Source organism: Schistocerca piceifrons, chromosome 2, assembly GCF_021461385.2.
Source record: "Schistocerca piceifrons isolate TAMUIC-IGC-003096 chromosome 2, iqSchPice1.1, whole genome shotgun sequence".
Classification (NCBI taxonomy): domain Eukaryota; kingdom Metazoa; phylum Arthropoda; class Insecta; order Orthoptera; family Acrididae; genus Schistocerca; species Schistocerca piceifrons.
This window is the reverse complement of record NC_060139.1, coordinates 1097154280-1097226368: the sequence shown is the minus strand read 5'-3', so window position 1 is coordinate 1097226368 and position 72089 is coordinate 1097154280. Positions and strand designations below refer to the sequence as shown.

At 41.1% G+C, this 72089-nt stretch overlaps 1 long non-coding RNA gene and 1 pseudogene across 3 annotated transcripts; one reads left to right on the top strand and one right to left on the bottom strand.

Annotated features, from left to right (window-relative positions):
* The first annotated feature begins 32724 nt into the window (after positions 1-32724).
* LOC124777555 lies at positions 32725-61169 on the top strand. Of its 3 annotated transcripts, XR_007015748.1 has the most exons (5): positions 32729-32811; positions 32952-33145; positions 60108-60202; positions 60346-60509; positions 61081-61169. It is a non-coding gene; the product is annotated as an uncharacterized LOC124777555 (long non-coding RNA). The 3 variants fall into 3 exon arrangements; XR_007015750.1 differs by lacking the exon at positions 60108-60202 and having other exon boundaries at positions 32725-32858; XR_007015749.1 differs by lacking the exon at positions 60108-60202.
* LOC124778791 lies at positions 49520-49637 on the bottom strand (annotated as a pseudogene).
* Positions 61170-72089: the final 10920 nt, after the last annotated feature.

The following is a 72089-nucleotide window of genomic DNA, read 5'->3' as shown; positions in this document are numbered from 1 at the left end:
TTCTACCTGCATGTACAAACGCGATGTACTTTTTTGATGGTTCGTCTAGAGCCACCTGCCAAAATGAACTTCTCAGATCAATATTTGTTAAGTATTTTATCCCCTCGAACTTTTGAATTAGCTCATCGATATTTTCCGGATGAGTTCGCACGGGCACGATAATCTTATTTATCTGCCGTGCGTCTAGAACGAGACAAACATTTCCTCCCTTTTTCGAGACAACATGAAGCGGACTACAGTATGGACTCGTCGAAGGTTCGATCAGATCCCATTCAAGCATCTGGTGGATTTCCGCATCAACTGTCTTTCGTTGGTGCCACGGTACTGGATAAAAAATACGGCAGAAAACTTGGTGTGGTATCACATCTAAATGGCATGTGTATCCCTTGATTACACCAGGTCTTTCTTGAAAGACTTCATGATATTCCTGTAGAAGATCATATAATTGCTTTCTTTGGTGTTTGCAAATATTCAGGTTCTTGCACCTTTTCGTATACCATATCTTCAGGGTTTAAGACTGGTTGCAAGTAATTAATTTGGTAATACCGTGCAGGATTGCTATGTATCCACTTTATTTGCAGCTTTCGTCCCTGACAATACTTTCCATGGCTACTATATTAATGTACATCTGCACAAACCTTCATTATTATTGCCACTCTTTCTCATGTTTGTCATTATTATTTGATTTTTTTTTTACTGTTATTATTATTGCTTTCACCATAATCTGTATGTATAGCACCTGATGTAAAAATACTGCCAGCATTTACTTTATTAGGTCTTAGTCATATTCATCATTATTATTTGATTTTTTGTTTTACTGTTATTATTATTGCTTTTATCATAATCTGTATGTATAGCAACTGTTGTAAAAATACTTCCGCATTTACTTTATTAGGTCTTAGTCACTACTCTTTATTCATATTGTCACTAGAGTAAGCTAATTTTCTCATTTAAACTATGTTCATGATGTAACTCTGATGTGTGAAATGCTGCATGTGTGAAACACTGGTCCGATGTAAGAGAGGGCCTGATGGCCCTAATCTGATCAGGTTAAATAAATAAATAAATAAAAAAATATATTCCCTGAGAAGATTCACTTGATGTTTCTGATCCATTATTGTAAAACTGGCACGGCCTAGAGAAAAATCGATATGCCAATTTCTCTCTCTAAATTCATCTATACCCAGGATACAGTCCTCAACCAATTTTTCTATTACAAGGAACGTGCAATTTATAGCTGCATTTCCTATATCAAACTGGAGTTGAGTCTGCACTTTAACCTGAGAAGACTTATGACCAGTAGGACCTTCAATTCTACAACACTGAACAGGAAAAATCGGTGGATTTGCTTTCTGAAGTATTCTTTGAAATAACTTCTCAGAAACGACATTTACTGCTGCTCCTGTATCTAAAGTAACTTGCACAGTAATGCCTTCAATTGCCGCCTGAATTTTCGCAACAGGTTCAGTGATATGTTCCTCTTGACAAGGCATCATATCCTGCTGAAGTTCTTCTATTAATAATCTGCCATCATTTTACCGAAAAAAATTGACGCTTGAATTTTCGCCCCTCAAAACTTCCTCGACTGCGCCGTCGGGGCTTCTGACAGTCGAGTTTAGTTTGACGATCGTCCATTATTAGTAGATGTCTGCTCTGTTACGTCGGTTATTATTGGTGGTTGATTTCTCCATTCATTTGCATTAGCATTTGGTACCCAACCTGAAGTTTGTGGTTGGTTGTGATATTCTTGGGTTGGTTACTGGTATCGGCGTTTTTGCTAATAATTCCGTTCTTGATAGTATCCTTTCCTCTTCTTATTGTTCTTCCTCCATTTCCGTTTATATGTTTGTTCACACTGTTGGTCATGATTACACTGGCTGGGATTTTCGTTACCAAATTTCACGTTTTTCTGGAAATAATTCACCTGTGGGTTTGGTGAATTGTGTGCAAAAGGTTTGTTTCCATATTGTTTGTTGTTACTATTGTATTTGTTAGGTTGGTAACTTGGTTGGTTATAGCGCACACGTGATTCTTCGAACAGAATATCTATTGAATCCAATGTGGCTAGGAAATCTTCCACATCTTGTTCAGGCACATGTAGAAGTTTTCCTTAACTTCAAGTGGAAGTTTGCCCTTTAATATTCGAATGATATCCTGCGTCGGGATTGGTTCATTCCAGTATTTGCTTTTATTTATATACTTCTCGAAATACTTTCTTAAAGATACATTTTTGAAAGAAAAAGGTTGTGGGTCAAAAACTTCCTTACGTAGTCTTTCTTGTACTCTCTTATTACAGTATTTGTGCAAGAAAGCGCGTTCAAATTGGTCATAATCTTGTCACCAATCGGATGCTTCTGACGCCCACATCGATCCATCTCCATGTATAAATCCTGCAACGTACATAATTTTTTGTTGCTCAGTCCACATTCGCGGCAATATCCCTTTAAATTGCTTGATAAATCCCACGGGATTGATCGACTTCCTTTCGGGAATAAATATCTGAAATTGACGATATTTAAGCATTTTTCTTCATTCATAGTCACAGGTGTATTCTGGTGGCTACTTTGCGGTGAATGATAATCTCGATAGTTTGTTTCTAGTTGATTACGTGAATATGCACCAATACATGGACATCGTTGCATGGATTCGGTTTCACTGGTTTCATCGGGAATAATGTCTGCTTTTGATAAACTGCAAGTAGTATGTGCCCCTCTAGTATTAACTAGACCCTGCTGGCATGCTTTTAATGTATTTTCTATCTTTGCTTTCCAGGCAGGAAATTCATCTCCTATATATATATATATATATATATATATATATATATATATATATATATATATATATATATATTTATTAGTAAATCACAATAGAAGTATATCGCTGGGTGTATAATAACACGTACCTTCTTGAAATGAACAATATTTTATTGTTCGATTAACTGATTTCCTTCCATATACACTTATATTTTACAATGTAAATCCAAAACTCGCAATGGCGTCGATTTTTACATCACAAGAATGGCTCTCCGCTCCTAAAATTTTTACTCTTAAAAAGAACAAAAGCTCTAACTCTTAAGAATAATTATGTGAGCGCTGACCACCACAGAGTAATAAACAATATCTTTGTCTCTCTCTCTCTCTCTCTCTCTCTCTCTCTCGCACTGTCACAGCAAGTTACGCTGCATGATACATCATAATCTGAACAATTTGAAAACTTAGACCTTTTAGAAATACGTGTTTTCCACATCCCCTTTACGTGCTTTATATACCCTCCGTTGCTAGTGCTGCCACATGCCGTCTGCACGTTGATGCTGAACGGATTAACTGAACGTACGTAACGTATAGTTTTTTTCAGTGACTGTAAAATTTTACCATGAACGAAAAGAGTGAGCACTGTCGTAGTTTGTGAGTAGTGGGTTAGGGTGTGGGAATTTGTTCAAAGTATTTTCATTGGGGGGGGAAGGCAGTGGGAAAGCCAGTGGGCATTCTAGCGAGATCCTCTCCTGCCATTGTAGTATCTGTAGTAGAAATAATTTGATACAGGAGTAGGAGCGTAAGAATTGAGCCCTTTCTGGTGCAGTTACAACACGCAAAGGTGGAACTAAATAGGTTGAGGAGGGTGAAGGGTGCTGGGGAATGGTAACTGGCAGATGACAAGAAGGCAACTAGGAGGAGGAGGTACTCAGACTGTTATAATTTGCGTAAATGCAATTGATTTGACCATCTGTCAGAGTTGAGTAGTGGGGAGAGGCCTCTAGTAGCTGTCAGTGAAGGGAACATGCTGCACTCCTCAGAAGTTACGAGTCCTACGTCAGTTGTGAAGTCTAACAGAACGACGAAGGTACTGCTGCTAGGCAGTTCGCACGCTTGAGGTGTGGGCCAGCAGTTGCAGGAAGTGTTGGGGAATGAGTACCAAGTCACCAGCACTGTGAAGCCTAGTGTAGGGTTGGCTCAGGTGACTGACAGCAAAGGTGAGTTATGTGGGAGTTTTGTGAAGGAGGATCAGGTATAGTAGGTGGAGCAAGGAACAGTCTTGATAGGGACGGGGAATATGGTGTAGGTGGTGACCTGGTAATGATGGCTACTCAAACTTGTGGCACTAATGTGCATTTCGTGCAACTGTTTCAGCGTAATGATCGGCCTCATCTCAATGCGACTGTTAGGCATGTTACCGCAGGGCTGGAGAGGGCGCTGATGGCAGAGGGCATGGGTGACATTTCAGTGGTGCCGGGTCTGTCAGTAGATTGGGTTTCACTAGGCATGGACTGCACCTCAATAGTTATGGGAAGGGGACGCTGGCTAAGCTTATAGGTGACAAAGTAGTGGGTGGTGGTGGGATCACTCATGGAAAAATTCCTGTAGCAGTTGGTGTTAGAACTGGACATCTTTTAGATTGAAGTCAGCAGCTTAAAGGAAGTTCCTCTAAGTGCTCACCTTCAGAGGACATCATGTTTCAAGTAGAGAAGGAATTAGCATATTTCATCAAAATATAAGAGGTATTACAGACACAGTTAGTGAACTGCTTATAGATGTTGACTCTGAAATTGTTGGTATAACGGAGCGCGACTTAAATAGTTTGACAATTCAGAGACTTCCTTTACCAAGATACAGACTATCTGGCTGTTTTTCAAGGAGTTCTTTGTGGGATTGGGGAGTGGTCATGAATGTAAAAAACAGTATTCCGTTTGGGTCGATACATGTATCACGGCACTGCACTGAAAAGATATTTGAACGTTGTGAAATGGCAGTTGAATTTAGTGAAACTAAACCTCTAATTGCTGTTGCTTATAGGTCCCCTAACACTGACTTCAGAGCATTTCTGCTCCAGCTAGAGAGGGTTCTTAATTCATTTCATAGGAAGTACCAGAAATTAGATATATGTCGTGACTTCAATGTAAATGTTGTGTATGATGGTGCAAGAAAAAGAATCTTGGAAGATCTCCTAAATTCATATGATTTGATGCAGACTGTGTTCCTCTCAACTAAGGTGCAGGGGAACAATAGCACAGCCATAGACAATATTTTTCTTCATTCTTCATTACTAGATGGGCATTCTGTTAGTAAATGGGAGACTGGCCTATGAGGCACAAATTTTAACACTATAAGGCTTTTATACTCAAATAAATGTCACATATAATTACAAACTATTTAGGAAAGTTAATCCAACAGCAATAGAGAGTTTTTAAACCTCATCAAGGAACAAGAGTGGCTGGATGTTTATAGCGCTGATAACATAGATGATAAATATAATGCTTTCCTTAACACATTTCTCATACTCTTTGAGAGATGCTTTCCACTAGAACGTTCTAAACGGGACACTAGCAGTAAAAGGAAGTCCGGGTGGCTGACTAGTGGCTCAAGGATATGATGTAGAACAAAGTGGGAATTATATGAAAGTGTTAGAAATAGTCAAAATCAAGCTGCAGTAGCACATTACAAAAATTACCGCAAAGTGCTTAAAAATGTTATTAGGAAAGCAATGAGTATGTGGTATGCAAATAGAATAGCTAATTCACGGGATTAAATTAAAACCTTATGGTCAGTTGTGAAGGAAGTGTCTGGTCAGCAGCACAAGGTCGATGATTTAAAGTCAGTTCGCAGTAATGATGGAGTACCTAGCAGAATATTAAAGTACTGTGCTGCAAATGTTAGCCACATTTGTAATTTTTCCTTTAGGAATGGTTAGATACCTGAATTATTAGAATACTCAGTAGTAAAGGCACTTTATAAAAAAGAGAGAAATGGATAATGTAGACAATTTTAGACTTATTTCTTTGCCATCAGTGATCGCTAAAGTTATTGAAGAGGCTGTGTATATAAGGATAATTGATCATTTTATATCACGCGATTTGCTATCAAATGTACAGTTCAGCTTTAGAAGTCGTTTAACAACTGAAAATGCTATATTGTCTTTTCTCTGTGAGGTACTGGATGGGTTAAACAAAAGGTTTCGAACACAGGCATATTTTTTTTAATTAACTAAGGCATTTGATTGCGTTGATCACAAAATATTGCACCAGAAGTTGGACCATAAAGGAATATGGGGAGTAGCTCACAGTTGTTGGTTCACCTCTTACTTCAGTAACAGACAGCAAAAGGTCGTTATTCACAGTGTTGAGAATGGTTGTGATGTGGGGTCTGAGTGGGGTATGGTCAAGTAGGGATGCCCCAGGGATCAGTGTTGGGGCCACTCCTGTTCCTTATTTATATAAATGATATGTCCTCTATTATTATGGGTAACTCTAAAATATTTCTGTTTGCTGATGACACTAGCTTGGTAATAAAGGATGTTGTGTGCAACATTGGCTCTGTTTCAAATAGTGCAGTTCATGACATAAGTTCATGGTTTGTAGAAAATAAACTAACGCTAAATCACAGTAAGACTCAGCTTTTACAGTTTCTAACAAACAATTGAACAGGACCTGACGTCTTAATTTCACAGAATGGGCATGTGATTAGTGAAACTGAACTGTTCAAATTTCTGGGTGTTCAGATAGATAGTAAACTCTCGTGGAAAGCCCACGTTCAGGATCTTGTTCAAAGACTTATACTATTTGAAAGGTATCTGAAGTGAGTGATTAAAAGTGGTTTTACTTTATCACAACACAATAACTTAAATACATAAATTGTTACCTAACTTTAGCTGAGATGAGCAAGTAGGTGCGGAGCCGTACATCAATCAAATCTAACATCGCCTAGAAGTTACGAAGACAAAACTCTAGTTGCTCGCCCACTGTGAAGTAGAAACAATGTTGCTTGGTCGTCTACTGGGAATCAAGTGGGCTGAATGTGGAGCGGCGGTCGGAGAGCTGCACAGCGCCGGCTGTCGTCGGTGCCGGTGTCGTAGTGCCAACCTAAGAACTTTTACCTACGCCGTGGTATCGTAGCTATCGATACCACACTTTGCTTATTTTCATTCGCTTATGTCCTATGGTATTGTATTTTGGGGTAACTCTTCCCATTCTAAAAGGATATTTTTGGCTCAGAAAGGGGCGGTTCGGTCAATAAGTGGTTTAATTTCCCAAAAAACATCTACTCGACACATGTTCCCGAGTCTGGGTATTTTGACATTAACATCTCCATATATATACTTCTTACTGTCATTTCTTTTTAACAATATTAGCTTATTTCGAAGAAAAAGGAGCTTTCATTCAGTTAATACTCGGCATAAATCAAATCTGCATTTTTATTGGACTTCCTTAACTCTTTTGCAGAAAGGTGTGCAGTATACTGCTGCATCCATTTTCAATAACTACCACTGGAATTCAAAAATCTTAGCAGTAATCCACGCGCTTGAAAATCGAAACGGAAGAGTTTCCTCATGGGTCATTCCTTCTATGCTGTCGAGGAGTTCGTTGAAAAATTTAGACGATTTTGTTGTATTGTTGACTGCGTTTGCTTAAACTTATGGCTTGACTTTTGTCGGGTTTATAAACATTTTATATTTATCTGTTATTACTTTTACGTTGTAATTCCATGACCTTGGAGATTTGCTCCTTAATTTGGCTCTACGGTCGTTGACGTGTAAATATATAAATAAATATATAACACTGGTGATCGTCACATTAATGTGACCAGACCGTGTGTGTGTGTCAGTGTGTGAGAAACAGCATGGTGTTGACAGTTTTCTATCCATAAGGAACGTGCCTCCAATTGATATCCGTAGAAGAATAAAGCTTAAGTGCGGCGATGATTGCTTCGACACCAGTTACGTGCGACGTTGGATTGTTGGTGCTCGTAATGAGAGAAACGGTGGCGCTAATCTCAAAGTTTATGACAGACCTCAGGGTCGATGACAACATAGAGGAACTAAGGACACTCACCAAAAACAGGTCGATGAACTCATTGGAGAAAATCGTCAGACGACACAGTCGGAGCTCTCAGGTGTGTGTGGCGTATTACGAGGGCGTGTACAGGCCATCACTTCAAAATTGCATTGGTGGGTGCCTCCAATGGTTACCCGTGGCATAAAACAGACAAGATCGGACATGTGTAAAAAGTTTGTTTTGCGTTTTTATTGTGAGGGTGACGGGTTTCTTAATAGCATTGGGATAGGTGATGATACCTGGGCTCACCATGTAACCCCTAAAACAAGAGAGCATCAATGGAGTCCCACTGCAAAGGATCTTCGACGCCAAAAAAGTTTAAACCCATGCCATCAGCAGACAAAGTCAAGCTCACAGTTTTGTTGGATATTCAAGGTGCTGCACGTTTGGAATTCATAGCTAAAGATACCACCATGAACTCTAAAAGGTACAGCGAGACCCTCAGAAAACTAAAAGCTAGAGTTCCAAGAATTCATCCACACCTGGAGAACACTCTCACCGAAAGAGGTGGCGCAGTGGTTAGCCCACTGGACCCAAACACTAAACTCCTCCTCTTCCTCCTCGTCCTCCAGAACGTTCTCCTCCAGCATGACACTGCCGTATCACACACAAGCACTGCGACATCTTGGGATCACTGACATCGACCGTCCTCTATAAAGTCCGGACTAGACACAATCCGATTTTCATCTGCTTGCAACATCTTGCAGGACTTCACTTTGATAGTGGTGAAGCGTTGCAAGCAGAGGTGAAGGTGTGTGGCTTCACCAAAACATCAAACGTTCGAGAAATTGGTCCCCTGTTGGGAGAAATTTATTCGTCGCCAAGGTGACTACGGTGAGAAATAAATATGTAGACATAAAGAATGAAGATGTAAAATGTTAGCAAAGTTTGTTTTATTTCAAAAGCTTCAAGAGTATTCACTTTAAAAATTCAGAGGCTTTATTTTTCAGTACTCCATCGAACAATGTCGGCAGCAAACGGCGAAGTTCTTAAATAGTCTCACTGAACTTTAATTCCTTCTCCAGTGTCTATTTTATTTTCTTGCAGCTTCCTCAATCTACCCATTAAATAACATCGGGAAGAGGCTAGAAATCTGCGTCACCAACGTCCGAACTTCTGAATGCCTTTCATATCCTTAGAGTCTTTTAACAGGATTCTGATTTTTATGCAAGTTGCAAATAAGTTTTCACTCCCTTTATTTTACACTTTATATCTCCATAATTTCAAGGAGTGTATTCCAATCAACGTTCTCAAAAGCCTAATCTAATTCGACAGAAGCTATAAACGTTGCTTTGCCTTTCTTTAGTTTATCTTTTAATATAAGTCGTAGAAACAGTATTGCCTCTCGTGTTCCTACATTTCTCTGGAATCCAAACCGATCTTCACTGAGGTCATTCTCTACCTGTTTTCCCTGTCTTCTGTAAGTAATTTATCTTAGTAAATTGCAACTATGTCTTTCTAAACTTGTAAATCGGTAATTTTCACACGTGTCAGTAACAGATTGCTTTGAAATTCGCATTATTATGTTCTTCTTACAGTCTGAGGATATTTCGCCCGCCTCGTGTCTTGCGCACCAAGTGGAATAGTTTTGTCACGACTTGTCCAGCAAAAGATGTCAATAATTCGATGCCATCTACTTCATGGCCCTTGATAGTTCTAAATACTCCCAATCTTATGAGGGTTTACCTAAATATTATTCATAATTTTACTGGACTTAGAATATGTATTTATTCTGACACACTAAATTTCACAGAAGCAGGCTTTGAAATTGGTATGTGATGCCTATAAAATTATACCGGTTATATATACATACACCTCGACATACCCTCTCCATAATTACTTCACAGTGGTTGTTAGAGGTATCATTAAGCCATTATCATTCGTTCCAGTTCCTGTTCCACTATCAACAATGCTTTTCAGAACTTGCAGCTGTTGCCTTTCTTTTGTCGCTTAACTGAACAGTGAAGCATAACTACCTGTTATTGTAGCATTTATGCAATATCAGTTTTAAAAGAATATGTGGGAACTGTTGCTTTTCTTGTCTTGTGCAAACTATTATTGCCAGAGGTATGTGCCACTAGCCATACCCAAAAATTGAGCAAAGCAGGACAGAGATAGTATTGCTGTTTGCGGCTATGTTGCCCCTCATGAATCATGGACCTTGCCGTTGGTGGGGAGGCTTGCGTGCCTCAGCGATACAGATGGCCGTACCGTAGGTGCAATCACAGTGGAGGGGTATCTGTTGAGAGGCCAGACAAACATGTGCTTCCTGAAGAGGGGCAGCAGCCTTTTCAGTAGTTGCAGGGGCAACAGTCTGGATGATTGACTTATCTGGCCTTGTAACATTAACCAAAACAGCCTTGCTGTGCTGGTACTGCGAACGGCTGAAAGCAAGGGGAAACTACAGCCGTAATTTTTCCCGAGGGCATGCAGCTTTTCTGTATGGTTAAATGATGATGGCGTCCTCTTGGGTAAAATATTCCGGAGGTAAAATACTCCCCCATTCGGATCTCCGGGCGGGGACTACTCAAGAGGACGTCGTTATCAGGAGAAAGAAAACTGGCGTTCTACGGATCGGAGCGTGGAATGTGAGATCCCTTAATCGGGCAGGTAGGTTAGAAAACTTAAAAAGGGAAATGGATAGATTAAAGTTAGATATAGTGGGAGTTGGTGAAGTTCGGTGGCGGGAGGAACAAGACTTTTGGTCAAGCGAATACAGGGTTATAAATACAAAATCAAATAGGTGTAATGCAGGAGCAGCTTTAATAATGAATAGGAAAATAGGAGTGCGGGCAAGCTACTACAAACAGCATAGTGAACGCATTATTGTGGCCAATATAGACACGAAGCCCACACCTACTACAATAGTACAATAGTACAAGTTTATATGCCAACTAGCTCTGCAGATGATGAAGAAATTGATGAAATGTATGATGACATAAAAGAAATTATTCAGGTAGTAAAGGGAGACGAAAATTTAATAGTCATAGGTGACTGGAATTCAAGAGTAGGAAAAGGGAGAGAAGGAAACATAGTAGGTGAATATGGATTGGGGGAAAGAAATGAAAGAGGAAGCCGTCTGGTAGAATTTTGCACAAAGCATAACTTAATCATAGCTAACACTTGGTTCAAGAATCATAAAAGAAGGTTGTACACATGGAAGAATCCTGGAAATATTAGAAGGTATCAGATAGATTATATAATGATAAGACAGAGATTTAGGAACCAGGCATTAAATTGTAAGACATTTCCAGGGGCAGATGTGGACTCTGACCACAATCTATTGGTTATTAGCTCTAGATTAAAACTGAAGAAACTGCATAAAGGTGGGAATTTAAGGAGGTTGGATCTGGATAAACTGATTAAACCAGTGGTTGTACAGAGTTTCAGGGAGAGCATAAGGGAACAATTGTCACTAATGGGGAAAAGAAATACAGTAGATGAAGAATGGGTAGCTCTGAGGGATGAAGTAGTGAAGGCAGCAGAGGATCAAGTAGGTAAATAGATGAGGGGTAGTAGAAATCCTTGGGTAACAGAAGAAATGTTGAATTTAATTTATGAAAGGAGAAAATATAAAAATGCAGTAAATGAAGCAGGCAAAAAGGAATACAAACGTTTCAAAAATGAGATCGACAGGAAGTGCCAAATGACTAAGCAGGGATGGCTAGAGGACAAATGTAAAGATGTAGAGGCTTATCTCACTAGGGGTAAGATAGATACTGCCTACAGGAAAATTAAAGAGACCTGTGGAGAAAAGAGAACCACTTGTATGAATACCAAGAGCTCAGATGGAAACCCAGTTCTAAGCAAAGAAGGGAAAGCAGAAAGGTGGAAGGAGTATACAGAGGGTCTATACAAGGGCGACGTACTTGAGGACAATATTCTGGAAATGGAAGAGAATGTAGATGAAGACGAAATGGGAGATACAATACTGCGTGAAGAATTTGACAGAACACTGAAAGACCTGAGTCGAAATAAGAACAACTGTCGGCCTTGGAAGAGCCAGTCCTGACAAAACTCTACCATCTTGTGAGCAAGATGTATGAGACAGGCGAAATACCCTCAGACTTCACGAAGAATATAGTAATTCCAATCCCAAAGAAAGGAGGTGTTGACAGATGTGAAAATTACCTAACTATCAGTTTAATAAGCCACAGCTGCAAAATATTAACGCGAATTCTTTACAGACGAATGGAAAAACTAGTAGAAGCCGACCTCGGGGAAGATCAGTTTTGAATTCCGTAGAAATATTGGAACACGTGAGGTTTCTTAGAAGAAAGATTAAGGAAAGGCAAACCTACGTTTCTAGCATTTGTAGACTTAGAGAAAGCTTTTGACAATGTTGACTGGAATACTCTCTTCAAATTCTAAAGGTGGCAGGGGTAAAATACAGGGAGCGAAAGGCTATTTACAATTTGTACAGAAACCAGATGGCAGTTATAAGAGTCGAGGGACATGAAAGGGCAGCAGCGGTTGGGAAGGGCGTGAGGCAGGGTTGTAGCCTCTCCCCGATGTTATTCAATCTGTATATTGAGCAAACAGTAAAGGAAACAAAAGAAAATTTCGGAGTAGGTATTAAAATCCACGGAGAAGAATAAAAACTTTGAGGTTTGCCGATGACATTGTAAGTCTGTCAGAGACAGCAAAGGACTTGGAAGTGCAGTTGAATGGAATGGGCAGTGTCTTGAAACGAGGATATAAGATGAACATCAACAAAAGCAAAACGAGGATAATGGAATGTAGTCGAATTAACTCTGGTGATGCTGAGGGAATTAGATTAGGAAATGAGACATTTAAAGTAGTAAAGGAGTTTTGCTATTTGGGGAGCAAAATAACTGATGATGGTCGAAGTAGAGAGGATATAAAATGTAGACTGGCAATGGGAAGAAAAGCGTTTCTGAAGAAGAGAAATTGGTTAACATCGAGTATCGATTTAAGTGTCAGGAAGTCGTTTCTGAAAGTATTTTTGTGGAGTGTAGCCATGTATGGAAGTGAAACATGGACGATAAATAGTTTAGACAAGAAGAGAATAGAAGTTTTCGAAATGTGGTGCTACAGAAGAATGCTGAAGATTAGATGGGTAGATCACATAACTAAGGAGGAGGTATTGAATAGAATTGGGGAGAAGAGGAGTTGTGGCACAACTTGACTAGAAGAAGGATCGGTTGGTAGGACATGTTCTGAGGCATCAAGGGATCACAAATTTAGCATTGGAGGGCAGTGTGGAGGGTAAAAATCATAGAGGGAGACCAAGAGATGAATACACTGAGCAGATTCAGAAGGACGTAGGTTGCAGTAAGTACTGGGAGATGAAGAAGCTTGCACAGGATAGAGTAGCATGGAGAGCTGCATAAAACCAGTCTCAGGACTGAAGACCACAACAACAACAACGCTATGTTGACTATTTTGTGCTCTCTCTACAATACTCGCTGACGCCTGACCAGGAGAAAACCTAGTGTATTCAAAATATTCGGAGTAAGCACCAACAGACGAGGCTATGTTTAATTGGTAGCAGCTTTCCACACTCTTACGCCAATGGTCACATGCCCTAGAGGGATATTGCCATGGCCTTACTGTTTCTGATGTCACAAATTGTCTGGAAACACTGCCAGTTAGACTAACGTCTGGCGCTATAGCTTGACAGTGTATTTAAGTGATTTCAATAGTGACACATATGTAGCAACACACATTGGTTAACAGAATGTAAAGGGTGTGGGTTGGTGTAAATGGCTCTGAGCACTATGCGACTTAACTTCTGAGGTCATCAGTCGCCTAGAACTTAGAACTAATTAAACCTAACTAACTTAAGTACATCGCACACATCCAAGCCCGAGGCAGGATTCGAACCTGCGACCATAGCGGTTGCTCGGTTCCAGATTATAGCGCCTAGAACCGCACGGCCACTCCGGCTCGCTAAAGTGTGTGGGGAAGAGAGCAAAACACTCTGTACTCCATTGCCAAGGGCTTTGAACACACAAATCTAAGGTGATTCTGAAAGATAATGATCATAAGTAAAGCGATTCTTGGAAGGAGAAGCACAGTTTTGTTTACAATTCTTGTGCCGGCGTAAGCTGTCGCCAGCACTCCGATCAGCAAAGAGGCTGGAAGAAGATCGATAGTAGTCGAAAGTAGGCACCGGAGCAAGCTCGGCTATCAGGCCAACATCAGACTCTCCAGTAATTAGGTCGCCGCCGCGGACCAGATGGCCCAGTCAGGCAGACATCCAGCGAGCCAACAAGTCGAGTCATCAGTCGCAGCCCGGTGGGAGTCGCAGTCGCAGGTAGCTGACCCGTAGCTCAGCGACCTGAGTAGTGTGCATAGCGGGACATTCTACTTAACAGCAGTGGGGCTAACGGGGACTATTATGGCGAGCTTGTACTACAACACCTGGACTATCTTGATTTAAGCAGCTTCCTCTTTAAGTTAATAAAGAATCATGTTGATACATGCGTGCAGTTGTGTTACGGAAAGATGATACCGGCCACCTCTTCTCGCTTCCCGTGGTACAAGCCTACACTGACAACGAGATGGCACAAAAAACTGGCAATAAATATAATTCAGTGCCGCGCGGAATTAGCCGAGCGGTCTCAGGCGCTGCAGTCATGGGTTGTGCGGCTTTGTGCGGCTGGTCCCGGCGGAGGTTCGAGTCCTCCCTCAGGCATGGGTGTGTGTGTTTGTCCTTAGGATAATTTAGGTTAGGTAGTGTGTAAGCTTGGGGAATGATCACCTTAGCAGTTAAGTCCCGTAAGATTTCATACATATTTGAACATTTTTATAATTCAGTGCTGATTTTATTTCCTTCTCTTGCGCTTTAGCTTTCAGGGATTTCTCACTGCCAACTTCTTGTTGTCTTCTCGCATGTATTCCTGGAGGGGAGTCGTAGAGCTAATCAAATTTCTCTTTTCCGAGGCTTTGCTTGCTTTTTGATACAAGATATTTGTGTAAACAATGGCTACCCCGCCCCTCCACCCCCTGCCCAGCGCCACAGCTGCAGACGGCCATTGTGACGGATCTAACACAAGCTTGCTGACGACACTGCAATAACTACTGTCTGCATAAGCCGCGTCGGACGCACAACAGACAAATCGACAAGCCCACTACGTGCCGCCGGCCACCATACCACCGTTCCGACAATTTAACGAAACCGAAGAGGAATGTCCGGAATTCCTGACACGGTTCCAAGCACATTGTGAAGTTCATCGAGTTCAAGGTACTGTTAAGCTACATTATTTTCTTTCTATTGCCCCGTCCCTAGTGTTCACGTTAATACAAAAAGCGATTCCCAACTGCGACTCCCGACGCACACAGTTCTGAATGTTCAAACGTCTGTGGATTCCTAAGGAACCAAACTGCTGACGTAATCGGTCCTTGGACTTACACACTACTTAAACTAACTTAAGCAAAGAACAACACACGCACCCATGCCCGAGGGAGGACTCGAACCCCCTTCGGGAGGGGCAGCGCAGTCCGTGACATAGCGCCTTAAACCGCGCGGCCACTCCGCGCGGCGCACGCAGCTTTGACAAAGTACTATGACCAGCAAGTTCAAGAAGCTGCAGCCAAATATCAGTTCTTTCGCTTGCAGGACAAACGAGAACAGACGTACCGTCAGTGATATACAGACCTAACCGGCATGGCTATGAAGTGTAAATCTAAGTGTAGTTGCGGTAATTTTACAGTGAGTTAATGATTAAGGATGCTATAACATTCCATGTCCCAGATAGTAGAATACAGGAACATTTCCTAAAGTACCCTGATCCATCACTTCCCCAATAGTTGCAAATCTTAGAGCAATATGATTCGGGTGCCACAGCGGCCGATAAGTCTGACCATGCCCAGGTTTGTAGGGTCGAGTCGCCCCTTGCTCGCGACCGCCCCAAGAAGCCACAACAGCGACCGCGTACACAGCCGCGCGGACAGCTAAACAGACCTGTGAACTCCGTCAAGTCTTGCCCTAGATGTTTTGCTCGCCATAAAAGACGACTGCCCCTCTCTTAACGTAAAGTGTTACACGTGTGGAAAAAAAGGCCATATTCAAGCAGTTTGTTTGGAACGGCACAAAAACGCCAAGTATGCCAGCTCTCAGAAAAAACAGGCTCGTGCACATGCAGTGGACGCTGTGCTTTCTAAACCTTCAACAGGTACCGACATAACCAAGATTAAGGTTGTGCCTCCTTCTCGCCCTAGCGCTGAGCAATGATGTTCGAACAAACTATTTGTCTCACTACTAATTGCTGGCTATCGTGTGAACTTTCAGTTAGACAGAGGTGGCTCTGTAGATTTGCTAAATCGTGCCACGTACGAACAGTTAGGCTTACCACCCCTTTATAAATCTAGCAACTCCCTGCTTACAACGGACAGGAAATTCCCGTACTTGGACAGTGTAGTTCGCTTGCTACTTAGAAATCTCCTTAGAAATCTCACACTAGGACAATGAATTTTGCTGTGTTGAAATCAAGAGAGAATTAGAACATTTCCGTTTTAGAGGCCTTTGACTTGCTTGACCTTAGCTTCCAATACAATTTGCTTTCCATATCAGCATTTGCACCGAAAGACTGCGTCGCTAACTTGCTTAAAGAATTTCGTAAAAAACTTTCAGAAGCAATGGGAAATGATAATAACTTTGATGCGCTTGTTACACTAAAAGGCAATCACAGCCTAAGTTTTTCCAGGCCTACCCCGTTACAGTTGCTTTAAGAGACAAAGCAGCCATTGAATTGAAAGAATTGCAAGATGATACTGCAATTGCTCCCACTGAAACTAGTCAGTGGGCAAGTCTTCTCATTTTGCTGCCTGAACCTTCTGTTCACATTCGCATCTGTGTTGACTTCAAGTGTACAGTCAACCCACAGACAGTGGTTGACACTTTTCCGTTACCTCGTCCTGAGGAAATCATGGACAGGCTTGGAGCAGGGCGTTACTTTTATAAGATCGATTTGCATGATGCATACTTGCAAATTCCATTGGATGAAGAATCACAGAAAGTGTTTGTTGTAAATACACACTTAGGACTGTTCACGTATTTGCGCTTGCTCTTCGACAGTGCTTCCGCTAACGCCATTTATCAACTTTACTTGGAACAGCTGGCTGCTAAAGTGCCATTTTTTTTCAAACTGCCTTGACGATATTGTCTCATATCGTACACCTGACTTTTTTTCAAACTAAACTACAGTAATTAGGTCACGTATTAAACAGTGAAGGTGTTCACCTTCTCCAGTGTCAGTGAGCTGCTTGTTTCTGTCAATGTGTCTGAACTGCAGGATGCGCGGAGGTTCGAGTCCTCCCTCGGCCATGGGTGTGTGTGTTGTCCACAGCATAAGTCAGTTTAAGTTAGATTAAGTAGTGTGTAGGCTTAGGGACCGACGACCTCAGCAGTTTGGTCCCATAAGACCTTACCACAAACTTCCAAAAACTGAACATCAGTCAGTAGTAGGCAAGATGACATACAACAGTCAGTTCATACCGAATGCCACTCAGCGGCCACCATGCATTGCTTGCATCACGGAAATGTACATTTTGTGTATACTAAAGACTGTCAAGACGCATTTCAGAAACTCAAAAATGCTTTGCTTGGTGACAGACGTTTAGTGCATTTTGACCCTGCCAAGCCGGTAGTTTTGCAAGTCCACGCTTCTTCCTACGGAATCGGCGCTGTGCTTTCACACAGAGCTGGTGCACGAGACAAACCTATTGCTTCTGCCCCAGTGTAGTTAACTCAATCTCTGTGCAATTATTCTGAGACTGAAAAAGAAGCTCTTGCTATTGTGTATGGTGTCGCAAAATTGCATCATTATTTGTATGGTCGCAAGTTCCATTTAGTGACAGATCTCAAGCCTTTGCAGTCCTTCTTTGATCTATCAAATCCAGTTCCTACATGCACTGCTCAAAAATTGCATCGTCGGGCTTTGTTGCTTTTGCAGTGTCGGTATGAAATTGTGTACGGATCTACAGCAAAGCATGGCAATGCAGGAGAGCTTCTGTAAAGTTTGGAAGGTAGGAGACGAGATACTGGCAGAAGTAATGCTGTGAGTACCGGCCGTGAGTCGTGCTTCGGTAGCTCAGATGGTAGAGCACTTGCCCGCGAAAGGCAAAGGTCCCGAGTTCGCGTCTCGGTCGGGCACACAGTTTTTATCTGCCAGGAAGTTTAATAAGAGGATTATTATATTCACTAACTGCTTGCTCAATGACATCCCATGCCGACATACACTGAATTTATTTCTTAAGACTTTCTTTTCTCGCAACATGTGTCTGATAAGGTTTCTGGAAAAATACCTACCGATGCTTTACATTCAAAAGCATTCATTCCCTTCAACTTTCCGAGACGTGTGTTACAATACATTTTGATGATATTTCCCTTAATTATGCCATTCGTTTATCAGAAGTTTGGCCTATTGACTATACCTTAGCCACCGACCGAGGTGGCGCAGAAAGTAGCTAGCAAAAAAAAAAAAAAAAAAAAAAAAAAAAAAATTGGTACAGCACTTGCCCGCGAATGGCAAAAGGTCCCGATTTCGCGTCTCGGTCGGGCACACAGTTTCAGTTTTAATCTGCCAGGAAGTTTCATATCAGCGCACACTCCGCTGCAGAGTGAAAATCTCATTTTGGAAACATCCCCCAGGCTGTGGCTCAGCCATGTCTCCGCTATATCCTTTCTTTCAGGAGTGCTAGTTCTGCAAGGTTCGCAGGAGAGCTTCTGTAAAGTTTGGAAGGTAGGAGACGAGATACTGGCAGAAGTAAAGCTGTGAGTACCGGCCGTGAGTCGTGCTTCGGTAGCTGAGATGGCCGCCAGCACGGTAGCTTAGCGTGTTTGGTCAGAGGGTAATGTGCCCTCTGTAATAAAAAAAACTGAGTTAATAGATCAACAACGAACTTAAATGGATGTCTTCCGACGTCCACCCCGAGCAGATGCAACGAACTAACGCGAACAAAAATGAAATTAAAAAAAAAAAGATGGTAGAGCACTTGCCCGCGAAAGGCAAAGGTCCCGAGTTCGAGTCTCGGTCGGGCACACAGTTTTAATCTCCCAGGAAGTTTCATATCAGCGCACACTCCGCTGCAGAGTGAAAATCTCATTCTGGATTCTTGGAAATGTCTTGAACACTTGATGTAGAAATATTGCTCCGCTGCACTTTGTGACACAACAGTGTCGAACGCTATGGTCGCACTTACACTACTGAACTCTGCTTGCTAACAGCTGACTGCAGGAATGCGCATATGTTGTTTACATTTCTTAATTCAAGCCGCCAAAGTAGCTACAGCGCTGGCGTCACTTATACAGCAGAAATATCGTCAGTGTTGGAACTTATTGGACGGACGATGGATGTTGCGACTGTGCCCTAAGTAGCAGCATCAGCCACTGTGTGCCTTGCGGAGCATCAGGTGTTACCGATCAGTTCATTAATAAAACCTACTCTGAGTACTGCACCGCTAGCACGACTGCGAACATGTGTAGGCTTAGATTCAAAAGCAGCAGGGAATCAAGGAATAAGTTTCTTGGATCTAAAACTATAACTTTAATGTGGAATAGAAACAAAACAAAAATAAAATACTGTCTGTCCATTCAAAATACCACATCTTGGAGTATTCAATTTCTGTTGTTCCATTATGGACAGGGGACTTAGGCTGGTTAAGTAATTTTCAATGTCAACAAAATTCACCAATAGCTGTGTAACTTAAGATATTATTTTATTTTGTTGTGAAGGCTATGAGTTTCAGCATTTTATTGTGCATTCTTATGGGGCTTAAGTATAGCATAACGAAATGATGCAACTGATAGCCTTCACAATAAAATAAAGTAATATCTTAAGTTACACAGTTGTTGGTGAATTTTACTGACATTGATAATTCTTTGTGATTTGTATAATCAAAGTCTCCTGCTACGTGGGGCTGTTGATGAAAACATATCCCAGTATATCGATATTTTCTCGATTATATATCGATGTACATCACCGACATTTTTGGCGATGATATATCGATATACTGATATCAAAACGGCAATACCGAGAGCCGTTAGTTTTATTTTATATTACCCTTTTTTCACAATTTTCGGTAAATATTTGAAATTGTGTTCCAGCGTAAAGTAAAGTGAAGCGCCGGCACGGCAGTCGGGAACGTCAGAACAGAGGGGGCTGTGAAGGAGACGTCAGCCAGCTGCACGCCGACCGACCCCTTCCTAGGACAACAGCGCCCCCCAAGCGAACACAAGCGCTGCAGTTGAAGACCGGCCAGTTCTGCGACTTCTGCAGCAGTGAGGTCGAGAACAGCCTCGAGCAGTTTTCCTAGGCACTCCGTATTTGACGAGTAGGCAGGGTACAACCAGACGCCTTACTACTTTTTGAGATTTCATCACTTTCAGTCTTTCTCTCTGACAGTGTGAAGCAACATTCTCATTACCTGGCTAGGTAAGCTTGACGCTATTTTGTCGAAAGTCGACATGTTGAGAAACCAGATGTTACCATCAGTAATACATCCTGCCACCCGAACCAACATAAGATGGCTACTTTCCGGTCAATGCTACATCGTATGCATAAAGTCCCCCTCATCCCCACTGAACAGCACAAAGAAATCAGCATAATCAAATCAACTGCCCAAAATAATGGCTATGATGCTTCAATCATAGACACACTCTCTAAAAAAACAAAAGAAAAAATTGCTAGCAATAAGTCTTTGCAACAAGAAACAGCCACAATAACTATGAAAGACAAAAAATCAGTAAAATATGTAGCCCTACCATATATAGGCCCACTTTCATACAAAATTTCCAATTTATTGGAGAAGAAGAATGTCAAAATGAGTGTCTCTACCAATAACAAACTCCAACAAAAAGTCATACACTCACTCCCACACAATAGCATACCCCATAAAAGATCTGGAATTTATAAACTCAAGTGTAACAACTGTCCTAAATTCTACATTGGCCAAACAGGTAGAGCTTTTGAAACAAGATTCAAGGAACACCTTGATGCCCTACGCCTGAAAAACCTAAGCAAATCTGCTTTTGCCACCCATCTTGCAGAAAACAATCATACAGTTGAGAATATAGAAAACAACCTGCAGATATTACACCTCAAAGACAAAGGTTTCACATTGAATCTCCTAGAGGAGATTGAGATTCATACACATAAAAACAGGTTCCCTGATCTCATTTTGAATGAACAGACAGAGTCAGTTAACACCCCCTTCCTAAATAACTTTGAAGAAGCTTTCACTTTTTTAAAATAACTATATTCCATCAAAAACATTCAGTATACAGGCCCCAAAAACTGTTTATATGTCATTGAAAAATTGCATAATGAAAACATGTGCATTGCTTATTATGTCATATATTAGAATTTATCTTCTACTATTGTAACAACTAATTAGTAACACACAGTAATTCTGTACTACATATAATGTTGGTAATCTTATTTGTATGTAATTTTATTTATTTCGTTTTAGATTAATTTCATACAATAGCAAAGAGACATTTTACAGTACCCATATCGACTATACAGCGTCTGTAAGTTAACATCGTTATGACTGTAAGCTCTTTGCAAATATTGTTCTCGTTTGTAATATGAAGCTGGGCCACGTTTTGTAAACGTTATTCGTGTGTGCTGCGTGTGTAATTAAGATGATGAGGTTGAAAGTGACGTCCATTGACTGGAATAGCACTCACATAGTGCATATTGAAAAGTGTATTAAGCTTGCGTTCGAAAACATAACGCACGAATATTTCGTCAGGCAGAACTACACAGCTCGTAAGTACACTAACCTCAAGTTTACTAATGTTTATAAAAACCATCTCATGAGCAATTAGATTTTGTAAAAGAAGTAAATCTTTCGTAAAAATACCATTGCCGATATGACAACAAAAATATTTATTTTCTTTCCTAGTGCAGCAAACGAATAACAAAAACAAAACTAGGTCCAACTAAGAATGCTTGTAACTGCCATCTGAAGATGGATTTGTGAAGAAAAATCCGAAACCGGTCATGGTCTGAAGATAATAAACCTATTTAAACCATACATGTGGCTGGTAGCTGTTTTTTATATAAATTATAAACCTTAAGTGTGAAGCAAGTATAGATGACACCAAAGAAGAAGTCCGACTGTGGGGGGTGGTGGGTGGTGGAGTGAGTGGATTGGATTGGATTGTTTGCGGGAAGGAGACCAGACAGTGAGGTCATCGGTCTCATCGGATTACGGAAGGACGGGGAAGGAAGTCGGCCGTGCCCTTTCAAAGGAAACATCCCAGCATTTGTTGGTGTGAATGGGACAACAATATTCCCGACATGAGGAAATAGCACACCAGTTGAGTTAAAAACTACTTTTAACCCAGCTAGTGTGCTGTTTCTTCACATCGGCATTTTACAAAAACAGTTGTTGAAAATGATGAACAAAAATATAAACGACAAGACTGGTTTGCGTTGGACGGAGACGTGTGAGAGGAAATGCTGACGTAGTCTGCGCTTCCAACAGCAACTACAACGTTTAGCTACACTACGCAATTTTGACACTACATATGTTAGGTCGCTGCCGTTGGTAGAAATGAGAAAACGGGGAAGTCTATACGAAGTGTTCTAGACAAATCTGATACGCGACGAACCCGAACAACCGACTCATCGAACACCTTTTGTTGTGCCTCTTACACGCAGTTACCATTACTAGCAAAGAGGTTATCGCTAAGCGTGAACGTGCATCGTTTTCCTTTCAATTATTGCTCTAAGGGGAATAGGCAGACTGCTAGCTTCTTGATGTACAGGATATCTAATAATAAATCAGTACTTACATATACAGCTCTGAAACCTGCTATATATTCACTATGTGCAGCCGGTATTTTTGTAGGCCGGTACGTCGATATTTTATCCGCCCTTATATCGATATTTTTTTCGTTGTATCGAAGCCGACAATGATATTTCCTTGAATACTGATATATCGGAATCCCCATACTTTTAGAAAATACCAGTTGTCTTACTGCTACGTAACGTTCAGTACCTTGTTGATACACCTGTGAAACTGTAACATGCTTCCTCAGGATGCGGTCCATAACCTGGTTGAGAGCGTTCTTCTAATCTGTCCCATTCTTCGATGGCGGGCCTGCAGAGGTCATTGTGTGTGTGTGAAGGGTTCCTTCGACGAAGCGTTGTGTGTTTCAACTCATCGGTGCAGCACCAATTGGATTACAGATACTCCAGGACACTCTTTTCAGTTGTTTCCTGGTTCTTGGATGAAGGTGTTCACGATATTCTTGTGTATTGACGTCCTGAAGGACTAGCTGTTGATTGTAGAGTTCGACAATAGACTGTAGGATCCTGGAGGCATTGTACAAAACTCAGTATCGTCTATGACGGTGAGAGACGTAAGCTCTGTCCAAGATAGTGGACCAAAACTTGATTCCCCCGTCTCCCTGCCTCTGAATCAGAGTCTTACAGGTACCTCGTGTTGCCCTCATACTGTTTAGCGATTTTCATGAGGTCCCTGCTTGTGGAGCAACTCATGATTTTTACAAATCGATGTCATCTGTTTTCGAAACACAATGCACGAATGTAAGGCGAGTTACGTAATTCATCAGCTTTGTGATGATGCTTCCTTCACTTTTATAGTGACTTTCTGGCATCGGTGTGGAATCCGGTGGATCTTTCCCGCCCTTCACAAAGTCTTTCGGCGCAAACCTGTCTACAGTACAGTGTAGAAATCTCTTGCAATTCGTTAAGATCATACAATCACCCATAGAAATGAATATGTGAAGTTGGCTGCTCAAATAATAAGTACTATCTGTCTTCTCATACTAAGCAGAAATATTTGCCTTTCCGTAGATTTCATTTAAGTAGCTGTAATGTAATATCCCCATGGTTACCCATTCCTCTGGATACAAACTGAATTGATAAGTGAAACTTTGATGACCTTCCGGGTATTTAAGATTCTGGTCTTTGGAATTGGTTTCCTTACTAATCAGATAGGATATTTACTACTGATCACACGAATCTCTGTCCATGTAATTTGTTCTAATCACTTGAGCATCCAAAACTCTAGCTAGCAATCTTACACGTCCTCACGTTACCAAAGTATAATCAGAAAAGTTACGTGTGATGTTTTTCAAATTTTTGATGAAGGCCTCTGTCAGTATTGCTTCTGAGGCGATGAATGTATAAAAGTATTAGTGTACCGGTTTCCTAAATAGTCTGATAGAGGTTTCCCCTTGTGATTAATGTTACTAAAACGCTCCATTTTGCGAGTACGCCAAGTATTTCAGTATCGGGCAGCTGGACGTGAGAGGAGTGTTCCTCTGATACAAAAATAATAATGATCAATGAAAATAATAATGATCAGTGAAAGTAATAATGATCAATGAATCCTCGTAAAGTTAAGGTAATTTCAAAATGTGTGCCTGAACTCTAGTGATAAACAAAGAGTTGGTAGTATTTCACCAATGAACACTTAGAATATTAACATAGGTACCCGATCGCATGGAGTATTTGCTACCTTTAGGAATAGTATTAAACTTTATTAGGGATTCTGTTATAATAATTATTATTCCACGTAGCTTCATAAGGTGTCTCATGTCTCTTAATTTGACTCCACTTCAGGGACTTAAGCTTTGCTTTGCAGCGTGCCGTTCATGGTGCATCTTTACAGAAATGAGAAGCGTAGGCTAGAGTAAAAGCAGACTGAAATATTAGGTGGTCCGTTCGGATTTCCATCCAGCTATCTAATGTTTCTAGGAAGGCACATTTATCACTAGACCACCAGGACTGACAGCCCTTCCCTTGCAATATCTCGTCTTGTTAAAGGATAATTTGAATGACATTTGAATTCTGATTTCACACCAAAAGCCTGACGTGTTGTCAGTTTAGTTCGGACGCGTTACACACGTTTCAGTTTTCTAAAACAGATTTTATTTTTATTACCTTATCTTTTGACTATCCTCTCAAAGCCTTAAGTGAGTGCATTTTCTTATACAACTTTTAAAATTAGATTTTGTTTATGAGAACGTGTCTAGAGTCTCCTTCGCGAAGAGGATTAAGTTGCTGTTCACTATACTGTAATAATCCATTTTGTTCTTATTTTTCTTGCAGCTTGAACGAAGCATTACTAAAGAAATGTAATGACTTTTAAACATCAACAGTTTGACAGCTAATCACTGTGTGGTACCTCATGTGAAGAGCTTAAAATAAAACAAATATTAAAAGAATATTTTTCTGATTAATGGGATTTCATGACATTACGAAGATTTTATTCTTTTTTTGACCCTTTCTCTGTTGATTTCTTTGAGTCTGATAGATTTGCTCGATAAAGAATTGAATTTCTTTTCCTAATATGCCACAGTTAGTGCGATGGATCAAATTAAGTAAAATATTGTGCGAAATTTTAAAGATTTTGCAGAGGTAAAAACGTGTAAGTTTTGCGTACGGTTGATTTAAGCTTACACATTGCAGTGCAGAAAACGCACGTCCACACGACCACAGCGCCGGCTGAATGGCGTAGCAGGGCGTGTGTGCACACCCACAGCAGCCAAAGGTGCCGCAGTGGTTAGCACACTGGACTCACATTCGGGAGGACGACGTTTCAAACCAGCGTGATTTGCATTTTCCGTGATTTCCCCTAAATCGCTTCAGGCAGATGCAGGGATGGTTTCCTTGCAAGGGCCCGGCCGACTTCCTTCCCCATCATTCCCTAGGGTGATGGGACCGATGGCCTCGCTGTTTGCTTCCCTCCTCCAAATCAACCAACCACCCAACAATTCCGTGCCTCTTGCAGCTCTTCATTTTCGCTTTGTTTTCTGTACGATCAAAAATTTACGCTCTAAACGATTTTATTGTAGATACCAACGAAACATTCGTTAGCTATAGGTCATCAAGAACCTGCCGTGCGAAATATTGCCACTTTGGTACCTTGCACTTAGTCTTTGTGAGGAATCAAAAGGAAACTGTATTATCTGGTCGTCACAATAGTCTGTTTCTTTTCTTGACATATTGGCGCAGTGGCCGGATACACATAAGGTGTATTAAATATGTACTTTGTGTTATTGTTGTATGTTGATTGCATGTGTCCTTTGCAACCGTATCTCACAGTGCACTGTTGCTGATGCATGCTCGAAATTCAGATTTGAGAGGCAAAGATTTTGTTTACAGTGTGCTGACAATGCTAGGAATGGAAAAGATGACACTGAAAGCAGCTGGCCATCAAATGAGTCGAAAGCGTTCTAAAAACTTAATAAATTGTTAAGAGTAGTGGTATCGTTGTTTCGCAAATGGTCATTAATTGGCTTTACTTGGGATTGAGTCAGTCGTGGTTAACTATTTTTGAGGTAGAGTCAATTGGCTGAACTGCGTATTTTCAGTAAAAGTGATGCGCGAACAGCCGCTGGTAGCTATATTGGTGCTAACCGCAGCGGTATATTAGCACTTGCGTTGCATAGTGAATTAGATTCTTCTTCGTACTTGGTTGATTTGAAATAGTCGAAGGACATTTACTGCACGGTTCCGTTTGTGAACTCTTAGTAAATGGTGGACGTGGAGAACAGTTAACTGACGAGGGAGATCTGGCTATTTGTTAGTGAGGAGCGGATAAAATATTTTATTGGAAGCAAGAGTTCTAGCAAAGATGATGAATCAACGGTGCACGTAGGCGCACTTTATGATTACCATAACTTAAGAAGGTCTTTTTTAATAGGAAGATAGATTATAATGAGGAAATTTATTGAGTTTCGTAAATTCTTTAGATACTTAGAAACATTTGCTGTGAGATTTACGGCAGTACCGAATGTGTAGTGCGTATAGCCTTATTCACTATACGCAAAGAACTCAGTTTAAATTGTGGTTACTGTAAGGGTGTACAATAGGTGTGTTAAATAAAAACAGAAGCGTATACATTGATGTGCTAGCTTTTACTATAGCGTTAGCATCGATTCCAAACTTGCAAATTTACACGTGCGAACGAAATGGGCTAGAATATTGATGTATCTGATAATTGTCGATTCAGATGCGTGGACTGAGATAATAGTTTGTATGGCTTTAATAAATTGATAAGTAAAATCACCTTTAGCTGGAACTGAGAAATCTTACACGAATAATTTGGGCAATGGCACACATTTGTAATGTTGTCGTGTGTAACAATTATTAGTACATTGTGTTACAATGTAGCATTTGAGATATAGTTTGCTACTTAAGTTATAGATGATATTTGTTGTAAGAATCTTATACTGGTAAAAGGTTTGGTACATCAACAACTGTTTAAAGTTAACAGCTGCCCGAATTCCGCTCCAACTAAAACAGTATATGAAGTGGCTTACCGACTCAGACCTGCTCCCTGTTACGACACAAGAAGTGTAAGTAAAGCACGAGTACGTTGTCGGATGTGATTGTCACTTCTGAGTATCAGTAATAACCAGCGACAGTTTACTACACAAAAGCATAACAGTTGTTCCGTCCCAGTACACCGTGCAGTTTCCAACGCTCATGCCGCACGTATAAAACCGTACTATTTAACCAGTGGTACTGAAACAAGTTACGGGGTTAAATTCATATTCACTACCAGACATCCCTTTCGCACTTGACGGTTTGGTAGAGTTCTCTTCACCTAAAATGCTGTTCATTCATAGGCTTTTTGTCGAGTGTGATCATGTTATTTAGTAACACACATGATTTTAAATCGTGTTGCCAGATGACCTATTGTATCAGCTACACATGTATCTGTACATAGAAGTAAAAGGAAATGTGATAAATGCAACATATCCAAAACATGGTGATATTTGCCATCGCAGATTTTTCTTGATCCCACAGTCTCTACTTGAAAATGGCCCAAGGCTGAAATTGTAAGATATTGCAGGAAATAAACACTTATAAAATAAATAATACTGACCGACTGCCTGGATATCAGTAGACAGAGGTCACTGACAATGAACACTCATGAACTGTTACCTCAAAAACTGCTACTGTATCCCTAAAATAGTTCAGTACTAAGCAGCACGTGGCTAGCCTGACTACTGCTCTTGCCTATGACACAAGACTTCATTACACAGAAACACACACAACACACACAAACGCACGCTCTCTCTCTCTCTCTCTCACGCGCACACACACACACACACACACACACACACACAAACACACACACACACACACACACAAACCCAAACACATAACTACAAACATAAAATCACAATAATAATTTTGTAATTATTTAGATACATAAATTACTCTCCTGTTTTTACTGAATGGGTGTTTCATCATTGTAAATATTTTAGTTTTTCTTGCGTAAAATTATGAATATTTTAACTGTTATGATTAAGCTGAATCTACTGAGTTACCTGTACGTTAAAGAGGAGATCTGACAGAAATTGTACTATCAACGTGACAATTATGGATTTCCTTGTGTAAAATTATGAGTATTTTACTGTTGTCGGCAAAAACTGTAAAACGTGATGTCAACCGAAAGGTTACTGCTACAGTATATGGAAACATATCAGCCAAATTCAGTTCCGTTAAAATATACTGACAGATCATTTAGCGACAGAAATTTTATATAAGGTTGAAACAAATAATATTTTGCATTATTGCTTGCTATCAAGGATGCAGGATCTCATTGCTATTCTCAAATAGCTGGATAAAAATATAATTGTAAGAAGGTTCCGTTTGAAAGTGTAAACTAAAATATATTTGGATTTATTGTTATTGTCTTAAGATAACTGATTCGGTTTTAACGTTGTTTACTGTCATGTATCTTCACGTGAAGTCTGCCACATTAAGTTTCGTTCTGATGCAAATAGTCACTGATACTTTTGAAATAACGGCTGCTACCAGGGATGTACGAAAGCTTTCTCAGCTGGGAAGTATCTTCAGCAGCAGGTGACTGTTACAGGATCTATAGATCATGAAATATTCTGCTGTCCACAGATAGCTGCTAAGATGTCAATGAGTCTAGGTGATAATGACCAAGTTGGTTTAAAAATAATGTTAATTCCCACTGTTGCTCAGACACATCATGTTGTTGTGTAAACTTTACTAATAAAACCTTTTAAAACTGTTCATAAGGACACCTGGAATGGGATGAACTGGACTAATATATAGACGCAGTTTTAAACATACCAATGGACACCGACGTACTGATGCAGTTGAGTAACATGTCACCTGCCTATTAATATTTCACTACTTTGGTCCTTACATTAAATACGCTGATTGGCCAGGACGTCGTGACCTTCTGCCTAATAGCCGGTATGTCCACTTTTGGCACGGATAGCAGCAGCGACGCGTCGTGGCATGGAAGCAATGAGTCCTTGGTAGGTTGCTGGAGGGAGTTGGCACCACGTCTGCACACACGAGTCACCTAATTCTCGTAAATTTCGGGAAGGGTGGCGATGACATCTGACGCCATGTTAAATCACATCCGAGATGGGTTCGATCTGGTTCAGATCTCATGAGTTGGAAGGCCAGCACATCAATTGGAACTGGTCATTGCGATCCTCGAATCACTCCTTCACACTCATAGCCTTGTTGAAAAATGCTACTGCTGTCGGGAAGCATGTTTGTCATGAAAGGGTGTAGTGGTCTGCAACCAGAGTACGATACTGCTGGGCCGCCGTGGCGCCCCGCGCGACCTCCACAGGACCCATGTGTGCCCACGTAAACGTCCCGCAGAACATAATGGAGCGGCCGCCAGCTTGTCTCCGTCCCGCAGTACAGCCGTCAAGGAGCTGTTGCCCTGGAAGACGACGGATTCGCGCACTCCCATCGGCACGATGAAGTAGGTATCTGGAGTCATGAGACCGTGCAACAACCTGCCACTGCGCCAACGTCCAGTGCCGACGGCCACGCACCCTTTTGGTTCATAGTTGCCGATGTCGTGGTGTTGACATTGCCTCGTGCGTGCGTCGTCGGCAGCGGAGACTCACGGTGAGGAGTGTTCGGTGCACTGATTGTTGAGACACACTTGCACTCTGCCCAGCATTAAAGTCTGATGTTATTTCCGACACAGTTCGCCGTATGTCCCGTTTTACCAGTCTATCCAGCCCACGATGTCCGACGCCTGTAACGAGAGGTGGGCGCCCAACCCCAGAAATCTGGACAGCGTTTAACCTGGATTTCGCCATGTGTTGAAGACACCCACCACAGTACTCCTTGAACGCCCGACAATTCTTGCAGTTTCCCAAACGCTCGCAGCGAGCCTCTGGGCCATCACAATCTGCCTTCGGTCATCCTGAGATTGATGGCACTCCTTCCCTTTTCTGCTCACAGACAGCACGCTTACTGATACTGAATGCACGGTGCGTGTGTCTTAACTGGCAGCCATTTCCTCACCAGGTACCGCTGCTATCGCCTGTACGGGCTTATACCGATAATAGGTCGGTGTCAAAATGTTCTGTCTGATGATTGTAATTTGAGAGTAGTGCCCGTGTTCACAGAACGCTTTCTCAAGTGTGGAAATCAACAAATAGTCACTTGTTATAAACATCGTTTGCACTATTTCTGTAACTCAGTCTCCTTTCTTCGCCGCTCGGGATTAGCCGAGCGGTACCCGGCACGGATGCTCAGCGTGTTCGGTCAGAGAGCCTCTGTAATAAAAAACTGAGTGGAAGGATCAACCACCGAACTTGAACAGGATGTCTTGCGACGTCCGCAACGACCAAACACGACGATCAATAACGAACAAAATGCAAAAAAAAAAGGCGGTCTAGAGTGCTGTAGTCATGGGCTGTGCGGCTGGTCCCGGCGGAGGTTCGAGTCCTCCCTCGGGCAAGGGTGTGTGTGTTTGTCCTTAGGATAATTTAGGTTAAGTGGTGTGTAAGCTTAGGGACTGATGACCTTAGCAGTTAAGTCCCATAAGATTTCACATACATCTGAACATTTTTTCTCGTTTGTTCCTAGTTAAAAGAAAGACATTATTCATTTCGTACACACTCTCAGTGCAACGTATACTCGCGTTTTGTGATGATGACTGTGCACTTCACGTACGTCTAACGTATTTGACCGGCCGGTGTGGTCGAGCGGTTCTAGGCGCTTTAGTCTGGAACCGCGCGACCGCTACGGTCGTAGGTTCGAATCCTGCCTCGGGCATGGATGTGTGTGATGTCCTTAGGTTAGTTAGGTTTAAGTAGTTCTAAGTTCTAGGGGACTGATGGCCTCAGATGTTAAGTCCCATAGTCCTCAGAGCCATTTGAACCATTTTCTAACTTATTGATTCTTCGTCTTGAAAAGTTTTTGTCTCCTGCTTCCATTGTCTAATGAATTTTCAGTTTCTGAATGTCTGTCTTCTGTCTTCCTTCTCTTCCGCGTTCCCTACTCCGTTGATAATTTCGAGAAGTCATCGTCTCGTCTAAAATTTTGGTATTTCTCTGCAAAAACACAGGAATGATAACTCGTTGGTCACTTCTTCGTTTTTCCCGTCTCTGTACGCTCAATTACTTCCACTGCATCCGTCCTCGAATTCTCTCTCTCCATCACACCTTCAAACTGTTACTACAAAACAAATTGCCTCTTTTCCACAAAATTGTGACTACATTCCACTGACAGAACAACATCTCCTTTCTGTCCGCCTTTACAGTGCCATGCCGCAGCCTCAGCTGTTCACTGATCATTATTTCGATTCTCATTCCAAATTTCTCCGTCCATTCTATACCAAGAAAACATCTTCTTTCCGGAAAACAGTGCTGATTTTTCCGTTAATAATCCGCCATATCCCTTCGATCCATGTTTCCGTCTCAGCATCCTATCATCAACTTTCGATTGTCACTTGCCAGTTATCTCTTAATAAAACTTCTCGCAGTTTACATTTCTCCAAGTCCAGGCATTCTCTTTTGCGTATAAATCAGATACAATCGAAGTAACATAGAACATAACTACATATATACATAATACACTTAATTAATTGAATAGAATTGGGGAGAAGAGGAGTTTGTGGCACAACTTGAGTTGAAGAAAGGATCGGTTGGTAGGACATGTCTGAGGCATCAAGGGATGACCAATTTAGTACTGGAGGGCAGCGTGGAGGGTAAACATCGTAGAGGGATACCCACAGATGAATACACTAAGCAGATTCAGAAGGATGTAGGCTGCAGTAGGTACTGGGAGATGAAGAAGCTTGCACAGGATAGGGTAGCATGGAGAGCTGCATCAAACCAGTCTCAGGACTGAAGACCACAACAACAACAACTCAAAAAATGGTTCAAATGGCTCTGAGCACTATGGGACTTAACATCTGTGGTCATCAGTCTCCTAGAACTTAGAACAACTTAAACCTAACTAACCTTAGGACATCACACACATCCATGCCCAAGGCAGGATTCGAACCTGCGACCTTAGCAGTCGCGCGGTTCCGGACTGAGCGCCTAGAACCGCTAGACCACCGCGGCCGGCCCAACAACAACTGAATTCGTTCACATTTACTTTAGAAACAAGAGCCAATGACGTACAAATTACCTTAAACAATGGATACATATATCGTTTATCATTGAAAATTCGCTGTGTTAGTTTGTGGTGAAGAAAATCTCGGTCACAGAAACATTAAAAGACGTTAACGAGCTACATAATATGTTGAAAAAATCAAGAAACATGTTGGTCATGGCTCCTTGGAAACACTCCGGAACTTTATATTGATTGCTGTGACTCGTTTTAAATTAGAATTACTGGACCTGAATTCGCAAATGACTTCATTTCATCCACGGAAGTCACGGAGGTGCTGCAGTATTTTTTGTGACAGGGAGAACGTTTGTTTTCATGGTGCCTACAAAACATTTCCAGCGCAGAGTCGAGGGATACAACGGCACGGACACCTGGCGCCCTTGACCTGCTTCAGTATTGACGATGTCGCAGCCCGTCCGTGTTATATGACACGAAGTCGCCGTGGCAACGGGGCCCGGCGCGGCGCGGTGCTGCGCCGTCCGTTACGCCTTTTGTGTGGCTGGCGGCCAGTCACGCACGGGTCGGCGAGCACGCGGGCTGCCCGTCCAGCGCGGCCTCCCAGGCAGAGACACAGGGAGGCGCTCGCTGCACGGAGCTGGCGCACTTGCAGTGAGTCTACTGGACAGCTCCACTCTGTATCCTGCACGAGCCCCCAAGTAACGGAAGTAGTCGTGTTTCTAACAGGTCCCTCACGTGTCAAATGAAACAGACCAGAGACTAAGGGTCAACTAAGATTTCTCCTTTTTCAGTGTCAGACTGGCATAAGATGTCGTCAATATAGTCTGCAGGAAGCTGTCTGAGCCGAGATCCTCCTGTTCTGCACTACAGCATCAACTCGCAGTCGCAGACGCGAAACCGTGCGGATGCGTTAGGGGGCAGCAGGAGACACTTTTCGTTCACATGACTCGGCTTATTTTTTATTCTTACGCCTTTCTGGGAAGAGGTATATTTCTGTGAATTTTTGTGTTGACTGCTGTATACTAACGTACTCAATTTTTTTTGTGTAAACTTAAACACATCTGCATTTTGTAACCCTACTGTCACCATAGTAGCACAGCAGAAGTACTTAGATTGCACGTGGCGACTGCTTCGGCTAAGGTTATATTCTTCGTGGTTACGAAAACAGCGATGGTGTGGAACACAGCTCGCTCTGTCCGTCAGTACACGTCCGGCGACCAGTCTTACATCGTGTTCCTTGACTTTCGGGAGGCGTTCGATGCAGTTCCACACTACCACCTAATAAGCAAAATACGAGCGTACGGGATACCACATCAATTGTGCGGTTGGATTTTAATTTGTGTCAAAAACTCAGCATATTATGAACGGAGTCTACAGACGTAAAATTAGCTTTGGATGTGTCCAGGGGAGTGTTACAGAGCCATTACTTTTAGTTTTTTTTTTATCATCAGTCTACTGACTGGTTTGATGCGGCCCGCCCCGAATTCCTTTCCTGTGCTCAGAGTAGCACTTGCAACCTACGTCCTCAATTATTTGCTTGACGTATTCCAATCTCTGTCTTCCTCTACAGTTTTTGCCCTCTACAGCTCCTTCTAGTACCATGGAAGTCATTCCCTCATGTCTTAGCAGATGTTCTATCATCCTGTCCCTTCTCCTTATCAGTGTTTTCCACATATTCCTTTCCTCTCCGATTCTGCGTAGAACCTCCTCATTCTATACCTTATCAGTCCACCTAATTTTCAACATTCGTCTATAGCACCACATCTCAAAAGCTTCGATTCTCTTCTGTTCCGGTTTTCCCACAGTCCATGTTTCACTACCATACAATGCTGTACTCCAGACGTACATCCTCAGAAATTTCTTCCTCAAATTAAGGCCGGTATTTGATATTAGTAGACTTCTCTTGGCCAGAAATGCCTTTTTTGCCATAGCGAGTCTGCTTTTGATGTCCTCCTTGCTCCGTCCGTCATTGGTTATTTTACTGCCTAGGTAGCAGAATTCCTTAACTTCATTGTCTTCGTGACCATCAATCCTGATGTTAAGTTTCTCGCTGTTCTCATTTCTACTACTTCTCATTACCTTCGCCTTTCTCCGATTTACTCTCAAACCAGACTGTGTACTCATTAGACTGTTCATTCCGTTCAGCAGTTCATATAATTCTTCTTCACTTTCACTTTCACTCAGGATACCAATGTCATCAGCGAATCGTATCATTGATATCCTTTCACCTTGTATTTTAATTCCACTCCGGAACCTTTCTTTTATTTCCATCATTGCTTCCTCGACGTACAGATTGAAGAGTAGGGGTGAAAGGCTACAGCCTTGTCTTACACCCTTCTTAATACGAGCACTTCGTTCTTGATCGTCCACTCTTATTATTCCCTCTTGGTTGTTGTACATATTGTATATGACCCGTCTCTCCCTATAGCTTACCCCCACTTTTTTCAGAATCTCGAACAGCTTGCACCATTTTATATTGTCGAACGCTTTTTCCAGGTCGACAAATCCTATGAAAGTGTCTTTATTTTTCTTTAGCCTTGCTTCCATTATTAGCCGTAACGTCAGAATTGCCTCTCTCGTCCCTTGACTTTTCCTAAAGCCAAACTGATCGTCACCTAGCGTATTCCCAATTTTCTTTTCCATTCTTCTGTATATTATTCTTGTAAGCAGCTTCGATGCATGAGCTGTTAAGCTGATTGTGCGATAATTCTCGCACTTGTCAGCTCTTGCCGTCTTCGGAATTGTGTGGATGATGCTTTTCCGAAAGTCAGATACTATATCGCCAGACTCATATATTCTACACACCAACGTGAATAGTCGTTTTGTTGCCACTTCCCCAATGATTTTAGAAATTCTTATGGAATGTTATCTATCCCTTCTGCCTTCTTTGACCGTAAGTCCTCCAAAGCTCTTTTAAATTCCGATTCTAATACTGGATCCTCTATCTCTTCTAAATCGACCCCTGTTTCTTCTTCTATCACATCAGACAAATCTTCACCCTCATAGAGGCTTTCAGTGTATTCTTTCCACCTATCTGCTCTCTCCTCTGCAGTTAACAGTGGAATTCCCGTTGCACTCTTAATGTTACCACCGTTGCTTTTAATGTCACCAAAGGTTGTTTTGACTTTCCTGTATGCTGAATCTGTCCTTCCGACAATCATATCTTTTTCGATGTCTTCACATTTTTCCTGCAGCCATTTCGTCTTAGCTTCCCTGCACTTCCTATTTATTTCATTCCTCAGCGACTTGTATTTCTGTATCCCTGGTTTTCCCGGAACATGTTTGTACTTCCTCCTTTCATCAATCAACTGAAGTATTTCTTCTGTTACCCATGGTTACTTCTCAGCTACCTTCTTTGTACCTATGTTTCCCTTCTCAACTTCTGTGATGGCCCTTTTTAGAGATGTCCATTCCTCTTCAACTGTACTGCCTACTGCGCTATTCCTTATTGCTGTATCTATAGCGTTAGAGAACTTCAAACGTATCTCGTCATTCCTTAGTACTTCCGTATCCCACTTCTTTGCGTATTGATTCTTCCTGACAAATGTCTTGAACTTCAACCTACTCTTCATCACTACTACATTGCGGTCTATATCTACTATATCTGCTCCTTGGTACGCATTACAATCCAGTATCTGACTTCGGAATCTCTGTCTGACCATGATGTAATCTAATTGAAATTTTCCCGTATCTCCCGGTCTTTCCCAAGTATACCTCCTCCTCTTGTGATTCTTGAACAGGGTATTCGCTATTACTAGCTGAAACTTGTTACAGAACTCAATTAGTCTTTCTCCTCTTTCATTCCTTGTCCCAAGCCCATATTCTCCTGTAACCTTTTCTTCTACTCCTTCCCCTACAACTGCATTCCAGTGGCCCATGACTATTAGATTTTCGTCCCCCTTTACATACTGCATTACTCTTTCAATATCCTCATACACTTTCTCTATCTGTTCATCTTCAGCTTGCGATGTCGGCATGTATACCTGAACTATCGTTGTCGGTGTTGGTCTGCTGTCGATTCTGATTAGAACAACCCGGTCACTGAACTGTTCACAGTAACACACCCTCTGCCCTACCTTCCTATTCATAACGAATCCTACACCTGTTATACCATTTTCTGCTGCTGTTGATATTACCCGATACTCATCTGACCAGAAATCGTTGTCTTCCTTCCACTTCACTTCACTGAACCCTACTATATCTTGATTGAGCCTTTGCATTTCCCTTTTCAGATTTTCTAGTTTCCCTACCACGTTCAAGCTTCTGAATTCCACGCCCCGACTCGTAGAACGTTATCCTTTCGTAGATCATTCAATCTTTTTCTCATGGTAACCTCCCCCTTGGCAGTCCCCTCCCGGAGATCCGAATGGGGGACTATTCCGGAATCTTTTGCCAATGGAGAGATCATCATGACACTTCTTCAAATACAGGCGACATGTCCAGTGGATACACGTTACGTGTCTTTAACGCAGTGGTTTCCATTGCCTTCTGCATCCTCATGTCGTTGATCATTGCTGTTTCTTCCTCCTTTAGGGGCAATTTCCCACCCCTAGGACAAGAGAGTACCCTGAACCTCTATCCGCTCCTCCGCCCTCTTTGAGAAGGCCGTTGGCAGAATGAGGCTCACTTCTTATGCTGAAAGTCTCCGGCCGCCAATGCTGATTATTTATCAAAATTTAGGCAGTGGCGGGGATCGAACCCGGGACCGAAAACGTTTCGATTATGAATGAAAGACGCTACCCCTAGACTACGGTAATGTGTATAAATGACCGACTAGAGAACGTCGGAAGATGCTGGAGGCTTTTCGAGATTGGTATTACATGCAGAGAACCTAAAACCGACTCATTATTTTTGAAAAGTCGTGTGTATTTGTAATTATTGTTTGTTCTGCTGAAGGACATACGGAAACATGTGACGTTCCATCTACGACAACAATGTAATTATGATTGAGAACACAAAGAAATTACTCTTCCTACAAATTATGAAGAAATCAATCCCCAAGTATGTGACTGCGAGTTTTAAAAATTCCATAACTCCTGACAACCGTTCTGCACTAGTCCTGCGCACAACAGACAAATTACCTCGTCTTGCCACTGCAGCTTCGTGAACAGGAACATGCTGAAAAATTTCAAAAGCAATACTGCAATCCATCTAGAGTTCAGTGCGTGGTCAAAATAACTGCAATAACTACTCCCATATTTTGTTTCTAGAGAAATTGAATGAGCAGGAGGGATTTGGTCGACCAGCCTTAAAACGTCGTAAAAGAATGAAAGAAACCAATAAAGACTTTACTTTGCTGCACTTGCAATATAGATTATTTAACCACTTACAATCCTTACACAGATTCAACTATTCCTCAATGTCTATAATCAATAAACACGTCTCTGGGCATAACAAAGATACTAATATACGTCTGGATTCAGAAATCCCAGAAAATCCCTCCAGTGCGCAAGCAAGCAACAGCTACTTGCAGCAAAAAGTTACATTACTAAAAAACCTCAGTTAATACCCAAGTCTCCCCCGGCGTTACCAGCACGACCATGGCAGACTGCGACTTCTCATGTCGCGCTGCTTCTCTTCGCCGCAGGCTGCGTCCAACCATTGCCAACTCCTCTCAACAACTGTTCGCTCTTTGCTACTCGCGATAATAATATCTCAGACTCAGAGTTTGTGTATGCACATCACAGCAGAATCATTGGTCCACTTTGCAAAGAAGTATTAGCATACAGCTTTCATGACCCCCACTCTCCATTTTTAAGAATTTTGTGGGATGATTCTCGTCTAACATGTTCGCAAGGAGCAAATGCATAATTCTTATACAACAAAATTGAGAAAAAGAAATCAGATGTTTTACAAAATTGGTCGAATACATAAACGCAAGCATAAGATTACAAAAGTCATGTACATACTAGGAAACTAATAAGCTGTACAATGCAGTCAAGAAAAAATTATAAACAAGCATCATCTTGTGCATCTAAGAACTCATCTCCACCTGACACCGATAGTAATTTGTTTGACAGGATAACAAAATGCTACTTATAATTCACCAAGAGTGTAAAAAATGTTTTTCAGTTGTGTAGCTTTTCGACTGAATTGCAAAGGCAAGCACTCGTATCTGCATGGCTTTGGCGGTAGTTCATTTGACACGATAAGAAAATGTTATTTACAGTTCTTCAAGACATTAAAATTCATCTGGCAATAGTAAACTGGGTGAAGAAACAAACATTTTCGGTTCAGCTGACGCAGGGAGACCTCACACTTTGTCCACTGACAACAACACCAAAGTATTAATATATTCGTTTGACGACACACAACTTTGTTGTGTAAGCAGTCTCAGAGACTCAATACATACATTATATCCTCTGACAATCAAACCAAAATATTTTAGTGTGGCAATCCTTTTCATATTCAGGTAAAGATACTGAACACAATCAGTAGTAATAGTATAAGGCATTACTGTAGCATGTTAAGTACCAAACAATTCATGAAGATCATAAAAGCACTGGTGTTGTATACCTTTGAGAGAACAAGCTCTCATAACTGACATAGATCAGAAGTGTCGTATATGACACAATAACAGGAACGAATCAGTGATTAAATGAATAACAGTAAGCTATATACACTTGAATATAAAATTCAACATTATGTGAATAGGAATATAAGCTAAGTGCTCAGTTAATGACTCAAAACACGAATTACCACAGATAATTACATAAGGTTGACAGGTTTCTTGAAGTACAGTTGTAAATATGAAGTTTAGGCCGACCACACAGTGGCAAAGTTGTTCTATATAAATTCATTTTCTGATGTTACAGTACACAACCTACAATAAAATATAAGTTTTTATCCAGAACATACGAAATATGTGACATATAGCATCACTGGATGACATATAGATTTGACCAAAGACATCAATGGTGTCATATTTAAACAATATTGCAATTAATCATAGATCCCAGTGTTGATATATACATTGTAATTGCAGTTGATTTAAATTATCAGCCAGAATTACAGGTCAACAAAAAAGGTAAAAGTTCATCCAATTTCTATATTACATACATAAGAAAATATGTGTGTGAGCATACATGCAACTCCTTCATATAGGTTATATGGGATTTGAGCTCAAGGTATCACTGTCAGTTCAGATTTCATAAATACTTTTTCTTACAAATTTAACCATTCAGTAGGGGGAAGTGATAATTACAAGTAAATAATTATTATTACAGAACAGTTATTTCATTTTTCAAAAATCATAGTAATGTTTGCACGATGTTCATCGAATATAAAACTGCAAGTAGCATCACAAGGTCACTACCGTCAGATGTTAAATGTCAACTTGTCTGTGTGTGTAGGGTCAGGATTGTATAGAGTTATAATCTTATGGAATCAGAATCGTATTGTGTCAATCTTATGGAGTCACAATGGAGTCATAGTCTTATGGAGTCAGAATGGTATGGAGTCAGAATCGTATGGCCATACAGTGTTAATCACAACAGCAAAATAAACACAACATTCAAAAGGCATATCTTATAAAGCAACTCATAATGACATAATTTACTCTAAGATGCAACACAAAAATGATGTATCCTCGAACTGTACAGTAGTAACTGAAATAAATGATTTATTAACGGAAAATGAAGCAAATAGCTTCTCTTCAGCTTCAGTGTTGATAATAATAAGAGAGGAAAAAATCTTCCTCTTACAATCATTAACATGATAGAATCAGCACTGTATCACTGCTGTAGCAGAACGATAATAAAAAGTCCTAAATAAAATTGTTTAAATAGAAAGGCACTAAAGTATTGAAGTAACTTATTTTACAATTTTTTTTACAATAGGCACGAAAGGTAGTTGACCAGTTTGCATCAAGGCGTAAAAATACTACAAACTGAAAAGAAAAAGTTTCAAAGTGCATAATATTTTTTTATATACAAGTCACAGATCAATGTTTCTAACGCGACAGACAACTGCAACATTTGTATTGTTAGAATGTAGCTTGCTCGCTACGTACGTTATCCCCCGATCTGAAAATATTGTTTACTTCATACAAATGCACAGAGTTCTGTGTTCTTTTTTACTACTTCCGCAATAGGGGAAATTCACTTACGACCGTGTCATGCACAACAGAAATACCTTTCTCAATTCAGAGCCACTCATACACAGTATCTCATATAAAATGAAGTCAGCAGTTACACCACTATAATTCATGACCCACTTCACAAAATATGTACCTACAGAAAAAGTCATCTCATGTAATTTCCTCAAAAATAACACAGTGCTCTGTCTGGTAGAGGTAAAGCGAAATGTGCATTACAAATTACCGCAAGGCACAAGAAGCTTCATTATATGTGCAAATTGTCTTCCTGAAGAAAAAAAGGATTATCTTTGAACTTCAAAGCTAAGTCTACTCTTCTGTACCAAGATCTCAAAAGAGAGGTTCCAAACTAATGAGATAAGATAACAGTATTGAATTTCAATCAGATACTTCACCAGTAAACTTAGAATAATACCAGCTGAGTATAAATTGTTCACACATGCCTTACCATTCCATATTGTTATAGTGCAAACATAGATGCATAAAGATTGTCTGCTTTCACTGTGTTATCACTTTGTAAGACTGTGCTTAGCAAATTCAAAGTCCTTTTCCAGAGACAACACAAATGATAGATAGCCTCTATTTATAAGAATTCCCTATTAAGTTGTTTGACGGAAAGAGATACATTAACAGATATACAGATCAGTCAATGAGTATGAAACAGTGCTGAAAGCTACAGTAAGAAAATGTACAGCTACAGCTGGGGCATCTTATGCTCACCACTGCAAATGTTTCCCACAGTGAACCCTCTAGGCTACTCTTCTTTTTACATTTTGATGTCGGTATATGATGAAGACTTCTTGATTTGTATGTACGTATGGTTTCAAGTTCCACAGTATTTGCATGTGTGATTCGCCGTAAGCGAAAAGGACCTTCATACACCAAGAAAAACTTGCTACTTAAAGACTTTTGTTTATAACATAAACGATGCGAATTGAGCAACACTTTCTTATCTCCGTGTAAATTCTTCACTTTCAATCGTGGATTCTGGAGGTTCTTCATTTTTTCTACGGGTTCCTTGATTTATTTCAAAGCTAAATTGATTATTTCACGGTGTATTAAAGGTCGTTGTGTAGGGAAGGCTACTAACTGTTTTTCAAGATCTGCTGCTGGTTTATTCTTTAATACAAGGAGTGAAGCAAAGTTGTAGAATCAGTCGGTAGTTCGTTAACGATATTTTGAAAATCGGATAGTTGTAAATCATAATTTTTTCTGTTAGCAATACAATCTGCAAAGTTTACCTAATTCTTTCATAATGCCTTCTGAATGGTTACAAGATGGTACAAAATGTGATACAAATACTGTTTTAATTCTTCCACGTCTCAGAATTTTTAGCTGTGTATTATAACGAAATTTTGGGCCATTATCAGAAATTACTTTGTGGTCACATCACACTACTTTCAGAAAATTCCTTACGAATGCTATAGAAATAGATTTTGCAGTAGCTTTCCGTAGAGGTGTGAATGGTGCAAATTTAGAGGTAAGCTCAACAACTACAAAAACAATTGAATGAGATTATTTAGATCTAGTAACAGGACCGAATATGTCAACAGCAGCTAATTCTCTTAGTTTCACAGGAGTGATCGGAAATAGTGGTGTTGCGTGCATTTGCGACAGATGGTTCTGCCTTTTCGTATTTTGCCAAAATAGTACGAGTTCGCTTTTCCATAGTGTTGAAGCAACATGGATCCTGAAATTTCTGAAAACATTTCTTAGCACCAAAGTGTGGTTAACTGGGGTGTGTGTACCAAATGAGTTTGTTGAGGTGTTCATCTGGGATGCACAGTATCCAAATAAGAGTGTCAGGACATCTACGTCTGAATAAAATGTTGTTACGTACAAAGTCGTAATGTTTTATCGCAGCATTTGATTTGTTTTGCCATTCCTCCTTTATGTCTTTCCAGACTGGATCCTTCTCCTGTTCATGAGCAATATCACATAACGAAGATGAAATAAAGTTTTCAAAGGCCATTTTTGCCATTTATAACAAACTAAAATTATTTTCTTTGCAATCTTCCTCATAACTCTGGCCTAAACCAACAGCTGCACGCGAAAGTGCATGAGGAATAATGTTTTCTGAGCCTGGAATGTATATCACAGTGAAACTGAATTCCTGAAGGCACAAAGTCCAACGTCTTAAGCGATCATGATTTAGTTTAGCTGTCATAAGAAACTGGAGTTCCCGACGATAGTTATGTACCCTAGTGTGTTTATCTTGTAGAAAGTAACGTAATTTGTCAAATGCCCGAACTATGGATAATACTTCGAGGTCAGTGACAGAATAGTTCCGTTCGACTTTTGTTAAGACTGGACTGACAGTAGCTATACTGTTTTGTGTAAGAATTCTTTTTGTACACCAAGACCGGATTTTGAATTGTCTGTGAAATGGCAAAAATCAAGAGACAAAGTGTGACAAATCAGAAGTGTGATAATATGGATGTATTAAGCAATGCAGTTTACAGAGCATCATATTCAGTCTGGACGACGTCATCCCAGTCCGAAAGTGTATTTTTAACTGTGAGTTGACCTGTGAGGTGTAGATAAGTTCTTCAAGCAGATGAAACTTGTATAAAAATTGATGGGACCTAAGAGTGCTCTAAGTTCTCCCTTGTTTATAGGTACAGGCATTTCGTCAATTGCTTTCAGTTTTTCTGGATCTCTTGATATGCCTGTTGTAGAAATAATGTCGTCAAGAAATTTAATTTGGTTTTACCAAATTATGATTTTCCCAAACTGACTGTAATGCCATGCACAAGGAATGTCGGTAATGGTTCGCTCAGTTCCTGGTTGTGTTCTGTCCACGAATTTTCTGCAACCAAAATGTCGTTAACATATGTGGTGATCCTGTCTTTTAAATGCTTACGTAAGATAATATTCAGACCTCGGATAAATGCAGAAGATGAAACATTGGAACCAAATGGTAATTTCCAAAATTGGCAGTAATTTCTAAAAAGGAGAAAGGCCACATATTCCTTACACTCAGGATGTAATTCGGTTTGCCAAAAGCAAGATTGTAAATCAAGGGAAGACATACCTTCCCACCATGAAATTTCTGTAATAATTCGTTTAGTGATTGTGGTCAACCTGTTTCTTCTTGTATTATAGTGTTGATCAGTCTGTAATCGAGAACAAGTGTAACAGAAACGTCGTTCTTTTAACAACGGGTTGTTGTATGAACTCATAGCGTGCTCATTTATTCCCTACTCAAACATCGATTATATTTCCGGCTTAAATTTTTCTCTATATGTTGACAGAATATGGTAAAAAAAATTATTGTGTCCTTTAATCATGAATTCATAAAGAAAATTTCGTATAGTTCCTGTATTGTGAGAAAAAATTCAGAATGTAACTATAAAATTTCTAATTATTCATGTGCGTCTGCCTCAGAGTCTACTTCATTTCTGAATACCGTCTTTTTAACTATCTGTTGTGTGGTAATAGATTGTTTAGCTTCACAATGAAATGTTGTTACGTCGTTCACGCAATCTTCAGACAAATTCAATGAGTGTTGAGTATCGAACCGAAAGAGAAAATGCAAACAGTTCATGTCTTCATCTTCCTTTGTCAACCATCCTTGAAATTTAAGAGTTACAGGTACCATATTTGTTTGTAACGTTACTTCAGAATCGCAAAAATTTGACATCGCTTTATATTCATGCAAAAACTCTACACCCAAAATTGCTTATGTTGACAAAAGCGAAACTATGAGAAAATTTGCTGAAAACTTGTGACCCAGACACATGAAAACTGACGAAGTTTGATTACGTATATCTACAGTCTTTCCTTGAATCACTCCCTTCAATTTAGTTCTTAATAGATGAAAAGTTGGACAAACAGATGATTGAGCACGTTTACTAAACACTGGCCCATTAATCATATTAACTGGGCTAATAGAATGAAGTGCAGGAAGGAGCGAAACGTTTCCTATTAAAATTTTTACGATAGAATGGACAAGTGTTTTTTCACGGTCGGCATCTTCTCGTAACAAAGTGTGTCTGATGTCATAAAAACCTACAAAATTAATATGGTTAGTGTGCACACTGTCGGCAACTGCAAAGTGTTGGTTTGCAGGCGTGGCTGATGGTCATTCTTATCGTTTTGCCTGAAGTTGTGGCATGGGTTGGGTGGTCTGATTTCTACAGTTGCACCACACACGGATTTTGAAGTCCTACGATCACGGATATTTTAGTTTGATATCTCAGCATAATTATTTCATCTTCCGTAGCTATTATTAATATTAGTGTCCCGTGGGCTCGTTGCCCTGATTTCTACAACCTGAGCACCATGTTCGGAATTAAAATTTCTGCGATCACGCCAATTTCAATTTACTCTGTCATTACCATTATGTTTGACATTGTCCTTACTGCCATAACGTATACGTTCATACGATTCACGAATTATATTCCTGTACTGACAATTCCGACGGTCACGAGAATCGTTTCTGGTGCACCTGTAATCTGTACTGCAGGGCCTACGTGTCACATTGTGCCTATTTTCGTCGCGTCTCTCATCGTATCCTTCACGCAAATTGCATCTGCGTTTTCGGTTACGCTGCTGATGGTAATTTTTCCGGTATTGATTATTGTTGGCCGGCCGTTGTGGCCTAGCGGTTCTAGGCGCTTCAGTCCGGAACCGCGTGACCGCTACAGTCGCAGTTTCGGATCCTGCCTCAGGCATGGATGTGTGTGATATCCTTACGATAGTAAGGTTTAAGTAGTTCTAAGTTCTGGGGGACTGAGGACCTCAGATGTTAAGTCCCACAGTATTCAGAGCCATTTGAACCATTTTTGATTATTGTTGCCTCTTTGTGTTTTGTCATTATTGTCAAATTCAAGTTCTTGCAAAAGAGCTCGAAAAGATTCCAAGTCATCCTTACAACGTCTGCCAAAACTATGTGGCACAATCTGATAGGTAATTTAGTCAGACAAATGCGGATTAATTCCGACGGCCTGTACGGATTAGTTAAATGTCTGTTTATGCACATAAAAATACTGCGCAGTAGTTGAGAAATTCGATTGTTCATAATTTAGCGTCATGATATGTTTTGTTTCCCGCGATCTTGAGTTCTTTCAGACCAGTTAGCTGCCAAGAATGCCAGATAAAAACCACCGTACATGTGACATTCACGTGCAATCGATCTCATTCTTGTTGCAGGTTTTCCTTCGAGATAACTGCTGATGAATTCAAGTTTGTGGCCAATTGGCCATGTTGGGTGGTAAAGAATAGTCAAATCACTCCCTAGGGTGAATTTCATTGCGAAAAATTGCGAAAAATTGCGAAAAATTGCGAAAAATCTGTGAGAAAATGTTTGTAATCAAAAACATCGTTTTATGAATTGATGAGACTCTTCTCATTCCGTAACTCGCATTCAAGTCACTGTGACCTGCAAACATATCACGTCCACGAGAGAGTGATTAGCATTTCCAAAGTAGTGCGTGCACTGTGATTTCCAATGTGATAATCATTGAAACTACTTGTAGCGTTATCACGACCGATAGTTTCTTCGGTATTGGCTAAGCTGTTACTGCATCTTTCTTACGTCAAGTTTATTTTGCTGATTAATCGTCATCTGACCTTCTTTGAAACGTTACAGAAATTGAAGTTTGTTGTGGATTGGCAGGAGACCAACCCACTAGATTTAGAGGAAGCCGAAAGGCACGCGTTTTAGCTCACGCAGGCTGGCGTGAGGTCTGGAACAGGACAAGGAAATTAGAACTTAGAAAAACGGACGCAGATGGTGGAATACTTAACTTTAATCCAGTAATGTTGAACGTAGCTCTGTACATTATTTACAATATCAATAGTAACTGAACATGGCGCCTTGCTAGGTCGTAGCAAATGACGTAGCTGAAGGCTATGCTAACTATCGTTTCGGCAAATGAGAGCGTATTTTGTCAGTGAACCATCGCTAGGAAAGTCGGCTGTACAACTGGGGCGAGTGCTAGGAAGTCTCTCTAGATCTGCCGTGTGGCGGCGCTCGGTCTGCAATCACTGATAGTGGCGACACGCGGGTCCGACCTATACTAACGGACCGCGGCCGTTTTTTTTGCGTCACTCTCACGGGTAATTCTTCGACACGCTTTGCAACAGTCATCAACTGATTTTGCGTCTTTGAAACTTCAGTGTTAATCTGTAACTGTAATGACTTCATCTTTTGTACTAATCCATCTATTTGCAATTCTTGTTGTGACGTCTGTTGTCTCAACTCCCCAACATCAACAGACCATACACGGTTAAGTCTGGACTCAAGATCATTAATATCAGACTTGAGTTAATCGCATACCTGAGTTTTTAACTGTTCTGATTTCTTCGAATTTGCGATTTAAACTGTTGCTAATCTCACCTCGAAACAAATTGAAGTTCTATTCCTGTTTGCTACTAGATTCCTTGATCTTGTCATTTATCTCGTCACGAAAAAAATTGAACTTCTCTTCCTGTAGCTTGAAATTTTGTTCTTGTTTGTTAATCTCATCATTAAATTCTCTAATTTCTTTATTGGATTTTCTAAACCATTTATTACTAGATTTTCTCATCTCATCAAGTTGAGGTAGTATTAACTATGTAGCATGATTGTTGAAACAGGGTACGATAATATTATTTTGCTCTGTAGAAGTAGAAGCATTACCCGAATCTGTCATAACAAAATCAGAATGTGCTACCGTGTTTTGACTACATGAACAGAGTGTTATTCCCTGCAGTTCGTCACGCATCACCGGCAAATAATTAATATAAACTCTGATCATTGACAGTATTGTTCGTATGTTCCCTGAGGTCATTATGCCAAGAAGAATTTTCTACATTTTGCCTCAAAATTTCCAACACTTTATTTGAAGCTACCTCTACAGCGGTGTTCATTGCTGCCTACGCTCTAGTATTCTTTGTCGTTGCAGCAATAAAGAATATAATACAAAATGTAAAACAACTATCTTACACAAAACCATTAACTTCACTGTTATAAAATTAATCCTGAACTAGTAAAATTGCTGAAATAAAGAGTTTTGAATTAATGTGAAGCAGTGGGCAAGGAACAAAAATGCTATGCAGCAACTACTGTCCTATTAGTATTGCATAAAATGTAAATGTAGTAGCAACACGAAGCATCTCTAACTGTGAAATTGTACGACGAATCGAAATCCTGTCAGGGTTGGCAGGTGAAACCCACTATTAATTGTTTTTAAGAACTTGTATATGTTTGTAATTATTCTTTGTTATGCTGAAAGACAGACAGAAGTATTGATTTTACATCTCTGACAATAATACAATTATTATTGACAACAAAAGTAACAGAAATTGATTACTCTTCCTCAAGTATCTGACTGCGAGTTTTAAAATATTTTCTAACAACTCCTAACAATTGTTCTGCAATTCTGCTGTACGCAACGATCAACCTTCTTGATCTTGCCACTGCAACCACATGATAAGCAAAATTCTAGATATATTTCGACAGCAATACTGCAGTCCATGCAGAGGGCAATGCTTGGTCATAATAACTGCAACAACTACGTCGATATTTTTTACAGGGAAATTAAATGATCGGATGAAGTGTGATCAGCTAGCTTTAAACAGTGACCTCCACGTTCGCACACGATCTGACGCCATCATGTGCGTGTGCCTCCGATACCAGCTGATCTATCCGACTGTAGAAACAGTGTTATTGCAGCAGTTACTCCTGACACATTGATCAAGGTTTCGGTACAACCAGCCTGTCGACTCGATGTGTAATCGGTGTTCACACTGAATAATTATAGGAAAAACTGTTTGTGTTTCTCTTTCATTTGGTGTATTATTTATAATTGTAAGGTGAATGTAATATATGCTATAAAGCCCTAAAATCCGTATATTCATCTTGGAACATCCTGTATTTCTGAAACACAAATCCAGGACGATTTTGACGCTGCAGACAGAAATTCGTTTATAATGATAGTTTTCAGTTACAGTTATTCACTCTTCAATCAACATTCATAAAATGCTGATGTGTCGTGTTTTACTTTACTCTATGTGTCCTGTGGCAGGGTTCCTCAAATTTTTCAGTTAGCGTTTTTGTTTTCGACCATACGCAGTTAGAAGCGACCCCCACTCGGTGTTATAGAGGTTGTTAGTATAAACTACGTATTGAAACAACCAATTTACTTGTCTCCAACCTGAAGACCCTCTTTCCTGAAACGCTGAGCGATTAAATTCGTCCGCGGAACATTTCACAAAAAGGTACTTTACCTAAATACTTAGTTAATACTTTATGATGAAAACAGTAGATTAAAATATCAACAACTGAAAGGAACAGTAAGAGGTGGGTAGCAAAATTAAAAAAGAATATGCTATTCAATAATTTGTCGTATGCTATTTGACTACAACGAAGGATAGTTTACTGAAAGGTGGGAGAAGATAATTTTGATTTTAATCCGATGTATGTGGCTGCCTGTTCTCTCACGGACGAATGACCGTCCCTGATGGCATCACGTGACTCTCTGTGTGTCTGAAGGCTTCCGTTTTCGAAAATGACAACTAATTGGCTGGAAACGTCAGAACGGCCGCTCCTAATTCCAGCACTAAGAGAATTCTGTAATAACGTCAAACCAAAAAAGTGTCCTACATTTCCCTGAGAATTCATATTTGGTTTGAGTAACAGAACCCTTCCGCAAACGTTCCCTGAGAGCATGGACGTTGTATTTCTGTTTAGAGACGTTCATGTTCATACTCCGAAGAGACGTACATTCTTGTTGTGTTCTCGAAATAATTCCGATGGATGACAGAATTTTAATAGTAAATTTGTTTTACGAAAGAAACGACATTTTCAGATTTATTTAGGAAGAAAATTTTTTTGTGCGACTTTTTATTCTAATAGCCGTTGCAGGGCTCGTGTTGTTGACAGCCGTCGCACTTTCTTATGCAGAAAAGTGTGGCAGAACGGCATTCCATTTCGTCACTTAAATTTGAAAAGAAAAACCACAAATCTAAGTCCACGATTTTTAGTCTGATTGATAACCAACTCCATTTAGTACTAAAACATCCAAATCTGCAGAAATTTTATCGGCAACTAACGCTTATCAGTGTAACGTAGCACTCCGCACTCCGTCTTTAGGCCACAAGTGGCCCATCGGGACCATCCGACCGCCGTGTCATCCTCAATCAGGATGCGGATAGGAGAGGCGTGTCATCAGCACACCGCTCTCCCGGTCGTTATGATGGTTTTCGTTGACCGGAGCCGCTACCATTCGGTCGAGTAGCTCCTCAATTGGCATCACGAGGCTGAGTGGACCCCGAAAATGGCAACAGCGCATGACGGCCTGGATGGTCACCCATCCAAGTGCCGGCCACGCCCGACAGCGCTTAACTTCGGTGATCTGACGGGAACCGGTGTATCCACTGTGGCAAGGCCGTTTCCATCAGTGTAACGTACAATTTGAAAAATGAAGGACCATTGCTTCGATATACATCTTCAGCATGAAATCCAGCTATTCTTCCTGTCATTGCTGCTACTCCCGTGGCGCACACTAAGAGGTAGTTAGTTTCCAGCCCCTATCAGTCAATATTTAGATCGTTTTTTTAAATACCTTTACGTCTAACAGGCATCATTTGTGGCCCAGAAACAGCGAGTCTTCCTGCGCACTTTCTGTATAATACAGTCTGACACGTGTCAACAACTAAGCGAAGTGATTACTAATATCCAAAATACGTCTACTTCCTGTATAATTTGATTTTTTTTTTCATTCGTCTGTGGGATGGTGCCCTCGGATAATGTCATACGTTCTTACTGAAGTTGGTAGCTTGATATTTTCGCCTACAGTAGAAAGTCTTCAAAGTTTAACACTGAATGCTTATGAAAAAATCTGAACGTGTCTTGTCATTAAAATTACCCCGAAATTATTGGCCATAGTCCACTGAAACTATCGTCGGAATTAGATATTAATAATTTGGATGTAGCGGCACCTCTGAGTGCGCAACAAAGGGGTATGCTAGAGAGATTCTGAAAGATTTACGTTTAGAAACTACATAATAACCATCGTGGTGTGTTGAGGCTTCAATTACAGACTCAGCTCCTGCAGGGCAAATGTTCTTACCATCTGTATGTAGCCTTCAGTGCATCGATAGTATGACAATTCATGAGCTGGAATGGCGGAAAGACTGAATTTTGGTGATACTGTTTCTGAAAATGCTTGTTTGCAGAAGCAGATCTCGTTGCCTTACCAATAAACGTGTGAATTCTAAAGAAGACAATAGCTAAGGTGCTGTACAATTAAATGCTGTTGCCCACAAAAATAAACCAATGTGGAAAAATGAGATATGTTTCCATGAAGCAACTTTGACATGGTTATGAACAGGCGAGGAACACATTTCCGGAAGCATATACAAAGAGAAGTATGTAGAGTAATGAATTTATGGACACCGAAAGTGCTGAAGAAGCATTATAATGATCCCAATGGTAGTACAGAATTAATTACCATCGTGGGTGAATAGAATGCATCTGAATCATGATGTTCAACATCCCAAATTTACAGGGTGAGAGTATTTGAACTCTATAAAATCAAATCGTCATAACTTCTGAGCGGTTTGCGTTATGAAGTTCAAACTGCACAGTTGCCCGGGGGCATGATGGGAATCTGCATGCGCATGCGCACGTGAAGCTCACTTTTATTTGGAACGGTTCGTCAATCAGCAAAATTGGCGCATTTGGAGGACTGAGAATCCGCATTTTGCGATCGAGAAGTCTCTTCACCCTCAACTTGTAGCTGTGTGGTGTGCAATGTTCAGTCACAGAACAACCTGTGCAATATTCTTGATCGCACGGTGATTAACGAACGGTACATGATGGTTTCGGTAGATGATTTCATCGTCATTATCCAGAGTGACCATGATTTCGATAAGAAGTGGTTCGTGCAAGACGAAGCTCGACCCCGTCGAAGCATGAGAGTCATGTCCTGGAGGAGCACTTTGGGGACTGCAGTCTGGCTCTGGGGTAGCCAAAGGCCACTGGCAAGAGCCTCGATTGGCCGCCACATTCTCTGGATCCGAAAACATGCAACTCCTTTTAGTGGGGCCATATGAAAGACAAATGTACAGCAATAACCCGAAAACCATTGCTTAGCCGAAAACAGCCATTCACGAGATCATCGACAGCATCGATGTTCCGACACTTCAGCGGCTCGTGCAGAAGTTCGCTATTCGTCTACGCCACATCATTGCCAGTGATGACAGGCATATCGAACATGTCATAACCTAAATCCGAATGTCTTAGTGACGTTTGAATAAAATCTTTTAAAACGCAAGTTTGTAACTAATTTACGTTTTCTTCATATAGTTCAATAATTGTCACCCTGTGTGTCGTCGCACAAACGTTTATAATAGTAACACACAGTTCATCACCGTGAATTTAAGAGACAGAGAGAAGGACAAGTCCAATAAGTCACACGTATTCACGGGTGGACATAAAAAAACTGGATTCTGGGTTCCACTAGCAGAGGTGAAATGAAATGGAGCACAAAGAACACCAGATCCCCCAACATATCAAATGCAAAATGCGATATGGGCAGTTAGTTCGATTTGGCGTAGCTTCGAAAGTACATGAAGTCTTAGCAACGTGAATGAGGCGCGAACGGACGAAGCAAGCAGCTATCTCATCAGACACGTTGAAACGTCATACTGAGTGCCTCCACCTCGAGACAGGCGTCTGCACTGAACACATTCGACGAACGTGCGGCAGCCAGCGTCCGGGGCAGAGGCCAAAGCAAACCGGAGTACCGACTCTATTCCGCAACATGCCGTCCCTTAGTTGAATTTCAGCAGCCGCTCACCTCACTACTTGTCAAAGGACAAAATTTCGCGAACGACGAAGAAAGTTCTTCGAGAATGTTCGTATTAAGTCCTTACGGTAATCTGTGTAATATTTCTAACGCGGTTTCAGTTTTCTCGCCTTTGTGGTGTTGGATTTTCAGTAAAATTGGTGCGCTGATTTTGCCAAGGACCGGCCATAAACTAAATAATTAATGTCGTTCCTGATCTTTCATTGACAGGCGCTTGTGTGTACCGTTGTCCACTAAGGAAATTAATTATCCTCATAAACTCAACATTTCATACTGAAACATTTACGTAAATATGAACACACAATTTCTAAGATTCTAAGGTCGTAGTCAACATTAGCACTCTAAGCCGCCGCTGACGTAAGTAAAATTTAACCAAATTTTTGGGTCTATATAGAAGCTTGACGAATTACTATCACTGCTTCTGATGCGTTATTCAAATATGGTGATAAAATTTCGTCCTTTATGGTCAATATAGAAATTGTTGCAATGGCCATAGCTGATTTTCTATACTGCAGGAGCAGCATATTCTGCGATTTATGTTATGCTTTAACCCAATTTCGTTATAAAATTATTATTTGTACGAAACCCACTTGGTCCAAGAATCATGAAATAAGGCTGTACACATGGAACAGGCGTGGAGATACTGGAAGGTATAATGGTAAGACAGAGATTTAGGAACCAGGTTTTAAATTGTAAGACATTTCCAGGGGCAGATGTGCACTCTGACTACAATCTGTTTGTTCTGAACTGTAGATTAAAGTGAAGAAACTGCAAAAAGGTGGGAATTTAAGGCGATGGAACCTGGATAAACTTAAAGAACCAGAGGTTGTAGAGACTTTCATGAAGAGCATTAGGGAACGATTGACAGGAATGGGGGAGAGAAATACAGTAGAAGAAGAATGGGTAGTTTTGAGGAATTAAATAGTGAAGGCAGCAGAGGATCAAGTAGGTAAAAAGACGAGGGCTAGTAGAAATCCTTGGGTAACAGAAGAGATAATGAATTTAATTGATGAAAGGAGAAAATATAAAACTGCAGTAAATGAAGCAGACAAAAAGGAATACAAACGTCTCAAAAATGAGATCGACAGGAAGTGCAAAATGGCTAAGCAGGGATGGCTAGAGGACAAATGTAACGATGCAGAGAAATATCTCACTACGGGTAGGACAGATACTGCCTACAGGAGAATTAAAGGAACGTTTGAAGAAAAGAGAACCACTTGTATCAATATCAAGAGCTCAGATGGAACCCAGTTCTCAGCAAAGAAGGGAAAGCAGAAAGGTGGAAGGAGTATATAGAGGGTTTATACAAGGGCGATGTACTTGAGGGCACTATTATGGAAATGGAAGAGGATGTAGATGAAGATGAAATGGGAGACATGATACTGCGTGAAGAGTTTAACAGAGCACTGAAAGACCTAAGTCGAAACAAGGCCCCCGTAGTAGACAACATTCCATTAGAACTACTGCCTTGGGAGAGCCAACCTTGGCAAAACTCTAACATCTGGTCAGCAAGGTGTGTGAGACAGGCGAAATATCCTCAGATTTCAAGAAGAGTATAATAATTCCAATCCCAAAAGAAGTAGGTATTGACAGATGTGAAAATTACCGTACTATTAGTTTAATAAGTCACTGCTGCAAAATACTAACGCGAATTCTTTACAGACGAATGGAAAAACTGGTAGAAGTCCACCTTTGGGAAGATCAGTTTGGATTCCGTAGAAATGTTGGAACACGTGAGGCAGTACTGACCATACGACTTATCTAAGAAGATAGATTAATGAAAGGCAGACCTAAGTTTCTAGCATTTGTAGACTTAGAGAAATCTTTTGACAATGTTGACTGGAATACTCTCTTTCAAATTCTGAAGGTGGCAGGTGTAAGATACAGGGAGTGAAAAGCTATTTACAATTTGTACAGAAACCAGATGGCAGTTATAAGAGTCGAGGGGTATGAAAGGGAGGCAGTGGTTGGGAAGGGAGTGAGACAGGGTTGTAGCCTATCCCCGATGTTGTTCAATCTGTATATTGAGGAAGCAATAAAGGAAACAAAAGAAAAATTCGGAGTAGGAATTAAAATCCATGGAGAAGAGATAAAAACTTTCAGGTTCGCCGACGACATTGTAATTCTGTCAGAGACAGCAAAGGACCTGGAAGAGCAGCTGAACGGAATGGACAGTGTCTTGAAAGGAGGATATAAGACGAACATCAACAAAAGCAAAACGAGGATAATGGAGTGTAGTCGAATTAAGTCGGGTGATGCTGAGGGAATTATATTAGGTAATTAGACACTTAAAGTTGTAAATGAGTTTTGCTATTTGGGGAGCAAAGTAACTGATGATGGCCGAAGTAGAGAGGGTATAAAATGTAGACTGGCTATGGCAATGAATACGCTTCTGAAGAACAGAAATTTGTTAACATCGAGTATAGATTTAAGTGTTAGGTAGTCTATACTGTAAGTATTTGTATGGAAGTGAAACATGGACGATAAATAGTTTGGACAAGAAGAGGATAGAAGCTTTTGAAGTGTGGTGGTACAGAAGAATGCTGAAGACTAGATGGGTAGGTCACATAACTAAATGAGGAGGTACTGAATATATTTGGGGACAAGAGAAATTTGTGTCACAACTTGACTAGAAGACGGGATCGGTTGGTAGGACATATTCTGATGCATCAAGGGATCGCAAATTTAGCATTGGAGGGCAACGTGGAGGATAAAAATCGTAGAGGGAGACCAAGAGATGAATACACTAAGCAGATTCAGAAGGATGTAGGTTGCAGTAGGTTCTGGGAGATGAAGCAGGTTGTACAGGATAGACTAGCATGGAGAGCTGCATCAAACCAGTGTCTGGACTGAAGATCATAACAACAACACGAAAGCCAGTTGTATGTATGTGGATTTGAATAGTACATCTTATTTGATATTCGTCCAAGGTAAATTGTAAGTATTTAGGTTGTTCTGTGTTTTATTAAGGTTTGTCTAGTAAGATGTATGTCATTATGTATTGTGATCGGTTTCGGTATATTTTTAAACAACACTGTTACGGTATCTGGATCTGGATCAAATTATTGCTGTATGCTGTGTAACAGAACGTTTTCAGTTGATGTTGTATAGCTGGTTGTTTTAAACGTAAACTGATTATTCCATTAACCATAGAGTGGAAGAAGGCGTGCTTTTGTGTTTCATAAAGGAAAGAGTTGGCATTTATTATATTATCTGTGTTGGTAAGTTTCCTGTATATGTCAAATATGTGGCGGTTCTTGTCTTTGCTAATTTCAGGTCAAGGTAGTTTGTTGAATTATCTATGTCCAATTCCACAGTAAATCTAGTATTGGGATGGACATTGGTAAAAGTGCCAAATGGCCTATTATTGATGTCTGTATAGTTTCCATCAGTCAGTATTAAAGTGTCATCTACATGTCTATAACAGTAGATGAATTCACTGAGAATTGTCCACTGTGAACTGAAAAATGTTTCTAATGCTGTGTTGAGAAATATATCTACAATTGTACCATCTACACAGTTCCCATAGCTACTCCATTTGCTTGGGTGTAAATTATTCTATTGAATTCGAAATAATTTTGGGGTAAAGAAGTCTTAAAGAAATCTATTATTTCATAAGTTTCTGGGATAGAAGTTTCTCTTTGTTGTAAAGTATTTTCTTTTATAATTTGTATTTTTACCTGTACAGGAATGTTCGTATATAGGTTTTTAATGTCAAAAGAGAGAATTATGCCATTACATTTGATTGCTTTTACCAATGTACGAAAGTTTCTTTTGGTATGTTTCTTATTGTAGTATGTTCAATTTTTTACTTGTCAAGTGTGTTGCCGTTTTGAGACAGTTTACAACTGGGCACATCTGAGTCGATATTTTATGTCTCTTTGCTTGAGCACATAACATTGGCGAGTGTGGGTTCATAATAATACACGATTTCTGCCATTAGCATTTCTTCACTATTTTTTTATATATTACTTTAGTTGTGCTGCATATTTGTTTGCTAAGTTGTGTTGTAGATCTGTGATGTTCTTAGTCTCTGTCCGATTTCACTGCTATTGCATCGTTTACTTGCAATTATTGATTTATGTCTTAGAAAAACACTGTATTATGACTTTGATTTTTTATGTATTTTGGCTTATTTAACTCCTTTTCGACAATTTTTGATTTATTAACTACTAGTTCATTTTGCTTTCTAATTGACACTCGTGTCATGTCAATTGCTATATGTTTAGTGGTTGTTAGATGTTTTGTGGAATTGTTGTGTAACCTAGGTTCTAAATTACATATCAAGCTTTTGGTAAGTTATTTTCAATTTGTCTTTGTGAAGTTAATATTTGTGATATTTCTAATCCTTGTATGAAATTGGAATGGAGAGCGATAATCTTTCACTGTTTGCTTATGTAGTGTTGGGTTCACTTTAGCTAATTAAACTTAATAAGCCATATGCATACATTTAGAAATGTAGTCATACTTATATTATCACTCAGATGTAAGTGCAGTACGTTTACCTTTTGGTGTAACAAATCGCTCCTCAAAACCATCTCTTACAAACCCCAGGCAATAACTATAGGATGAACCACCCACACCTTCCACCTCCTTGACCTCTACCTTCCTGTTTAGGACCATCCTACCCAGTTAACTAAAACACTAAAATATCTTCGACTGATAAGATGGAAACATCATCTACTGATATAATTGCGTAGACTTCCGCGGCCAGAGTCAGACGACATAAAAGTTTTCTGGGTATGGTACCACGTCATAATGTATAAAACTACTGCTGCTGGAGAAAACCGACGCTTCGGCCATGGCTGCAGCGGCCTTCTTCTAGGCCGCATTATGATGCGTTACAACACCCAGAAAACTTTTGTGTCGTCATCTACTGATCATGCGCCAAAAAGCGAACAATACACTAAAACGGGTAACAGGCCAAACTTGGGAACTGCGTCCCTCCTCTGTCCTACACATCTACAAAACCTTTATTCGATCCATCCTTTCCTACGCCAATGTTTCATTTATATGTTCCCTTCAAAGTTCTATAAGTCCCTCCATATCCTTCAACTCATGCACTCCACCTCGCTTTCTGGATCCGTTTACCTTCCCCCACATGGATACTTTACCATCTCGTCAAAGTCCCACTTCTCCTCACTCACATTCAACACCTACACCATCCACAATCTTGACTCCAATAACCCTTCAGTTTTCCCTCTAATTTCCAGTCGAAGTACGCAACCATGCCTCTATGTGTATGTCCCACCAAGCCGACACCTGCATATCCTCCACATCCTCTGCCAAAGAAACTACACCCGTTTCCCCCTCCTAGACCAGGAACTCCGTCCCGACATTTACCCTTCCTACCAACTTTAAACCCACCCTACCCATTCTACCATATCAGAAAGCTCTTTCCCTCCCATCCTCACATTCCTCTACCCCTTTTCCCCTTCCCCTTTCGCTCCATATCTCCTTTCGCCTTTAAATTATAGCCTCACCGGTACCCCTCCCTACAGCCCTCTCCTTGTCTCCCAGAGGCCAATCCTACCACAACGATCCGAGGCAGCAGCTCTCCATCTTTATTCCATCACCCTCCTACCCTCCTCAGCCACCAACGTTTTCCCCCCTCAACAAAATACTAGCTGTCCCAGGGCAGGTCATTCCCGTTTTAGTGACAGAGAAGAGCTTCGTGGAAAGATGAGCATTTTTTACACCGTATTTTATGTGAACTTCTGTTACTTTTCATTTTACAGTTTACTATTACTGTCTTAAATTAAACATGAAGGAAGTCATGTTTTCTCCACATGTAAATATTTCCACTACTTTCAACCTCATTTTTTGGGGGAAGGGGGGGGGGGGCAAGGAGGAGATAAATAATAATAAAAAAGCAAAAACACTACAGCAGCGAAGGGCCGATGGAGCGCGCTGTGGTCGCTTATACCATGTTGGGGCACACGTAGCACGTGCACAAGGTCGGCCTTCTTTGTGCTTTCAGCAACTCAGTAGATATCATACCGTCACGTTGCACATGGAATGCTGCGGCCCAAGTGACGATGAATTTACGCTAGCAGTTGAAAGTCAGCCGAAGTAGGGGTAACCGAGCCACAAACCGCCACAAAAGACGAGTTTTGAAGTTTCATAATTACTAACTGCTGTTACTGTTTACAGTAAAATATGAAAAACTGTGAATTGTTACAATTCTTTACGTTTTAGTGCACAAAAAATGTTAGCACGATTGCCAAAAGCGATAGATAACTTTAAAAAATCCTGATAACAGTTTTTTCAGTTTATTACGTGGACCCCACAAATGTCCACCCTCCCCCCAACCCCCAATCTGTGAAGCCTCGTTCAGTCTCATTGCATCAGATCCCGATTTACGAAGTCTATGATATTGCCCTGGAGTAACTGTTGTGGTCAAGGTCCGTCGAAATCGAATATATATGGGTTTCTGATCGAACGAAAGATCGCGCACTTTTTTGGAACACTGGAAACAAAAAAGAGCGTAGTTGATATGAAAAGTATGAGGAACACTAATTAATTCTACGCAAGTTCTTCAAGCTGAAAATCATATTGATTTAATATGGCTATCGAAAAACCTATAGACACATTAACTACTTGTGACAGGGCGATAATTAAATCCTGAAGTTAAATTCAGCATTGGAATCAATCTTCAGTGGGTAAACGCTCTCTGACCTAGCGTAACAAATTGTAAATAGACATATTACAGCAAAATATCACATCGATGTCAAATACTTTAAAAACGATCTGTCTGCTAGTTTCTCGTCTGATCTAACCGTGCAGTAACATTTCCGTCTCTACTTATCACAGCAAACATCGTCGATAATCTGTTTTGCATTTTCCGCTATTTATTTGACCTCAAACTTTTTATTCTCTGCTCACTTTTCATGATTTCGAATCAACAATTCCTAGTTGCTGCAACAGAAAATCAACTCAACCTTCCTAGGTGCTGCAATAGAAAATCAACTGAACCCTATCCAACTTTCTGGTGAGGGATGACTATATGTTATTTTATTCTAATACCTGTTCACGCAATTGTGAACACCCTCCTGTAACTCCGTACTCCAAATAATTCGTTTACTCTCAGTTGTCCCTATGTTTCTGTACCACAATCTTCTTTCGAAACTCCCTTCTGACTTAAGTACTAATATTTGATAAAAGCATAGAAGAAAGTTTTCTTCTACCGCGAGAATTTACCTTTAATATCTCCCTTCATCCTACGTTATATTGCTTCCTAATTAACATAACTCGTCCGCTTCCCCGAGAACTGAGATTTCGATTTTCGATGTTGTTCAACTTTGTCGAAACCTACTACGTTCTGCTCCTGTATTTTGTGCTAAATGTAGTGTGCAGAGAGAGATAATAGTTCGTGACAACAATATTTTACAGTTATTTAAAATCTACCTTATTATCAGCCAGAAGGGTATCTCGTTCATGAATCTTGGTAGTTTTGTCGTTTCCGCTTAGATTTCTAATGTTCTACAATTTTGTATTACGTTCTTCGCTGTAGCAAGGAGATACGTACCACACAATCTTGGCGATAACTTGCAACCCTCAGTTATATTCAAAATAAGTTGCTGATCTTCCACTTGTATTACACATAGTATTTTTGCGTGTATAATATATTACTGCTCTGCCTCTCTACATTGATCGTCTCAGGATTTTATTCCACAACCCCATACATACGTTGTCGAAGGCTTGTTCAGATACTGGACTCTCTCCAGTCATCCTTCCATCACTGCCATCAATTGAGAGCTACTTGTCTGCTATCTTGTATGTAAACTGGCACTTGATAACCACCATCCATTTTTTCCTTTTTTTGTACATTATTATAACAGCCTACAAGCCTAAGATGTCAATAAGTTCGTATCTTTGCTTCAGAATTAATCGCTATTGGCTTCTGAATTAATGTATTGGTAACGCTTTGTTTGGACTTCATGCGTAGTACTAATAACCTTCTGGTCCTCACAATTTCCCATGATTTTACTTGTTTGTAAGGTGTATCACTCACTGTAGCTAATCTACCTAAACTCTCGCTATTTTTTGTTTAGATTTGCTGGATCACCTTTATCACTCGTACCACGTTTCTTCAACGCAGTGCCTGAATATGATAGTTCTTTAGAACTCTCAGGAGAAACTTCCGTAGGTGTGTAACTGTCTGAACAATAGTTTTCTTTTCATATGTTGTATCTGTGTCTTTCGGACTGACGCTGTCTTTCAATACATGTACGATGACTGCAGTTACTACGAGTATGTGCTGTTCATGTGCTACGTATCTGTGGTGTTGAGGTGGGGCTGCAGAAACCCGCGTTACCGGTGCCCACATACGAGCGACGTTCATGGTGTGCATCACATGGACACCAGTCGTGGTGATATGAAACAAGCCGTGGTGGACCTCGTCAGCTCAGAAATCGCAACTAGAGTTTTGTGGCCACCATAGAAGACGACATGAGGTTTGTGCATCAGCTTCCGCAGTTTAAACACTGCTACACATTTCCATATAATTTAGCATTGTTACATTTACACCTTATGTGATGGGGAATTTCAAGAACTATTTTTAAGAATTTAGAGAACTTGTCACTAGCATTAACAGTAACAAAAGACGTTAATTGTCATTGAATAGAACGCGTTTTTAAAGAAGTTTATCTTTTATCTTCATTGTTATTGTGATTTTCTCTTTATTAATTGTAAGTTGTAGCCTTCTATAGCCTGACAGAACTCGTTGGTATAGGCGATAACATAATCTCTACCCAAGAGAAGGGTTTTATATGTAAAGAATAATTAATACTGAAAAATTGAAGCGTAGAGACGTTTAGTCATCTGAGCCAGTAACGCTCAGAACAGAAGTACTGGAATCACACCCGATGCTATCCCTAGTAATTCCCTAGCCCTCGTTATGATTTAAACATCCAGCCATCTCTTTGATCAGATATCAGACAAAACACTGCCCTTCCCGCTAGCCAGGTATATGTACTGTGTTGGTCTCGTCGGTGCTGACTGACTGGCACAGCTGCTGTGTTCCAGGGGTGGACAACTCGGCCTCTTCTGCCTGGTCTGCCTGCTGATCCTGCTCATCGTGCTCCTCCGCTTCTCTAAAAGGCTCAGACAACAACGTGAGTTCAAGCAGTATAGTGTTAGTTCTCTCCGTGGTATGAAGCATTTCGATTTTCATACATTCTGTGTGCTCGTTTCAAAATGTGAAATTACACGTAAAGCAGAAATAAATAGTAACACTGCAAAAATCATAAAACAAGAAATATTAGACACTTTTCGAATTAGCATTAATATTGCTTTGCGGACTCTGTGCAAATTTTTCTACTCTATCTTTAAAAATAAGCGATAGGCACGTAGAGAAAAATTATATACATTTTTATATTGGCAATGTGTCAAAGAAGGCGCCAGTCAAAAGCCTAAAGGAAACAGTGAACGGAAAGTTAGGGTCAAATTTATATGGCATTAATACGAACAGCACAAACTAGTACAGTGGGCGTCCACTGTAATTCTACTACACAGATTAAATTCGAGTGAGGCCTTGTCCCACGTTAATGCATATCTTGATTAGTTACACATCCCTAAGGTTTTCCATTCTTGCTGGTATGTATGGAACATGATGAATAAATGAATGAATAAATAAATAACTGATTTGTAATTAAAGTAGCGTCAACCTCAAGGTCATTTCAGATGAAGGGCGAGCTCGTGTTAGATCACGATCGGGAAATAAATCTAGGGTGACCATTTGGAATTAACTGTAACGAAACTCTGGATGCACGGAGAGGAAGAGGCCGTTCGTCCTGAACTGGAGTCAGTTCTCGTTCTGTGAAAGCAAAGGAAAAAGTGAAGGGCTTAACACGTGGGAGATAGTAGATACGAAAGAGTCCAAAGGAAATATGAGGTGAATGGGATGTCTTACGGCATTCTTCATTATATCGAGACAGTACTTGGTTCCGACGGAACTAATCCCTGAAAAGCAGGCGTGTGCAGAATTTCCCGTCTGGGTTTCCTGCGTTATACAGACCAATCGAACTGTGAATCGCCAATGCCTTGGTATCAGTGGTATAGTTTTCTTCTCAGATAAGCAGAGACACAACGGTCATGTATTCTCCGTCTTGAACTATTTATAGTTATTTCAAAGTAATGCCCCAGACTTCTGCGACGTGACGGCCTGAGAACCTTCCGAAATTCTCTTTGTCAAATTTCCATTTACAATCTTACGTGATTCTAATTGCTTACCCGGAGTTTTACAAAGCTTGTGCGAAACTACCGACCTTTAATCACTATTCCACTGAGAAGATATTATAGAGAAATTCAATATGTACTCGAACCTTTCACATTCATGACTTACACGAAAGTGTCTTAAAAGCCACAACTATTCTTGAGTGCCTTCTAAATTCGTGTGCCAATGCAGGGATCTGTTATCGAATAACACTTCATCCTTATTACGTTTCTGTATCCAGATCACAGATGACAGAGTGTTTTATGTGTCAATCTGCAGTGTTTCCTTACACTTAAATGTTTTATTTTCCTCGGTATATCTTTGACAAATGTCTAGGTTTTTATACATCATAATAGTAAAGTGTCTCCGTTCTGCACTTTATCTGACTGCTTAATCATGTAAGAGAAATCGTAATGACGTTATAATTTTGTCAGGATAAATAAACAGAAGTAACAAAATAAATTTCCTTATTAAATCTCGCCTCTTATTTAAGATGAAAAGATTTATTTTGTTTAAGTGACTTTTCTATCTGTGCCATAGTTTTATTTAAACGTCTTTCTTCATTTATACATTATCTGCATAACTCTCTGTCAAGAACAAGTAGTTCATGTAATGGGCAACAGCTAGTCACGTAATTTGCGGCGATCTTATTCTCCCTTCTTCGCCTGCTGAATCATCTATACTAGACGTTTATTCAGATGAACCAAAGCGCAAATTGGTTAGTGTAGAGCACTCAATGAACTATTCGAACTGTATATAATTGGTATTATCTAGTGATAGTATTACGATACGTCAAATTAAAGTTCAGCCGTCCAAAACTGCTACAGGAGCAGAAGGAAAGGATGTGACCGTGTTGGAGAACGATAAATCTATTACTATAAGGACGTCCCACCAGATAAATACATAAATATCGTAATTTCGGTGATCCTATTAACTTAAATGAATGGGTGTTTTCTCTTATTTCAATATTATTACTGTTGTATTTTTATACTTCGTTCGCAAACAGCGACATCAGGGGTTTATCTCTCAGAAATGCAGACTAGCTAGTCTGCTATGTAAAACTCTTAGAACTGATTTCGGAGTTTATTAAAGTTTTCGTCGAAAATTTGAACATCCGCCTACCACCTCCTCCATCGTAAATGGGCCAATCAAACGAATCATCGACGTAGCGGAACCAAGTATTCAGTTTTTTTTAAGCCGTTTCAAATGCCTGCTCCTCCGATATTTGCGCAAAGAAATTCGTTATTAACAGGCTTACGGGGCTTCCATAGCCACGCCTTTAGTATGTTCATAGAACTCGTCGTTCCATTTGAATAAGGGTTCGTGATGCAAAATTAAAACAGTTCTGCAATAACTGGAGGAAAAAGTCCGATTTTGCTGTTAGAACACCTCATTGAGTGTAACGATAGTAAACAGCGATACCATATTAAAATCAACTAATGTGTCTCCTGCTAGACCACTATGCCGTTTAATTTACTGATAAAATTTGTCGAATTCGTGATGTAGAGGTTTATTCGGCCCGCTTATGGTTGTAACAATATTTTCAGGAACTCGGCAATCAAATAGGTGGGCGAAAAAACGGCATTCGCTATGTTATTTATGCACCTCCGCAACTCATTAAGTCTTAGTCGTATCGCAACTGAATTGAAGAGATTTTTGTCAGCGCTCTGTTCGATAGAAGATTTGTTTATCAACCGCTTAACAGGGTAAGAACTTCGTGAGTGGATGTTACGTAAGTTTCCTAAACGTTTGCGGATCCAGCAGGTCGTTAAACTTACTGTGATTATCGGTCACATTCAAAACAATCGTCGCATTTCCGTTGTCAGCGAGCAGAATTAGAAAACTACACTCCTGGAAATTGAAATAAGAACACCGTGAATTCATTGTCCCAGGAAGGGGAAACTTTACTGACACATTCCTGGGGTCAGATACATCACATGATCACACTGACAGAACCACAGGCACATAGACACAGGCAACAGAGCATGCACAATGTCGGCACTAGTACAGTGTATATCCACCTTTCGCAGCAATGCAGGCTGCTATTCTCCCATGGAGACGATCGTAGAGATGCTGGATGTAGTCCTGTAGAACGGCTTGCCATGCCATTTCCACCTGGCGCCTCAGTTGGACCAGCGTTCGTGCTGGACGTGCAGACCGCGTGAGACGACACTTCATCCAGTCCCAAACATGCTCAATGGGGGACAGATCCGGAGATCTTGCTGGCCAGGGTAGTTGACTTACACCTTCTAGAGCACGTTGGGTGGCACGGGATACATGCGGACGTGCATTGTCCTGTTGGAACAGCAAGTTCCCTTGCCGGTCTAGGAATGGTAGAACGATGGGTTCGATGACGGTTTGGATGTACCGTGCACTATTCAGTGTCCCCTCGCCGATCACCAGTGGTGTACGGCCAGTGTAGGAGATCGCTCCCCACACCATGATGCCGGGTGTTGGCCCTGTGTGCCTCGGTCGTATGCAGTCCTGATTGTGGCGCTCACCTGCACGGCGCCAAACACGCATACGACCATCATTGGCACCAAGGCAGAAGCGACTCTCATCGCTGAAGACGACACGTCTCCATTCGTCCCTCCATTCACGCCTGTCGCGACACCACTGGAGGCGGGCTGCACGATGTTGGGGCGTGAGCGGAAGACGGCCTAACGGTGTGCGGGACCGTAGCCCAGCTTCATGGAGACGGTTGCGAATGGTCCTCGCCGATACCCCAGGAGCAACAGTGTCCCTAATTTGCTGGGAAGTGGAGGTGCGGTCCCCTACGCCACTGCGTAGGATCCTACGGTCTTGGCGTGCATCCGTCCGTCGCTGCGATCCGGTCCCAGGTCGACGAGCACGTGCACCTTCCGCCGACCACTGGCGACAACATCGATGTACTGTGGAGACCTCACGCCCCACGTGTTGAGCAATTCGGCGGTACGTCCACCCGGCCTCCCGCATGCCCACTATACGCCCTCGCTCAAAGTCCGTCAACTGCACATACGGTTCACGTCCACGCTGTCGCGGCATGCTACCAGTGTTAAAGACTGCGATGGAGCTCCGTATGCCACGGCAAACTGGCTGACACTGACGGCGGCGGTGCACAAATGCTGCGCAGCTAGCGCCATTCGACGGCCAACACCGCGGTTCCTGGTGTGTCCGATGTGCCGTGCGTGTGATCATTGCTTGTACAGCCCTCTCGCAGTGTCCGGAGCAAGTATGGTGGGTCTGACACACCGGTGTCAATGTGTTCTTTTTTCCATTTCCAGGAGTGTATCATCCGCATTCGGGCGTTTTATGGTGCTCCTCTCAACCACAGTTACATTTTAGGAGGCTTTACGCGAGCCAGTACTGTTACAGTTTCTATACTGGTTTCTTCAGGTGTCGGACGGGTCCGAAAGAACAGATACTATCTTCATATTGGTAAGGCTAACCGGCCAATGATCTTCAGTGCGGACGCACTCACATTGCTCAAACTCTTACGGGAATCGGTAGATTGACTTCCGCGACTAATGAGTATAGTGGGCAGGGGGCGCTACAAATGTAGTGTTTGGACAGTAAGTTGGAACTGTGGATCTCATGGGGACTACCCTCGGTGTCGGCAATTGCTCAGTGGGATAGAGTGTTTGCCATGTAAGCAGAAGATTCTGGGTTGGAGTCCCGGTCTGGGCATAAATTTTCAACTCTCCCCGTTGATATTTATCAAACCCTGTATGCAGATAATGGTCTGGATTTCACTGTAATTTCAGAAATACTTGTGGCCGAAGCCCTCATATTTCGTTGTTTTCGATCATTCGTTCCGTTGCTTCTGAAATGCGAATTAATTCTCTATGGTGTACGCCAGATGTCACTACAAATTCCTGCGCTACTTTCCCGATAACGTGTGATACACATCTCCACAGTGGTGCACAGTTGTGGGACAGTTCGGATTCACAGTCGTGGCTTGTAACTCGCTTTGTGTTTACTTGTTGTGGGCACGCAACGACCGCACGACACACTGGAAATTCTGTGGTATTCACTGGTGCCGTTTTATCTGAAAGCGTTCTTTCCGTACACTTTTCTTGCCTCATTCATTTCCTGCTATGGCTGTCCTCCATCAGTCTTTTCGTGGAACGACTTTCAATGCGTTTCACGCGATCTTGCTTCCTTTTCACGTATTTAACTAATTCACGAGTGATTCTCCCGTACTTCCGTTACTTCTTCATGCTGCTGCTCCAGCTGACTTATACTCTCTGAATTTTGCGATATTTGTTGCTGCGTTTCTAATTCAGTTTTCTTCCCATGCTTCTGTACTGAAGGTAGCGCCTTCTTCCTTCGGCAAACTGCTTGTCTGAGTTATGTCGCGCGTTTTTTTAGCGACTAGTGCTCCCTTCCTTGTTTTTAGCGCTTCAGTACGATCTACCTTGCGTCTTCCTTCGTGCCAGTTGCTATATGTTTTGATTCAGTTACTATCTGCCAAACTTTCCTTCTTTGGTCCTAGATATCGCCTATATCTCTTCTTTAGTCTCTCTCGAACTTCCGTTTGTCCTCTTCTGGTTCTTTTAAAAAAAATTTACTTTATTCACTGTCTCTATAATTTTTCTTCCACTCGTTTGAAAAATTCGAAAATTGTATTGATTTGCGTACTGTTTCCTCTTGCTAATCCTGATGTAGAAGTTCCTGAACTTACTTCACTATGTTGCTCTGTTGACGAACCCGACATTTCATTATTTCTTTCCGTTGCCTTTTTGATGCTAACTGCTGTTTCTACATGGTCTGAACCTGTTCTCCCTCCATCCTCACTTTCATCACATGGTGTGGCAGTTCCTTGCACTCTGATACTACCTTCTCGTCCTCGCATCCCCCAGTCATGAGTATATGGTCCATACTATTTTCTGTATCATTCTGAATATATTCCTTCTTCCTGCCAATGCTTTCTCTCTTCTCTGGGCTCGATACCTTTTGTGCCAGACAATCTCTCCTCCTGACCATTCTTGCGTAAGTTTGTCAACCAGTACCTCGGTTCTGTATATGGTTTGTGCTATCAGACCCTTTGCCTCAGACCAGTTGGCTTACTGTGCCTCCTGCTGGCACCAGTTACAGAAAATTGTACCCCACTGCATACAAGTAAGCCTCGCAGATGACATGCCGGAACACTAAAATATAAAGCGTGTAGATGATATACCCACAGACCAATGTAATGAAACAAAATGCGGCACATAGCAAAATAGAGATCCACTTTCCGAAATTCCTCTTATGGTTACTGCCGTCATGTCCGGAATTTTTCTTCACACTTGTTGGTTGACACATAATTTTTTGACTCTCGCTCAGCTTCCCTGTGACCACTGATGGTGTCTCCTATGCGAGTGATTTTTGCTGGTATAAAATAGTTTTATTTCCTTGGAACAAAACATCAAAACAAGAAAATTATGACAAAACTTTCTTTAATTTTGCACAACTACAATCTCATCTTATTATCCTCATTACTTTCTTCTCCTCATACACATCCATGCTCTACTCTCGCATTGCCAGGCAGTGTGTCCTAATGATGGTATGTGCTGTAAATGTCCTGTTTTGCGTGGTTACCTGGTGCACTGTGACTAGTCTGGTTGTACTGTGCGCACTTCGTACGACAAAGGTCATTGACTTCCTACGAGTTTCCTTTGAACTGGCTCAGATCTGGTAGGATATTTCTACAAGCGAACATGACGCGAAATATCGGGCTTTGATCCATAATCGCTCCAGTAGAATGACACACTTGCAAAAGATACGCTCTCCAAAAGAAGAATGCTGGTACCAGCACTGTAAACAACGCCACACATGGTGCAGGAAACCACAGAGCAATATGTAGTGACTTGGCCAGACAGCCAAGCCATTGTAAGGTAGCCGAAAGGCACGCGTTAAGCTCACACAGATGGGCGTGAGGTCTGGAACAGTTAAAGGAGTTATTCTATCAAGAAAAGAACGTAGTTCTTGGAATACTTAACTTTAATCCATAATTGGAGAACATCGCTCTTGTTAGACATTATTACACTGAATATAAACTGGTAATGGCGCCTTGCTAGGTCGTAGCAAATGACGTAGCTGAAGGCTATGCTAACTATCGTCTCGGCAAATGAGAGCGTATTTGTCAGAGTAGCATCGCTAGCAAAGTCGGCTGTACAACTGGGGCGAGTGCTAGTAAGTCTCTCTAGACCTGCCGTGTGGTGGCGCTCGGTCTGCAATCACTGACAGTGGCTACACGCGGGTCCGACGTATACTAACGGACCGCGGCCGATTTAAAGGCTACCGCCTAGCAAGTGTGGTGTCTGGCGGTGACACCACACAATACACACAAAATTATTCACCTAAGGAAAGAAATACATGGGTCAGTAAATTCGCAATAGCCATTATAATTATCACAAAACTAAAGGTTCATAATGAAATTGAATGGTAATTAATTCGAAAATTATCAGTGAGAAATTTAAATTTATTAAGCAAAACTCAATCCTGACAGAATGACTTCTATGCAAGACTCATCCAACAATAATGGCTTCACTTCGTCGCAAATGTACCGAAAAATTCTAGACCGTGACAGGGTAGCCAACTTATACGAAGTGTCTCTCAGGTGGGTAAGCACCTGGTCTCTCTATGAACCTCTGTTTCTCAGTAACTTTTATGGCACAGAGCCACCACGTTAGTGACACAACTAAAAAGTGAAACACAGCAGATTATAATACAAATTATTATAAAATGTGGCTCTGTGTAATGATACTGTAGCTGATACATTGTATCTGCCCTTCACTTCATGTAACTGCATGCATCTAGATACGAGTAAATTCAACATTACACCACTGTCAACCCTCTCTCATAGTGTCATTGACCAGAGAGTGTATCATCATCAGAAAGATTAATTAAATGAAGAGCAAGAAAGACGGGTCGAAACGACGTGCCATCTTTCAGTGCTTTTATTTTTTTTGCATTTTCCGATTCTGAGCTCCCCATTGGCACCCCATATCCCATTCAGCTATAATTTCACACAACTTATTTTTGCTTGGAATGGAACCATAGCCATAGAAAAATTAGCCATTTCTGTCAAGGGGCCAATCAATTGCATCCACCACAGCACACTGTCAGAGAGCTATCTCTGGTTTCAGTCACTTGGCCAGCCACTAAGTAATACAAAGCACATGCACAGAGCCAGAAGATTGGCGGGCGTGCCACGGAAGTGCACGTGACCAGTCAGCGGTGGTCGACTGTGTGACGACAGTTCAGTAATCACTAACAGTGTAGACGACCCCAGTATGATGAAAACATCTGGTGTGGATTTTACCGGTAGTATTACCGCCGAAGTCAGTGTACTGCCGAGGTAAGCACAGTGGCAGCGGCGTCCTTCAGGAAGAGTCTGTGGCTTGTCGGCGCGTCCGGGCTGGCTGGAGCTGGCATTGTAGAGCGGTACAGCGCGCTTAACGTCTGCTGTTGCTGCGCGGCTGCGTGGTACCGAGGTGCGAGCATTCTCATGTCTGAAAATGCTTGGCCACTTCTGTAGAGCACCTGTGAACATCGTGGTACGTGTCGTACTAATACGTGTGGCTGATCACCCTTGCACTGCTTTTAGATTATAGCTGAATACATCGAATTTATCTTTTGCAATGGCAGGTGTTTAGATCAGATCTACTGAACTGATAATGTAGGTTGCTGTGGGTAAGGAGTCAGAACTGCAGATTGAATGACAGTGGGTATCTGAGCTTCATATATCGTTCGCACTGAGGAGCTTTTGTTTGAATTATTTTATAATCAACTCAGATTCTGTAAGGGACTGCTGTGGACAGCGACTGTAGATTATGTTTCTTTCGAGTTACAATCCAATGAACTCGAGGTAGTACATGTCACCATACGACGTTAGTGGTGTTTGGGCGTGCCTATACATCAGTAAGAGCGTATGGTGACACTTACTAGCTCAAGTGCAATGAAGAGATTTACAGCCGAAATCTAGATATACAAGCGTAGTTAAATGTAATGGGGTTGCGACTGATTGCTGTGCGCCTGTCCTTCCTTATTTCGTAATCATCATCTGATCACTGTTAGAGCCGTTGTTCGATTTATCTTCTAGTCACTGTCTGCTGACTTTAAGAGCTATTATCTAGTCCTTTCGTAATCATTATCTGGCACCTTTGGCAGTGAGGAAGATCCGAGGATAATTCTATTTTAGGACAAGTGTGGAGGCAGTGAAATAAACGTTGTCTTTTGCTACAACATGTACTTTCGTACCAGTGGATGAAACTGTCAAAAAATGTAATTGGCAAGTGCACAGAGCTTAAAAGGTACGACGATAATGTACTGAATTGAGTTATTAAGGAAGTGAATATTGTTGAGACTTGAACCACTCATTTTTTATTCAAATTAATTTATTAATGTTTTTCTTGGTTAAAGTTTTTTGTTATCGAAGATCTATTAAAATTCTTAATTTCTAGAGATAGATAGTACCGTGAGCAACTGTACTTTTAACAGTAGACACATGGACAGGCAGTTAATGCTTCTTGGAAAATGAAAATGTATGCTGTAATTGGTGGACAAATCCACCATCACTTCCTTATTGAGCAATTCTCTACGGCGACTCAGTGAAAGGAAAACAGTTAGAGAAGTGCTCTCCTCGGTGTACACTGTGTAGAGACGTTCGCCGCCTGTCTCCGTTGTGTCTGCAGTGGCGGTGGGCTACGTGCCGGCGGTGGTGTGGCCGGCGGGCGTGTGGCTGGTGCGCCGCCCCCCGGCCGCCGCCCACCAGCCGGCGCAGCTGCAGCTGGTGGCCGTCCACCCCCAACTCCGCCCCCAGCCCGCGCCGCCGCCGGGCTGGCGGATACCGCAGCTGCAGCCGCAGCAGCCACCGCCCTGGCCGGACCCGCCGCCGCCTTACGAGCACCCGCCGCCACCCCCGCCACCCCCGCCACCTCCACCGCCTTCGGAGACCACACCGCGTCCCTCGGCACCGCCCATATCGCTACGCAGGGCGTAACATTGTGGTGGCCTGGACCTGGCTGTCAACTGGAAGTCCACTGTCACGAAACACCTTGAGATGTCTGTCTGTGATACTAGGACTATGGTTTCCTTGCACCTGATTCATGCACCTTAGATTAAAATACAGAGAATATATACAGCATTTTATATATATCCCGAAAATTGTTTCCTTGTTTGGCTGTCCAATCTGGTACGAACTTACAGTCAACTACCACAGCTGCGTCGCTGAAGAGAGGCCTCTACGTCCTCATTAAGAACCACGTGAGTGGGGTGTTGCGAGACGTGCTGGCAGCAGGTGTGGCAGCCGACCGCAGGATGTTTCGGACGCCAGCTGTGAGAGAATTTGGTTGCGACCAAAACCGTGGGTACCCGAAACGTGGCTTACTGTATCTCCAAATTAATGCATGCACTGCCTTTTACACGTGTCATTATGTCAACTGCACCGTTAAGTTGATTTTACGTGAGTTGTCAGCTGTGGTTCCATGTGCTACCCCTCTCGTATATCCGACACTTTGCTTCAGACTCTATATATTAACTGATTTAAGCCAGAAATAATTTCCTGAAAACGAAAAACGTTATTACCCTGAAACTCTAAATGATTGCCTCCAGACTATGTAAAGAGTAATATTATCTTATGTTAATGAAGTGATGATCAAAGAAGAAGACACCTAATGTTTTATTATACCTGTCTGGTCAATCCATTAGTATGATGGGCCTACAAGCTTCACTCAAGCATACAACATTCAACTAAGAAACAAATTCAATTCGCATCAGTAAACTGCCTGACAAAAGAAGTGAACAACCACAACACACGGAGGAATGTCAATACTAACTTCCTACATGTACACAGCAA